This window comes from Pempheris klunzingeri, chromosome 5, assembly GCF_042242105.1.
Source record: "Pempheris klunzingeri isolate RE-2024b chromosome 5, fPemKlu1.hap1, whole genome shotgun sequence".
NCBI lineage: Eukaryota > Metazoa > Chordata > Actinopteri > Acropomatiformes > Pempheridae > Pempheris > Pempheris klunzingeri.
In genome coordinates this window covers 11,721,018-11,784,414 of record NC_092016.1, presented here as the reverse complement: position 1 = coordinate 11,784,414, position 63,397 = coordinate 11,721,018, and the positions used below count along the sequence as shown (strand labels likewise).

The window sequence follows — 63,397 nt, the reverse complement described above, 5'->3', positions numbered from 1 at the left end:
TGCAACCCTAACCACAGCAGGAGAGGGGTAAGAGGAGCGTGGCTCTGCTGGCCAGTGATGACAGTGTAACCGAGGGCTGAGAGCCTCTCTGAATGGTCGAGCATGGCAAGAGCTGGTGGGGCAACAGCCACCCACCTAACACCCGCTCAGACCTTATCTGGATATCTGTGCTATCGCTCTCTTACTTACTCCTACATTACCCTTACTTACCGCACTCCTTTTAAACGTTGTTCATTACCTTTGAGAGGGAGGGTGCAAATATAGTTATTAACCTGCAGATTACCTTCTCATTCTTAAACCTATATGAGCCTTTATATCGCCATCACATAGTGAATAATCTTAAATCCCCAACCACCAAAATACAGCGCTGTTCCCGGAGTCATGCAGTCACGTCTCCTCTATGTTACCTTAATGCCTAGTGGCTGGTTGCACTGCATGTGTAATGACTGTGGACCTACCAGAGCTTATCCTGTTGAACAGAGGATATTAAGGGGGGTAGTTACAAAGGCCAGACTTTAATTTGACCTCTGCCTGCCCTCTTCTCTAGCAAGGTGGCTCTGAGAAGCAGACTGGTGGTTTGGGCAGTTGGTGATGAATGACTGTATTTGGTGGGCAGATTGTTACAGTTCCACACTAATTGAGGGGTCAAAACAAAGAGCAAATGTGGTAATTGAGTCACTTGACTGTGGCTACAGAGCTTACCACGGCTCTTTTGACCCTGTAGCCTGCCCCGGAGTCGATAACAGAACACTCTCCTGTCTCTCTTTTTATTGTGCCATTCAAAAGATGCTAATATCTTGTTAATTAGTTCTTTTTACACAGGTCTTGAGTGTAAGCTAAGGTTTATAGATTCACAAGTGCTGCTTTTCATAACAATAGCTCTTTAAAAACAGTCTGCAGTGCCAGGATTTGTTGTCTTTGATATTGTTAAACTGTTGCATCAATGTGCAAACCATTAACATTATCAGAATATAGTGCTTTTTTTATAGTGCTTATATTATGTATCCATTGGATTGGCCAGATGAGTCACATAAAGAAATCATGTACATGTGCTGCAATGTGTCTAAAATGTGCTCTGTCTGTGCATGTATTCACTGTGGTTGTACAAGTACATTCATGTGAAATTCTTTTGCTGAGAGCTCTGTTATATATATATATATATATATATATATATATATATAGGGTTAGAGAGTTAGGGTTAGGGGTTTTATATATATATATATATACATACATACATACACACACATAATATATAAATGAATGAAATAAAGAGATATATATGGAACAAGTAAACATAACAAACAGAATATTAATGTTCTGCTTGGCACCAGGGCCTGATCACCCTTTTTAGTGTCTTGCTAAATAATGAATCAATCCAGTTCCCTCGCTCCTCTCTTACCTTGTCCTTGTCAATAAGTTGCAGATTGGAACAGAAGCTGTAAATAATGATTATTTTCATTGTTGGTTAATTTTCCAGTATTTTCCTCTAACAATCAATGAATCTTTTGGTCTATAAAACTTCAGAAAATAGTAAAAATCAATCCCAGGAGACTTCTCTAAATGTCATGTTTTGTCCAACTCAAGAGGGGGTTTCTCGCACAACTTACCACCTACTTCCAGCGTGCATTGAAAAAGGAAAAAGTCTGACAGGGTCGAAACACTTGTACTATAGAAAAAGAACTTTATTGTGAGACCAAGGTAGGTAAGGATAATCCCGTTGAAGGCTACAAGCTGAAACATGCTAGTCTCACAATAAAATTGTTCTTTATACAATAACTGTTGCTGGCATTTTGACTTCTTCATGTTTTGTACAACCATCAGCCTTAAGCCCAAAGATATTCAATTTTCTATAGCACAAAAAGAGAAAAGCATTAAATACTCACACTGGAGTAGCTGGAACCAGACGATCATCTGCTCTGAATTATGAGATGTCTCAAAGACAGTTCATCACTCATAATTAATAGTGTATTCAGTACTGTACCAAACGGTTTTATCTGAGCCACATAACGGTGTTATTTTGCCAAAATAGCATCCTTTGTGGCAGAGATAGGGCCCTGTGTTATTGGATGGAGTTTAATGGATCTGTTGGCCTTTACATTTGCCTTGCTCCTGAAACATGCGCTCAGCTGAGACTTGGGCAGAACACCATCCATTTACACCTAATGGCCATTGCCTTTGAATGTGGTGAGTTGTGAACAACTGTGTGTGTGCGTGTGTGTGAAAAGCTACAAGGACAAATGCATTCTGCATTTAATGAGTGTGGGCCAAAGGGAACCTGGGTAGTTAAAACTGAGAGTTGGCGAGACTATTTTGTCCCTTGTTACCTGACTCTTCTGTTGCACCTTTAAACTGCAACATGCCACTAAACTACTCTGATGGTCTCACAGGACAGATGTAGAGGCTGCAACCCTGCGCAAATGGGATTGATGGACCACATTAAACTCTGAGCTTCATCCTGCTTAAATGCTTCAGCACTCTAAATCTTTTCTGCAATATCTCTGTGGGAAGATCACAGACTGTAGCGGATTTATCCATGAGATTGTTGGATTGTCATTTGAACTGTATATTTGGATGATATGCGGGTTAACAATCAGCTTCAACTTGTCAGTCTATTTATTTCATTGAATGCATGGGTGAAACCAAAGATGAGATTTCTTTGTTTACATTGGCATATCTCCCAAAGGTCTGTTTAAATGTCCACCGTTCTCCGCTAGTCCTCCTTGCTCTTGACTAAGATGTGATTGTTTTAATGCACAAAAATGTGGATGTTGTAATTACCATTTGCACAAACAAGACAGCAGCTTCATTGATATGCTGCCGCTGATAAGGCAAGAGCTTGGCAGCAAGACAATGGCTGAGGCCACCAGGGGCTCGCCAGCACCAGGGACACGGGACCGTCCTGCCTCTTCCGTCAATGCAGACGACCAACAAAAGCGGGCTGTCATTCACAGCACACTAGCGTTTTTAATTAATTTTCAGTCAGCTCTCCTCGGAGTGCTTGTGTGGTGATTTGACCCCCAGATCTGCTCATGAATGTGGCTTTCTCCTCAGCCCTGGCTGTCAGAAGGTCAGCAGTGGAGGCTCCCTGAGCAGGAGCCCCTTTTCTATACTTCTGGACTCCAGAGGCTGTTACAATTGTCCTAACCAAGGAAATGCATGTGTTTGAGAATATGTATGTGATAGAGGTCAGTAAGGGAAATGGCAATTCAGTCAGACATGTATAAGAGCATGCTAAACATGATGAGCAGTATTGATCCTGTAGTGTTCAGTAGTATGTGACTCTGATTACTCTCGCTGTATCGGTTATTGACAAAACCGTCAAAGCAATCAACCTATTAAGCGTTACGAGGACATTGTGTATTGTCACTTCTTCAGGTTGCATTAAGACTCCACAGTGAAGAGTTTAGTGCTGCTCTCACTCGCTATGCATGAGAACAAATCTTGGCGGCCTGCGGATAAGCCGGATCAGAGTTGATCAAATTGCTGTTGTCTTAAAGCCATTCTGATTTGGATTAATCCACAGGAGTGGTCACACCCGCTTGGTCTGTAAATCTATAGGTCCTTATGTTTCCACCTTGCACCCCCACAAGCTTTGTGATCTGCTGGGGCTTTGGAGGATGAAAGGAAGTGGGACTAGTTATTTTTGTTGAATGTGCCAACTGTGTTCGAGGGGGCTTTTTAAATAAGTGCCCTTGACCCGTTCTTAGGTTTATCTCAGTCTTCTTGGTACCCCTCTTTTGTCTCTGTAGGGGGGCTAAATTTAGACTGATTAACTAATGGCTACAATGTTGTTAGAAGGCAGGGTTTTTGGGTGACTGCAGAGCTGTCATCAAAGGCTTGTCATCATGTGGGTTTTTCTTGGGTTTCTAGGAAGAGATTAGACCCGTAGTCCACCTGATCTGCTCTCTTACATCTCAGTGATGGCAATTAATGGAAATTATGTGTTTTAATCATATCCTCTTCACTTTTATTACTTTTATTCCACATCTCTTCTTCTCTCTAAAGCCTGACTCTAGAAACATACTAAGTCTAAGGGAAATAAGCATTCAATAATTTATTTATTTTGGGGCCAATACCAGATTTAATCCTTCATTTAAAAAATTTTTTTTAATTGTGGGTAAAATTTTGGCTAATCTAGGATGGCATAATTTCAGCAAGCCTTTGAATCTGGCCCTTGTGCCTGGCTAAGATATCCTCTGGTCTCTAAAAGCATTAGATCTAATGGTGGACCATTTTGCTCACAATTAATAGACCTCCCCAAGAGACCAGGAGCCTATAGACTTGTGGAAATACTGTAGCAGCCTTCAGGCAGCTGGCTAGATGTGACTTTCTTCCCCGTCACTCACATTTGTCGTAATGGCACGAGAGCCTCACTGGCTATTCCCCAATGCTGTGTGTATGCATGAGTGTGTGTGAGCCCACTGCCCCAAGCATGTCTCATTTCAAAGTGCTGTCACTCCCTGCTTCCTGGCATCTATTAACACCCACCATTATCATGCTAATCTACATTGTATGATTACATAAAGTAATTTATGCACAGTTCTATTCCATGGCTGCACAGGGATGCGTGCTTCTATTGTTGAATGTTTTAAAAAAGAACATTTCATGATCCTCAGATTGCTTTTATGGTCCCTTCTTTGAATCTGGTCTGTTTTGCTTTTGTGCACTTTTCTCACTTGTCTTCTCACTTTATCAACAAAACCTGTAAAACTCTCACAAAGATTTGAAGGCCTCTGCCTACTGAGAAAATAATAGTGAAAATTGCCAACTATGCCATGCTGCTTTGTTCAAGAGATCACTTTCCTCACAGTCCTCTTTAGCTCCATATCGGAAATGGTAAGAATGTGTTTTGTGTTGAGAGCATAGGGCAAGAGATGAGCTCTCTTCCTCATTTATTCACAGCTAGTGGAGTAATTAGGAATGCAGAGGGCTGTTAAATTAAAACTGAATTGCACTTATTAACATTTTAACTACCAACCCCACCCTCTTTAGACACTAAACAAGGACAGTTTCAGCTCTAATATGCCTGAAGAATCCCGCTGAGGGGACTCTTTATGTATCTCTAAAACAAAGACGTTCTTTAAAGTAAGATCTCCCTTTTGTTTAAACAACCAAGCATTTAACATTCAGTGTAATATGCCAAGGCTTCCTCCATGCTGTCAGGAGACGCACCACCAGAGCTTCTCAAATTCTTTGCTTAATGGAACACTATTTGTGGTCAGATTGGATAGCTAATGGTGGTCCCTTTGAGGGTAACTCTCCAAATTAAATAGCATGGATTCACATCTGTCAGACAAAACCAGGAGGCTCTTTGTAATCAATGACCCAAACCAAGAGAGGCTCCACGGGGGGTGCCTCTGCTATGATGGCAGTAAGCGTAAGGAGCCACCAGGGACGGAGGCAGCTCACCTGCACTAACAGCCACTGTGCTGGGCTTGTGGAGCAGGCTAGAACCTGGGAGGGAGCACCAGCAGGGTTAATGTACATTTATAGAACAGGTCAAACTACTTAAGCCAGGCACTGATTTATAATGCAGGAGTGCAATGTGACTAAACTGTAAAGGGAATTCTTGTTTTTCTGTGCAAACATTGCCGTCGGTGTTGTGTTAAAATGTTGAACCCCATTAATTTTATTACTCCCCCTCTCTTGTTTCTCTACGTCTTTAAATTTTGTTTGGAGGAGAGACTAGCAAGGCCTCCCGCTGTTCTGGAGAATTTCCTCTCGTTGTTAATTTTCCCTGCTCCATATGGCGCCACAGACACTTCACCTGCAGGCTGTAGCAGGCCGCGCGGCAGCCAGCAGACATCCTCGGGCTCAGGCTGTCATTTACACAGGCCTGTGCATCTGTCTGAGCAGAACAGAACACAACAGAACAGAGACAGCTCTTCCCTTCACCTCACAGCCTGAGTCCAGCACCATCCAACTGACAAAAATCAGATGCTGTTTCTGAAACACGCTGAAATGTGAAGACGGTGGCAGGTAGAGACAACGCTCCCTTCATACAAAAGGCTCACGTCCTCACTACCAGTTTGGAAAAGTCCGGCTGGAAAATAGCCAGACAGATCACACCGTGTGTGTGTGTGTGTGTGTGTGTGTGTGTGTGTGTGTGTGTGTGTGTGTGTGTGTGTGTGTGTGTGTGTGTGTGTGTGTGTGTGTGTGTGTGTGTGTGTGTGTGTGTGTGTGTGTGTGTGTGTGTGTGTGTGTGTGTGTGTGTGTGTGTGTGTGTGTGTGTGTGTGTGTGTGTGTGTGTGTGTGTGTGTTTTCAGGGGGCTTGAAGTTCGCCTATGGCAGAGCCATGGAAGAGAGGGTTTCATCCTGGCTTGTCATTGATTAGAGAAGGGTCTTTAATTCCATCCCACCCCATGTTGTGATTCATTTGCATTCTGTGTCAGGAGGTAATGGAGTTTTGCTCTACGGTTTGCTCTGAAAATCTTGAAGATGTGGTCTAATGTGCATGGAGCCGCTAGCAAAGAGCTTTCTGATTTATTATGTCTGTTGTGTTAGCTCATTTTTTCTTTCCCTCTTCCTTGTCTTGGGGTACAACTACGAGCTTTCAAATGGTTTGGAGAGAGGAGAGGTGTAAAGCCTCCCACAATATTTATCATGATTATTGTTCTATAGACTTGATTTACATCCAAAACTGTAACATTTGCAACAGAAGTGTAGTTTTCTGTTCACCTTACGATCACCTTAGGTGACATATTATTCTCTACATTATTTAGACAAGCACTGTGTATTTTAGAAGCAAGATTTGGCATCTCAGTATGATTTAAGTTACAGAAAATGTACCACTTGTAATGTACACAGAGTCAAGATCTCTGAATTGGCATCATTAGTAATTTGATTTTACATTTTTTTTACATTAAGTTATTTTCAAACATTTTAGATCATTTTAAACATTTAGAAGTACTATGTGTAAAATGACATACTTTTGAAAATTACATCCTGATAATTCTTTGTCTTTATACTCATTTTCTGCAGTAAAGGCAGTGAGCACTTACACTGTCCCTTGTCATTTCAGCATGTGCCCTTATTTTCCATGAGTCTTAAAAGAGATCTGTTCACAGAGGTCTGATTTTCCCATTATGTCTGAGATGAGATGTGAGGTTAGGGGAAGCTACTGGTGGGGCTAGATTGGCGGTGGGTTGGTGAGTTGGGTTGGTTTTCTGAGCAAAGTTGGGAAAATGTGGTGATAAAATTTGTCAACCTCTAGGGGAGGCCATGTTCAGGGTCACAGCTAAATCTGTGCGCCGCGGGCAAAAGGCTAGCCCATAATTCCAGCACAGACGAGCGGAGAGCTGACCTCAGTGCAGCTGAGGCCAAATCACACCGATTTCTGCCCACCTGCAGGATCGTCAGTGGGATAACAATGAAGGCGAGCAGACAGACGGGGGGGGGGGGTCTCGCTTCTCTTCTTTCTTCTTGGCCTGTCTGCAGAGACACCTGAATGTCCTTGCACACTGAACATCTTCCAGATTTTTCTCATTCCTCCTTAAAAGAATATAGTTGTTCACATAATTGTGCTGCTTTTGAAGTAGCAAATGGAATTTTCAAGGCATCCTAAAAAATACTTAATCTATCAAAGAAATAACTCAATAAATATCTAAAATGACAATAATTGCACTCTATTGGCTGCTATCCATTTTCCTCCATATATTGATTTTCTATTATATTAAAGTGTTGCATCAACATGCAATCATGTTAATACATCTTACCTATTGTGAGTCACGGCTCATTCAACTGATAAATATGTAAATTAAAATGTTTTATAGTTGATAGCCAACATTAATCTCATTTGGATGTCTTAAACCAAATTAAATGAGAAAGTGTAGCACATAGCAGTTTAGAAAGTATGCCGTCAATTCATCTCTGAATTAAAAAGGAAATGAGCAGGGGACAGAACATGTTTTTTTATTACAAATGTTAATGAAAAATGTTATTGACTTGAACAAATGGAGAATACACCTGGAAATGTATATTAAAACCCCTTTCCAATTTCTCTCTCTGTGTAGTTTGCAATTATAGTTATTTCAGCAATAGTGGGGGAATTAATTTTGCGTGCAGACTGATAATGTTACCAGTGTAAGAAGAATGGATATTGTGTTGGATAGGGGGTCTCTAGGTATTTACAAGGAGTGGAGAGAGCAAAGCTTTATTTAATTGAAAGAATGAATCAATAACAGCTGTAGTGCTTTGTCAGAGAAGGCCTTGCAAAATGAGCAAGTAATTTACTGTGGACAATCTGAGCTATCTGAGGCCCAGCGGATAACTGATTGAAGGAGTTTATTCTGGGTGTAAGACCATAAAGTGTAGCCAAATGCAGGTAAAAACATACAAATTACAAGGACAAGCATCCCCATGACGAGAAAAGCATTGCATGTGTCATCATCATAGTGCAGAAATGTCTTTGGATCCAGCATTAAGAATAACAGTTTCCATTCCCAAGTGATCCGTTGTCTATCCAATGTACATTTGTGTATGCTTCAAAAGTTTGGAAAGTGATTTTGTTGTTGTTATATTTTTAAACTTTGCAGAAAGTCTTTTCCTCTCTATAGAGAAGCTCCTCAACTGTGCATCAGTAGAGACAGAATTGGCTTTTGCTCACTAGTTACATCTTACAATCCAGTTTTTCAGTGCTGCTGGATGTTGGTAAATGTTTTCTCAGATCTCACTCATGCATCATTGCTCTCACGCCATCACTGAGATCCTTTTTTGAAAAAAATCAATCTTTAAGGTAAATTAGTCCCCGTGCACACTGGCAGCCGTCCCAGTATGTAAATTCATGTGCTAATTCACAACATGATTTCATTTCAACTTCCAAGCAAATGAGATTTTAATTGAAAATGAGATCTTCCATAGAGTCTCTCACTGGAGATGTGCAGCAGGGGAATGATACTTTTCACAGATTGTTTTAAGAGACAAGGAGACTTTTTTTCTTCTTCCAAGCCATTTACAAAAAGACTGTGTATTTTCTCAGCCCGGCGTCTCTCCCTCATCCTGCAGGTAAGCGAAAATGCACTGTGAAATTAACATTGTGCTTCAGCTGCTCGTCCGTATGAAGAGGCGGGCTATTAACATTTGTGTATTTTCATTATGTTAATGCTGTTAGCACATGCCCACAGATTGCCACCAGTGGTGCAGTAATTTTGTCTTGCTGATCATAAAGTGTCCGATGGGGTCATTTTGATTATGACACGCTAATTACATATTGCCTTTCCCTCTCTGTGTGTTCTGCCCCCCAAACTCAGAGAGAGAGAGAGAGAGAGAGAGAGACCTACAGTTTTTAATGGTAAGCTTTTATGAGTTGGAGGAAAGAAAATAGCAGGAAAAGATCTCTGCCTGTGTTCCTGACGGCTATGTTGCACGCATGCTTCACTGCTTCCCTTTAAACTTGTGTTTCACAATAAATAGATGCCCAAGCCTTTAACTGCCAGTATTAGATTAGATACCATTAGATGTAATAGAAAATTCTCTCCCTGTAATATTTTCATAAGAGTTTGAGGCATTTGATTAATCTGACCACATTTTATTGCATTAATGATTTTTTCCGTCCTTTCCACTCTGCTGTAAAGACATTGTATACAGGCTAATGCTGTTTTCTCTCTCTCCTCTCTGCTCACTCTCATTCATCCTCAGCCGTTATTGCAATGCATTGTTGATGAGGTGAGTCGGAGTCTTATGTGCTTTCACTCCTAAAGTCATTCCTAATGGAGTGGAAACCTTATATTTTGTTTCCTAATGAAGCACAGGAGTGGCAGACAGCTCCGCTTGGGCTGTCCTATGGCTGCCTGCAGGTTGAAGCCACCGGCCCGAGCCAAGCTGCTCTGAGGGAGCCAGCAGGGGATGTTGGGCCGGGGCAGCAGACAGCATACACATGAACTTATACACAGGCTGCAGCAAATCTGAGGTCAAAAATCTAAAAATATGCAGTGGTGGAGCAAGTATTCAGGTCTGTTACTGAAGTCAAAGTAGTAATACAACAATTTGTGCTAAATAAAAGTCCTGCATTTCATATTTTTGTTTTTAAATAGAAGCGCAAAAGTATTGTCTGCAAAATGCGCTCAAAGAAAAGTAAAAGTAAAAAGTCAGAGTACCCCTTATGCAGAAAAACCCTTGGTTACAAATATATATTTTAATGTTGTAGCAAGTGAAAAGGAGCTAATTGTAGCTACATAATATACTTTGTAAATGCATCATATTTGACCATTTGCTCATAGGAATGAGAATGGATTGGCTTTGTGTGTGAAATCTTTAAGGAGTAATTTGACATTTAGGTGAACATGCCTGTTTGGTTTCTGGCCAAGAGTTAGATGAAAGGAACGATATCACTCATGTTTGTACGGTAAATATGGAGCTACAGCCAGCAATTGGTTAGCTTAGCTTAGCATAAAACCTGGCAACTAAGGGAAACCATTGGCCTGGCTCTGCTCTACAGATGGACAGCTCCACTCTACATGGTGGGCTATGTGCAGTTATTTCTAGGCAGTCTGGCTCTTGCTAACTGTCTGCTGGCTGTAGTTTCATATTTAATGTACAGATAACTAGAGTAAAAGTAAAAAAATACATTTCATTATAAATAAGATGATGGTAATAAGAACAATTATCTAAAAGTATTTACATTCCACCTCTGAAAAAATGTCATCCTCTGTGGTGTTTGTTCTGTCAGTTTAGATAATTCAGCAGCATTTGTTTTCACAGCACATCAAACTGTAAAAAAAAACTGGCTCTGTAGCTGTAACCAGTCTCACATGGTTTTAATTGCTTAACATGCTTTTAATTATCAAACAATGTGAGGATTTGATGGCCCTGTTCGCTGCTCAAAGCTCTGTTTAACCAGAACCTGAAGTGATAGGTCTGTGCACTGAGAGTTCATGGAAAACTATCTGAGCTATTCTGAGCCGAGGTTTCACAGCAAGGTCACTTTTGAAACAAAATGTCTCCTCCGCTATCTAGGTCACAGCACACTCTGTTACTTTCTCCGAAACTTCCTTGCTTCCTTCCTTCCCGCCACAGCTTATAATTAAACACACACAATTATCCCAAATTTAATGGGATTTCAGAAACAGGCTTTTATTTAAGAGGTAATGAATAATATTTTAATTGCATATGTAACTGTGAGATCGAAATGTGCTTCTCTCATCACGTGTAATTACTACGCCACATTTTTCTTCTGTGATTTTCGGAGAATGCGATCAATAGCTGATGTGTCTTTTCTTTCTGTATTTTCTAAGGTCACTGTGTAACGGTTACTAATTGTGAAATTATCCAGAAGGGAAGAGAGGAGGCATAAGCACACTTAAAACATATGGACATTGTCCTGTTGTTTATTGATGTCTGTAATTAATGATATAATGCATGCCACTGAAGTAGTTTGACCTCTGAACCGATCATTATTCAGAGTGTAGCAGCATCAATCAAACTGTGCTTTTCTCAGCTCTATTTCTGTACACCCCCTCAGGGACAGATGGGGCACCCACTGTATCCTCATTTGTATTCAGCTGACCAAGGCCTTAGTATGAATGATTTAGAAGTCTGTATCAGACATAGACTGGATGAGGGACAGTAATATGAGATTTTGCATGCTGCTGCTGAAGTTCATAAAGACTAAAGCATCTGCTTCACTGCCTCAAACTCCAAAAAGGTCATTTTCTTTATAGGACTTTGGTGTATTTACTGATTGTTTTCCTCTCAATTCCACCACAGAAACAACATGTATTTACTCATCTTTGGGAGATGCAGTTCTAGGGTCCAGTAATGACAGGCTCAGTGGTGTTATTCACCCTTTCCACATCATCATGACCACATGAATGTCTGCCTTTTGGATGGAGTGCTGGCCAGATTGTTCAGGCTATGTGGAAGGAGCGACATGCATCGCTGCCCAGCCCGAGGTTTAGAGGTGGTGTGTGGTGTTGATGTCCCACTCCACCAAGCATCCCCGGCTCTCCTCAGGACGGGCGTATTAGAATAAGTCATTCCATTGTTAATTTAAATGGCTTAATACATCACTCTAAGGTAGCAGAGTGATGTGAGCAGCAGAGGGAGAGAGTATGAGAAAGAGAGGGAGAGAGATGCCAAAGGGTGTTTCTTTAATATCAAATGAAATTGAATCCTGCATTACCTCACTTGTGCCGTTTCTCAAGCAGCTCCCAGGCTATTAATGGAGAGCTGTAACAGGATTGGTTCAGTCTTTCAGTTCTTTAATTTCACCGCAGCTCCCAGATGTTAGGTCTTTGTCTCATTGCCGATCCCTGGCTGATCTATGGTGTTGTCTTTATCCCGCCTCCAGTCCATTGTGGCTGTGTGTGGTGTTATTGGGTCAGGTGAATCTATCAAGGACGGAGAGTTGGGCAGTTCACACACCAGGGGGATAATTACAGGGTGATTGGTGTCCTCATGCTCTCTGCTCTCACTATCTTTGTCTCCTCTCTGTTAGCCTCACCCTTACATAAACGCACACAGCATGCCTGGCACTGGAACTCAACCAAAAAAGCTGCTCAGTCCCGAGATCCCGGCCCTCTTACCTGTTCGATCTCTGGGGCCCCATTTTGAACAGCTGTGTTTGTTTGATAGAAAACATGTGCACCATTGTTTACAGATGTTTGTGGACTTATTTACACCAGCGGATTGACTGGAACTCAGGAGACAGCAGACTTTAATTCTCCACCATGACATGTACCACTATTATTAACCTAACCTCCTCCCACATATAATTCATCACAGTTACCTTCCAATCTCACACTTTTTATGTCTCACTCAGCCCTGAATCCTCACATCTAGATGTCCTTTCTGGGTCATAATGACACACTCTCGTATGCGGCTGTTCAAGTTCACATAGAGGGAACACCAGTTGAATTAATTACTATGTAAAACCAGTTCCAGTTTCAACCCTTGAAGGAATAGTTTGACATTTTGCAAAATAACATTTGTCTTCTTGCTGAGAGTTAGCTCAGAATAGAAATACCAATCTGATGTCTGTCCTTTTAGCTACAACCAAGAGATAGTTAGCTTCGCCTTGCCTAGCTTAACGTCCCCAAAAGTTATACCTACAGCAACTTGGCAGGGGGGGTTATGGGTAATTCTCGGCCAAGCGCAGTGACTTCCTGGAGCATCTTTCCCCCTTATAAAACCACAAGTTGTCATTTTTACCCTTGGAACAAACAGATAAAGGTGCTGGAAGGCATGTCTTTTTTCAGCTTGGATAGCGCCAGGTTAACTGTTGCCCACTCCATCCAGTCAGGAGTCCCTCAACAGATTGCTGCAACCTGCAGGGCGAAGTCAACCAAAGGTAGGCTTGTTTTTGGTTGTCTTGCTAGCTTGTCTACTTGTGGCTAGATTAATTTGTGAAGAAGCACTTAACAAAACCGTCCCTGTAAAATTAATTGAACTGTACTGCAAAGGGAAAAATATCTCAAAGCTTGTAAATCATCTCCATCTATTGTTTTGAATGTATCAATGAAATGAATCAATGCAATGAATATTTATGCAAACATAATTTCTAGTTAGTCAGATTTTGAAAGCTTACAGTTCTATTATCACAAAAGTTTCCTCAAATTCTTCAATGTGTGGATCCATAATTTCACAAACTCTATTCAGAATAACTGACTGGAAAAACTATTGAACAATTTCAGAACATTAATTCCTACAGAAATATTTCCTACGTAACAAAAAAACCAAAGCCAGTGTGATCAACATAACATGCCAAATATATATAAACCGTGCACATATGACAACGACATCAATACTCTCATCAAACTCATTTTAGCAGATAAGATATTCCTTCCTAAACAGTACATCTTTACTTCCATACATGTTGGATATACCTTATATTTCTGGGATGTGAAACATTGTAACCTTGAAAATGCAGTTTATTTGGATGGAAGCTTTTATTTGTTTCTTAGGTCGTGTTTCCCCCAATCCCTGGTGCTGACATGTATGTTGCACACCCTCTTACCTGCATGTGATCTTGATGGAAATGTCTGGTCCTCTTTTCACACACACACACACACACACACACACACACACACACACACACACACACACACACACACACACACACACACACACACACACACACACACACACACACACACACACACACATGTAGAGAGAGAGAGAGAAAGCCCTAGCTATTTGCACTTCCTGACTTTGAAAGCTGTCAGCAGAGTAGCGTCGGGCTGTTTCAGTACTCTGGACAGTTCCTCCTCAGAGACCTGCAGAGTGTTCAAACCGGAGGCTCTCACCTCACCCCAAAGTCTGACTGGGGACACCAAGACTGAGTCCAGCACTGAGATTTGCCACTTGCAGACTGTGATGTGCATGTGATGTGCATGTGTGTGTGTGTGTGTGTGTGTGTGCGTGTGTGTGCGCAGATGAGTCCACTGAGTCACCCAGCCCTTCCCCCACACATATCATCCACCCAGAGCCATTCTATCTGTATGGAAATTTGGGCTCCACAGCTGGAATCCCACAAAGCACTGTCATCTACTAATAGTTATTATCTCTTTGGCCTGCTCCCTCAGAAAAACCCTGCAATACAAACACATCACATCTTTATGGTAATGCCCTACAATACAGCCCCAAGCTATGGTGCATAGACCTTTGTTATCATTACGATAATTCCCATTCTCACTTGACTCCTCATTACACCATTGAAACTGCTCGGGGTTGGATATAGACAAATTCCTGCATCTTTCTTTATTACACTGTAGCATACAGTGCTGATACCCAAAACTTACACTTCCTAAATATTCTGTAAACATTGTGAGTCATCAGTGTAATGACAATTAAGTATAAGCATTGCTAATATGAATTAGCAGTAGAGAGCTCTGCTGGATTTATGCCTATTTGTTGTAGATAATGCTAGATAATAAGTCAACATTATCATAATATAAACTTTTGCGTAATCATATCTTGACAGTACGATTTTATCTTGTTATTTTTACAAATCCATGTTCTTCTAATAAATCCCAAACAAAGATTAATTAAAAAAAACAACAAAATGATCTTAAAAATTGCCTGTGTGGTGAGATTTTTTTGTCAATTATTGTTTCCAAGATCAAGAATTAACTTAAAATCTTAACAAAATTACTGAGGTATTTATTTTACGTGTGTGAAGAATTTTGCCTGATCTAACTCGGCATGAAGCAAAAATTTGACTGTTTTTATATGGAATTTTGTTTATGTGTACATTTTACTCAGGCCTGGTGATAAATACAGCTTTATATATGTGATCTCAGATAAAAGTTCAATACTTTTACAACTATTTTATGTTTTTGGTTTTTTTCTGTGTGAGTTCATTGTTTTTTTGCGCTAGTACAAGAGTAGGGAATGCACCTATCCTCAGACCATCAGGATGATGAACTCTGACCTCTGTATATCCTCAACCTGGTGTCACATTGTCCTCAACTAATTCTTTCCACTCATGACATATATACATTTTACTCATATACATATATGTATACATTTTATTTTCAATTTGTATCCTCAGAATTTCCACAGAAGTCTTTTAGCATAACTTTCAGGATTTAGGATTGTATTTCACCTCACATATTACTTGTGTATCTGGCAAATGAAATCCTTCCGCTGTAAAATTTCATCATCCTCATCTTCTTCTCTGATGGGTGTAAGGAGTCCACAGTGAAAAGAGGCTGAATTTCTCAAAGGTTTTCTTTCAAATCAACAGAGGAACAGGTGATTTACTATACGTTTATGCCAGCATGAGCTTTGGGTCAGCTCTACATAAGAAGCAAAGCGCAGAGAGGCATGGACCTTGCCGTGGCTGCTCGTGTCCTTGTGTCGTTCCATGAATGCCCGCACAAGGCCTCTGGATTGCACAAAAAAGTAATTGCGGAGTGATTGGCACAGCTTGTCCCATGCAGCCTGTGTCCCACACTTGAAGGCTCTCCTCGGAGCACCCTCATTGTCACACAGCCTTTTAGCACCTTTGTTCCTCCCCTCCCTCAGGACCTCACAGCTCACCATTGGCAGATGAGTCCCTGTCTGTGACAAAAGGGTCCCTGCGCTCAGCCTCATTTGATGCAGTGATGAACTCCCCCAACTCTCCCCCCCACCCCCCCTCACTCACTCTCACTCTCCTCACACACACACACACACACACACACATTGCACACCACCTCCTGCGAAAAGAAATGTTCCGTTTAGCGGTGGAGGATGTGGGGGTCAGGACCCAGGGGTGGGCTTTTAGGAGACAAATAAACATCAGAGCAAGAGAGGAGTGATGTCTTGTTTACACATTAGCAACCATTTAGCAAGTCTCACTGTTTTCACTGCGTCTCTCCGGTGGCCTCTCAAACAGCAGATCTTTCTCTTTTGTTGTCTCTCCAGCTCAGAATCCATTCAGGAACAACACTGTGGTCAGCGGTGAATGATACGGACAATCTCAGTTGATCTTGATTAGGATCTGTGCTGCTATACCTGCCAGTTAAAATAAGTCATGTATCATATCCAGTTTCTAATAAATGACTGTGACTCACCAAGTTATAGAGAGTGTATTAGAAAGATCTTGAATAATTAGCCAGCAGCACTTTACTCCACTGATTGTCATCAAACAGTCTCTCCACATTTTGCTCTACTCTTACCTTTCCACTGTTCATTCTTGTGATACCAAGTCAGGCAAACACACACACACACACACACACACACACACACACACACACACACACACACACACACACACACACACACACAAACTGCATCTTTCTAATACCATCTAATGAGGTGATGACCAACCACTTGTTATAATTGCTTCAGTCTCCTTTTAATTTTCAAGCTTATTAATCATATGTAGAGTTATTTAAGAATGCATAAATTAATCTTAGATTAAAAAGCCTATCAAAGCCTCAAAACAATTAAAGAGTAAGGTAAGATTTCCCCAGGGCTGGCACTTTTATTTTAATAGAGTGTTCAGGTGATTATCATACTTTGATGCAGCACTGTGATTAATGCAGACATACTTTTAAATGAGCTGTTCTCTCTTGCACAAAAAAGGTAGAACAAGCACGAGCCTGATCATGACCTTACTGACTTTTTTGGGCTACTCTGCTCATTTCCTCGCCCAGGTTTTGGCTGAAATCATTTGCACTCATTTCACACCACTGGTCTTGGGTCTGTGAATGTGACAGTTTGAACATGTGGATTTCATATAAATGTGTAGTGCTGAATTTTAAGGGTTTGTCAGCAGCCTCTTGAACAGCTGAAGCGGGAATTTCAGCTCATTTTATGCCAGTTGGAGTTGTTCACACTATCGATGAGGCTTTGAAATTCCTCCCCGAGCAGGAATGACTTTTAATTAAGATGGTTGTGTTGATGACAGTCGGGGCCATACCAATATCAGTGATCGATAGATAAGCAGATGGAGGAGATTGATGCGCCTCAAGTTGGACCACGCGTCTGTTTATTTAAACGACCATTATCATAAGAGATTTATTCTGCACGTTTCTAACGTTGATCTCAGACATACGACTGGTTTAATCCCAGAGACAAATACTTTCGCGATTGTAAAATGAACGGAATCCAGCTGAAGAGGAAAATTAAAATTTTAGGGGTTTAGTTTTCCTTATGGCAAGATTTCACATTTTCATTTTTAAATACAATGTGACAAAAGGAAAAACTGATAACACTGATATTGTTAACGTAAAAATAACTATTCTACGATCAAATTATTGTTTATTAGACCACACTAATTATTATTATGGGTCTTTCATTATTGTTATAATTATTGTTGTTGTTGTTATTGTTATTATTATTATGTTATTAGGCCTATTATTACTCGCCAAATGTAACCTATTCAAATTAACGATACACCCTTCTCTCTTAAAATGAGTGAATAATTATGGACAAATCGTCATTATAGCCGCACAGCTCTGTCTCACTGAGGACAGTCGGACCAACAGGGGAACGTGTCCTGTTACCTTCATCAATATTACAGCGGGCTTTAGCCAACGCTTTATTGACTTTAAAAAGTTAAACGCTTATGGCGCAGGGCCGTCCGCCTTGTTCCTCTGTCTCCTCACCGAGGGTGACCTTTAGTGCAGCTGCTTATTGTCAAAACGCGTGTAGGCGACGTGTAGCTTGTAAACGATGAATCCGTGGGAACCCAGCACGTGTTGAAGGCCTGCACGCCGCATTCACCAGCGGACCTTGACTCCATGCACACAACAATGTGTCGGTGGGTCCCTGCTGTTTTTAGCAGAATGCCAAATCCCACTGCAGCCTCCTCCGTGCATAATGTCAATAACATTTTTTTTTACAACAGGGAAGTGCAAAAGAATTAATTAAAAGCATTATGGTCGGCATAATAGGCTACAGAGTAATGAAAGATTAATGTGGATGATTTTTTTTTTTAATTTAGAATGTATTTAAAGCTATAGACTGCATTAAAGAACATGTTTAGTTACTCTTGTCATCTCAAAATCCCCCCCCACCCCTTTGGCAGACAACACTTTATCCATGAGTGTGGACCTGCAGGCTGCTCTAAGACCAAACACTCAAACCATCTTCATTGGTCATGAATCCATAGTTAATGCAGACTGCCTGCGTGAGTGGGAGTTGCCTCGCCATAAGTTTTGCCGTCACTTGATTGCTGTCGGTGTCGTGGAGGGGGGGCTGTGCCACAGTCTGCCTGCCATGTGGACTCTGCTGCTGCTGCTGCTGCTGCTACTGGTGCAACACAAACCAGAGAGAGAGGGAGAGAGAGAGAGAGAGAGAGAGAGGTGGAGAGAGGACGGTGCAGGAGGGAGGCGGTGCTGCACGGACAACTGCGTCCCGCTCCTAACGCCAACATCTTTACATCCCCCGACACTGAGCAGACTTCTCGTCGCTCCGACTTTCACTCGATCACAGCTTTCTCATTCACGGCGGAGGGAGGCTGCACCAACATTAAAGGTGAGTTTTGGAGACTGATTTCGTCAGACTGTGTTTTCTAGACTGTTTGAGTCAATAATTCAATGCATCTATTCCAGCGTTTTGTTTTGGTTTTTACGCGCAGCCTGGTGAAATTATATTGTGAAATTATTCCAAATTTACGCTTGCAGAGAGTGGTGTGTAGTAACAGTAATACTAGGCTGAAGTTGCATGGACGTAAAATTAGTTTAAGTGGAGCTTTGGGTGCAAAGGACATTTAATGTTCCTGTCGATGCTGTGTCACAAACATATTGTTCATTAAGGGCTTTTATTCTTAAGGACTGGTCAAAAATTTAAAATAATAATAATAATCATAATCATAATCGCTTTGGTGCAACTTTATTAAAACGTAGCTCTGTACTTCTCTGCCTGAACTACATACCTACTATAAAATAATGAGCTAAAGCCTGTATTCAAGTCTCATTCTAAAGCTCTATTTAAGTCTGTCAATTCGCTGACAAAAGCTCATATTATTGTGTCTGCAGCTTCCAGGCCTCCAAGGATGGACTCCATACCAGCGGGGCGAGACTCCAGCTCCTCGCCAAGCTCCAAACAAGAACTTTCCTACCCGAGCAGCAAGAACCTGAAGCCCAACCAGGTCGGAGAGACGGTGCTGTACGGAATACCGATCGTGTCTTTGGTGATAGATGGCCAGGAGAGACTTTGCCTTGCACAGATATCTAACACCCTGTTGAAGCATTACAGCTATAATGAGATCCACAACCGGCGTGTGGCGCTGGGGATCACCTGCGTCCAGTGCACGCCTGTCCAGCTGGAGATCCTGCGGAGAGCCGGTGCAATGCCAATCTCCTCCAGGCGCTGCGGGATGATCACTAAACGCGAGGCCGAGAGACTTTGTAAGTCATTTCTAGGCGCTCACTCGCCTCCTAAACTTCCAGAAAATTTTGCCTTCGATGTGTCCCACGAATGCGCCTGGGGGAGTCGAGGTAACTTCATCCCGGCCAGGTACAACAGCTCCAGGGCCAAGTGCATTAAGTGCTCCTATTGCAACATGTATTTTTCCCCAAATAAATTCATATTTCATTCGCATCGCACGCCAGAATCCAAGTACACGCAGCCAGATGCAGCAAATTTTAATTCTTGGAGGCGGCATCTCAAATTATCAGATAAAGGCAGCCAGACAGACATATTACACGCATGGGAAGATGTGAAGGCCATGTTCAATGGGGGAAGTCGCAAGAGGACGCTGCCAGGCAGCGGCTCAGGGTCCAGCTCTTCGTTAAAACCACAAGGACCCACCAGCACCGGAAACTCCCCAGAGATACCTGCAAAAATCCTCGGCTGCGAGGACAACCGGGGCGGCATGGCGAGCACGCGCAGCTACCCGGTCATCCCGGTGCCCAGCAAAGGCTTTGGGATGCTGCAGAAGATCCCACCGCCGCTCTTCCCTCATCCGTACGGCTTCCCAGCTTTCGGCCTGTGCCAGAAGAAAGAAGACAGTATGATTGGAGAGCAGAGCAAGGCGGGCCTGCCGGGTGTCCTGTGGCCTGGCACCAAGGACAGCGCCTATCACTCCTTCCCCATGTTCTGGCCCGCGGCGGGCGCGCTGCCCATGCCCCCGTACCCCCAGACTCAGCACAAACCCCCGCCAGAGCTGCTGTGTCCTCCCAGACAGACTGACATGGACATATCTGAGCACAGCGACCGGAGCACCAACACCTCTAAAGACAGCATGGTGGAGAACGACCGGTGCTCCAGCACCCAGTCCACGCGCAACGAAGACGACAAGTCAGGGGACGAGGCGAGGCCGCTGGAGGGGATGACCCTCGCGCCCCGGAAAATCAGCTACGTGTCTGCCTTCAGACCCGTCATCAGAGACGCGGACTGTATCGCCAAGCTGTACGGCAACAGGGGCGCGTACAACGGGGGGCGCACCGGCTACTTATCGCCCGATTTTTTAAGCGAGAGCTCAAGCTACCGGTCCATGTCCCCCTGCGTGGACAGCGAGGGCGACCCGGACGTGGACGTGGAGACAAATAAAACACCAGAGGAGGAGGAGGAGGATGTCCGGCCTCTGTCCTCGGTGTGCCCTCGGACTCCCCCCGGCTTGGCTCACAGTGTTTCACCAAACGATTCAGACTCCAAGGGCATGCAGGACAGCAGCCTGGTTGACTCCCAGAAAATGAGCCTCCACGTGGCCCAGTCCTCTGAAAGAGAGCTGCAGAACAAGCAGCTATCAGAGACCCACATAGCCGCGCCTTTCACTGAAGTGAGTGACTCATAACTGAGAAACACTGGCCATAACACGATTTTTAATTTCTCACTTAAGTTCTCTGCAGATGGGGCTCTTCCCCCTGGCTTGTGTGTATTTTTTTTTTCTAAAAACCGATAAATCTCTGTGTCTTTGTGGGGAAATTTGTGTAACAGCAGCCAAAAAAAAAACAAGCATGTCCACAACATTTAGAAAGAAATCATAAATCATTCCTTTAAATAAAAATATATACACTTCAACCTAGAGTATATTTTCAGTTATTGATCTTACTTTTTATTTTAATTCGGTTTTGTAATTTTAAGCCCTCAAAGCAGTGGTGATTCTTTCTCCTTTAGGTGTACACACCGGAGAGGGGAGAGCTGCAACAAAGGAGCAGTCCGTATCAGTTCAGACCTGCGAATTACCAGACTGGAGTAGGCCTACTTACAACAAATGGTTAGACTTTTTTATTTTCCTGCTTTTGTTGAAAAAAAAAAAAAAGAATTTAGCCATGAAATAAAAATCGAAAAGGGAAGCTGAATTACATCGATTTATTTCCTCTTAAGATGAAAGTTCAAGTAAAGAGGAGCCGTCTTCCACAGTGGAGGAGATCGAAACGAAATCTTTTAATGAACAAAGCAGCGAGGAGAACCAGCGAGAGCCGGATGAGGGTAAGTTACACCGAGATCAGCGAATAGATTTCTTTTTTTTTCTTTCAGTGCTGTAATCTCTGTTTTAAGAGAAACTGGTCTAGTTATTTTTTTTCTCCACATAGAGGAATATACTTTATTTTCTGTGTATTCAGGCGAAGACACGCAGACCAGAGCTGAGCCAGCACACAGAGCCATAGAAAGTCTGGCAAAAGGTAAGACAGTGTTATAAAGATAAACAGAAAACAAGGCTCTTCAAAACCATTATCATTATTCTTATTATTTTCATTATTATTATTATTATTACAGTTATAACTAAGCTAAATGTGACAATGTCTTCAATAGCATATATATGTATATATTTTCTTTGAGGGAGATTCTCATGTCCATATGTCCTAGAAAACATAAAGGACTTTTTTTCCCTTCACAGCGGGCCCAGGTAGACCTGCTCTGAATTGTCAGTGTAAATGATGATAATGTCCTCATCACTGTCATTAAAAATAGAAGTGTGTCCTAGAAGGAAGCTGATACAAAAGCCTGAGCCTTTCCTCCTTTAGCATCCTCTATTTCTGTCTGCTTTTTAGAGGAACTGCAGAAGCAGCTCTTAGAGCAAGTTGAGCTGAGGAAAAAGCTGGAACGTGAATTTCAAAACTTGAAAGGTAAGCTAAATTCTGCAACAGCACTTTCCCCACTATTCTGACTTTATTTATTTTTTTTATCACCACAGGAGTGATTTTATAGACAGAGACTGACAAGTCTCTCTGGTGCATGCTAAGTGTTATTCCTCTGCCATGTTTGTGAATCAGGCCAAAACATGAGTCATGACCAAATCCATCTCAACTGTGGCATGTATGTGCTCTCTCTGCGCTCCAGAAATCTCTTAAAGGCCAGAGTTCTTCCAAAAATGTTAAGTGGTTCAGGGACGTGCTCCCCTGGGAAGATGTGTTTTCAAAACCTCTTTTAACACTGATTTGAGAGGATTATGATTTTAACCTTCTGTCAAAACAACCATGCATCCTTAGAAAATAGTTCTCTGCAAGGAAGAAAATGGATTTGCAGATATTTTGAGGGCTCAATTTAATTTACAGAAACACCAGTAGAGTGAATGCAAATCACTTTTTTTTAAAATATATGGACACACTGAGATTTTAAAAAAAAAAAAGGTCAATGAGGAAAAAACCTGGTTTGTAACTTCTGAGGAGGAAATTAGTTTTACTAAATTTTAATGCCGGACTTGATATAAAGGTGATTTGAATGGCAGCAAAATAAAAAATGGTGCAGAAAACTTGTATCTGCAGTGTGCACATCGAACACGTCTGTATTCAAAGACATGTGACCCTACATAACTGGTGCTGCTAAGATCATAATCCTTAATATGAAACTGTCCATGTCCAGATGAAGCTACTGGCTATATGGAGCACATCGAGTGAGTCTTGTTTGAACTGCAGGACAGAACACCATCCACATTCAGACTGCTGCAGTACTTTTGCTGTAAATGTCTCCTAAACACACTCCATCTTCTCTTCAAAATGCTCAAACACGTGTCACCCACTCGAGTCCTTTCACACTCACAGAATTCACTCACAGCTATTTGACAATCACACATTAAAATGGGGAATGGATGCACCACACAAAGCCTTTTCTATAAGAGCAATACTCAGTGAAAGAAAAAAATCAGCAGTGTATCCCAAAGATGCCTGATTTGTTTTTTGAAATACAATTTAACTGCACAAAATCTAAAATCTCCACAATTGGAGTAATATAGAAGTCATGTACAAGAGTCTCAATCGAAATGGTTTTACCTTCACTAGACATAATCCATGTCTGTCTCCATCTGTTTGGGGTGTAGACATTCATACACCTACAGCACTGTGAGTGGATAATAAGTTCTATATACTGGTTATTTTACCAGCAAAAACATTTCAAATATGACCAGTTGTGTATTGTTAAAAAAATAAATTTATTTTATCTCACCTTTGTGCAACGACACATAATGTCAAAGTAAGAAAGCATAAAATAAATGTTAAGTGTGCGCGTCTGTAAATGCAGATCAGCACTTTGTATTCTTTAAAATTTATTTTGGGGTTCTGGATATCATTGTTCGATCACTTCCTAATCTGATGTCAGTTTAAAGTGATGCCTCTTACTTAAAGTTTAACCCAAAGCTGCACTGTGGATTTTACTTTAATCCACAAACACATTTTCTATGCATTGGTATCTGGGTCCTGCCAGAGTTTGATGGACATGAAAACAACGAGAAGTCCTGCACAGTGTAAATATTTATCAGATTACAACATTTCGGTCGGTCTGTCCGAACTTCATCAGGTGTATGAGCAGCATGACAACACTTAACACACCAATATGCATATAACATCCAATCAGAGAACACCAGAGACTGATGAACACAAAACATATGCATCAACAGTCAGAAAATAGTGTCAAAAAGATTAGAAATTTACAAAATGACACAATATGCCAGTGCCAGTAACTCTTAAATCACATCTGTGTAGTCATGTAGAGTAGACACAAAACATAACACAGCTGGATTATCTATAACATGAGGCACCTAATGCAAATGCCTTCAATTTCCATTTATTCCACATTTTTATTCTTCTTGATACCCTTTTAATTACCAGTAAAGTGGGTTTTCTAATCTGCAAACAAGACACAATTAAAATACTGAAGAAACATGGGGATTACAACATCAACACGAATGTCTAAACAGGAGGATATGTTTAGATTTTTCTTAAGTAATTCAGTTTAAATAAAATGAGATCTGGACTGCAAATTATTTTGTTTATTTTACACTTAACTAATTTAATAATTGAAACTCTCATTGCTCCATTCACCTTTTTTTTTTAAAGCCAACAATGAGATTTTTTTAGAAGTTTTAAAAGAAGTATAGATAACTTATAGTGAGTTCTTCTTAAAAAAAGATGCTGTTTCCTGATACCCACACACACGCAAAAAAAAAAAAAACATCTAAGTGTCTCCTCACCATCTCAGGACACAGTTGTGGCTGTAATTAGGAGCCTTAAAGTTCACATGATGTCTGTTCCTGGTTTGTCGCTTTATCTTGAGAGCAGCGCCCTCTAGAGGCTGAAGGGCCCACAGACCGCACCAGTTAAGTCCATTTAAATGTTATCGATCTCCTACAGGTAATAATCTATAGGGATCATCATCATCTAAACTCATCTCATCCTTTTTGTTCGTTCTCTGTATTTTGGGGAGGTGAACATGTCTGAATGAACGCTTTTGTGTTTGTGAAATTGTTTTTTTGTTTTTTTTATTGAAAACTCTGGTTGTGTTGGGCTTTTCTTTAACGGTGTAAAGACTCATCTTCCACGTGACTGACTCAAATCTATGCCTGCCATTTGCTCCTCAGATAATTTTCAGGATCAGATGAAAAGGGAACTTTCCTACAGGGAGGAGATGGTTCAGCAGCTTCACATCGTCAGAGGTGAGACAAATAAAGCAGAGGGAGCGAACACAGCAGCACTTCCTACCCTGAAGTTACGCATTTACTGAGGCGTTATTGTCGACTCTAACCCGAGCCTGTGATCAAAATGCTCTGTGTGAACAGATATTAGGGATTTGTCTGTCTGCACGCTGTCATTTACTCTTTTGATTCGCAAAGTAGCCTGTTAAATCCACGTGCATCACTTGACCTCATGTGAAAAACACAAATCACAATTTAATATTTATTATTTTTGATTATAAATAGAATTATTCTAATTATTTCTAATTTATTCATTTCTAAATATTAATTAGATACAAAAACAGGGCTGTGATCTACTGGAAGTTATAAATTAACATAAGATTTCTTATTTCAATTGGTAACCAGCGCTCAGTGTCCATCCTGCATGCTTTCTCATATTTTTGTTATCCGGACACTTTATGCAGCGTGTTGGACCCAGAAAGAGAAACTTGTTGTGCTTTTGAGCACCAGAAGTAGTTGTTGTGCAGTCAGATGGAACATCAGATTATATTTCTGCACCCAGAGGTTCACACACAGAGAAAATCCTGTCCTACATCCGGACTACAGGCTGCACAACTCGGTGCAGACTTGTGTCACGGCATTTTGAGCCTGGCCTTGAGTCATCTGACTGTGTTAATGCACAGAGGCCCGTTGCGTGTTGTTCTGTGCATAATGTTTGCATTGCGGGCTTTGTCATCATCAATATGACAGGCTGACAGTCACACCCATGCACGAACACTATTGATTGTTTTATCTCCTTCCTCATAGAAGCTCACGACGCTTTGCACCATTTCTCGTGTAAGATGTTGACTCCTCGCCACTGCACCGGATCCTGCTCCTTCAAATCTCCCCTGCTGCCCCCCTGAATCAGATCACGACACATTTCTATGACAGAGAAGCAGAGGACCACGTCTGCAGCTTCTGTCCAGCCATGGAAAACCTCCAGGGACACTGGGGGGAATCGAGTTGAAAGAAGACTAACTTGTAATTACCTGTAAAATATAATAAAATGTGTATCTCCACCCTGTAACCATCTTGCATATGGTGAAATTTGTTTTACTGAGATAATACCATTGATGATATTTATTATTTGTGGCAATGTGCAATGACAATGTATGTATCTTGTAATAGCTATAGGTTATTATTTCGTTTTTTTCTCCTTTTTTTGTTTTGTTTTTATTTCTGTTTTTTGGTTCTGTTTCGGGTTGTCAATAATAGCAGCTTTGACGAGCCAGTTCATTGCTCCTTCTCTCAGTATTGTGAATTAGCCTACTACTTTTGCTGTGTTCACCTGTGCAGACCAACAGCTTTCTTTGGATGTTGTGCACTTTAAACGCGTGACGGGAACTCCCACACAAAGCTTGTGCATTGAAATAGGCCTACAATGAGATCATTTGTAGAGGTCAAACCATGCCTATTTGTTTTGAAGACTTCAAAAAAAAAAAAAAAAAACCCACAGAAGTTAGTAGGCTAAATTAGTACGACCTTGTAAGTAGCGACATATTCTATTAAGAGTAGCCTATTTGTTCATGTAATATTTGTTTTCATGGCTGATGAATAAATCATTTTATTAAAAGAAATGCGGATTCTTGCCGTCAGTGTTGTCAAAATGCTTATTCCCCTTAATTGTATTCATTCAACTCTTAGTTTTACCCATTTATCTTCGGAGGAACCAATAAATGGTCCTGTCTTACTGAATTTATGAGTGCAATATTCACTTTAGTGTGTTGGACTGCAGAGGTTATATATTGTGCATTGGATTAGTGCCAAAAAGAGGATTTCCGAGATGAAACACCTTAATTGAAGTTTCTTAGGATGCACCATACGGAAATGATAACCGTCACTGTGGAGGGTTTGTTTGATTAATCGTTTGTTTAAACTATATAATGCCAGAAATATCCTAGTCCGACACGAGTTCCCAGAGCCGGAGGTGACATCTTTTTGTCGGACCAACACTCTATATTTAATATTCACTGACATAAAACAGAGAAAAACAACGAGTCCTTTTTGTTGAGACACCAGCTTGCCATTTGTGCATAATAAATGACGAAACTATTATTTGATTAACAAAAGAGTGGGTCATTTTTTTTCTGTCACTTGATTAATCAAATAATCGATTACTCCTCTCAGCTTTAGATGAAATACTTAATACTAATAAAACGGAGGAAACATTTATGTTTGTGTGTGTTTGTACGAGCAGAACAAACTCTCTCAAACAAATGAAAGGTGTTTTCAGTGGTAGACATGAGCAGGCTGCACCCCAGAGGGTCCCATATAAAAATCTGCACAGCACACACTGTGTGAAAAAGACGTCTATGGTGGTTTTCTGCGTTGCGGTAGCGCCCCCTGCTGTCTGCGGCCAAGAAGCGACAGACAGTTTTGAATTTGCTCTGTCCCCTGAGGATGGCTGCTGCGCATGCGCACCCAATGTAACAAGATGGCGGAGAGTGCGGAACTGAAGGTAAAGCGAGTCCCTACATTAGCTTGACAATTAGACGTTTCACACAGCGAGATTTGCATTTTAAATCGTACCACCATTGTCTCTTGACAGTAGAGACAAGAGGAGGGCTGTTATCAAAGCATATAATATAAAATAACCGCAGAGCAGTGGGGAGCAGAGAAACTGTTAGCTGACTGGCTAGCTCGTTAGCATTAGCTTTGTTATTGTTGCCGACGTTCCTGTGCTCACCTGCACATAAGGCCAGATATCGCTTTTAGTCGCATATGAAAACCACATTTATGTCAACATTTTGAAACCGGAGACACTTTAGATTTAGCCACCTGACACTAGCAGTAGTTCACCGGGCGGACCGCAATGTCTACTTGGAAAAAATGGGCTCTGTCTATTCCCTGGAAGCCAAGCGCAGTTTAGCTTCCATTAGCGTTATTTCTGATTAGATGTGATTGTAGTCCACGAAATATAGTCACTATTCTCAGTCTGGGCAGCAATAATGTTACTCAGGTGGGCGATTGCTGTTCAAACACAAGATATAAAGTAGATACTGTATCATTAAGTTTTCTTTCAGTCAGATTTTACTAGCATCTAAGAGACGATGTTAGCTAGTTTATGCTAAATCTAACGGTACACCTTCTCTTCCCACCTTCTGCTCTCTTAATGTTGGTAATTACCTTTTAATTGACAGAAAACTCAAGATACTATTGTGAAACACGTTCGTTTTGATCTGCTCCCCTCCTAAACCAATCTCTCCACTTTTGACACTTCTCACTGTATTATTTGTGTGTGTACACATTTGAATGTTGTACAGTTTCAAGAGCATCTAACTGATACTAGTCAAACTTTAGCTAAACTATTTATCGGATCTAAATGTACCACTTGATATCTGATGGTATGAGCCAACATTTCAAGCCTCATGAAGATGTTTACAGGTAATGAAATATGGTACTGAAATATATACCTTCGTAGGTCCACATTGAATGCTAATTGGGTTCGTCAATTAACATGCAGATGACCGTGACTGATTATAAAAGTGGATTATAAATGTATATGCACTTCATAAATGCAAGGTGTCCTTTTACAACCATTATTAAGTGTTTCATTTGTGTGTGCTGCCCTTTCCCACCCTTAAAAGGTATTCACAGGAAGTCACCATAAATACAGTGACCATAAGCACATGAATAGCTGTGCAGTATAATGTGACCTAATACATTGGTGTTACAAGAAACACAACCTTATGTTTTAGCTTCCTCTTTGTCACACAGGTGTTGTTCCAGTCCTGTGGTATTTTTTAATGTCTGCAGTGTTGCTTTATTTGACCGTATTACAATGTTGGATGTGTTTTATTTTGTTGAGAATTTAAAAAAAACAAAAAAAGCCTGTTTCTTTAGATTGTTCTGTGTTGTAAGGAGTTTCCCATCTACAACAAAACTACAGGACTAACATGCAGGCTAACAATATCACAAACAACTCCCTCAGAAAGTAGCAGAGTTGAGTTAACACCTCTCTGACACTGTCAAGAAAAAGGCTCTGGCGTACTAAATTTCATTATTTTCTACAGATGCATGTGGTGCATGTGGTGAAGCTTTATGGATTTCAATTTTAAAAAAAGTAGATTGCTCATCACAAATGTGCGGTTTCTGCTTCTAGCCAAAGGGCTGTCTCTGCCAAAATGATCTCATGGCTGTGTTTGTATACTGTATGATGAAGCTCATGACTGATGAAGGTCTTAATGTTGGTCTGTTATTGAGATGCTAACCAGATAAAGTCACATTTCAGAAATTAAAATGTCATGGGTGTGGGCAGTTTGTGATCTAGTGAAGAATATTAATGATTTAAAGAAAATGAATCAGACATACTTTAACAATAATGTTTTAGACTACGAAAAATTAGGTGGGGAAACTTGTTTATTACATCAGAACAGAAAAATGTGTTTTCCAGGGTGTAATAGACAGTTTTTTTTATCCCATTCTTCATTTTTCAACAGCAAATGGTCATGAGCCTTCGAGTTTCGGAGCTCCAAGTTTTGTTGGGGTATGCAGGAAGGAATAAGCACGGACGCAAACACGAACTTTTGACCAAATCCCTCCACCTACTCAAGGCTGGTTGCAGTCCTGCAGTGCAGATGAAGATCAAAGAGCTCTATAGACGCCGCTTTCCAACCAAAATGGTTTCGCCTGTGGACCTGGCTCTGCCTGGTGTCCACTCTGCCTCCAGCCTCGCCCAGCTGGGATTTGACAGCCACGGTTCCCCGTCACCTCTGCTGCCTGTTTCTTTACTGGGGCCTAAGCATGAGCTGAGTCTGCCTCACCTCCCCTCCGCCCTGCATCCTGTACACCCCGATGTCAAGCTCCAGAGATTGCCGTTCTACGACGTGCTGGACGAGCTCATTAAGCCAACCAGCCTGGGTGAGTCCGTCACTTCCTGCTCAGCTGTGTGTAGTGATAACACACTCCCTGACGCACATACTGATGTAGCATCATGACCACTGATATCTGAACCATGACTCGTCAAAACCATGCTCTGTAAAAATTCAGTATGAGTTAATAATAATTCTGTTGGTTTCCCCTCTGACTGTCATTCTGTGTTGCTGACTTCTTTTTCGTAGCCTCAGACAACAGTCAACGGTTCCAGGAAGCATGTTATGCCTTCGCACTAACACCACAGCAAGTCCAACAGATCAGCAGCTCCATGTAAGTGAGAAAGCTCCCTGGTGCAGTCCTCAGCTGTGAGAGAGATGAGAGGGAAGAAGAACTAATACTGTGAAAACTAACAAACTGTTTGTCACTTTACTGTTTCCATGAAAGCAGGCCAGCTTAACAGCAAGCGATGACAGTAAACCGAGTCATTAAATTGTGTTAAATTCTTTTGACCAGCCTGACCTGACTTCTTGTTCAATTCCTTAGGGACATATCTGGGACCAAATGTGACTTTGCTGTTCAAGTCCAGTTAAGGTATGTCAAATACCTTCCGAGCATTAAAATGTTCTACGTGATTCAAGATATATATTTGCATTAAGTGAATACTGGCTCTTTGTTTAGCTTCTCAGTTTTGAAGCAGCCAGAAATAGCCATGCCTCTTGAATTGTTCTTGTCATTTCAGATCATCTTTAGTCTTAAAATGTATCTGCATGTTATAGAATCCTTTTAGTGGTCAAGTGTGGCTGTTAAATTCAGACTGAAGAAGTTAAAACCTTCTCCTGAGTTTTAATTTAACTTAAAAGTTATTTATTAGCTCACAGTTGTAAATTGATAGGTTAGATCAAGATGAATTACCAGGAGTACACATTCTGAATAGTGGATGAAGGATGCAGGGGTCTCTTGTTAGCACAAACTTTTAATTCACAATAAAAGCATGTGGGTGCATTTTACAGGAAACGACCAGTATTAGCAAAACTTGGATTCAAAGCTACGGTGTAATTTTCACCAGTAAGCTTCAAATTAGTGTGCAGTTAAATCCCAGGTGTAACGTTTTTGACAGCTTACTAGCAAACAAGCATAGGTGCCTCTATCTCCTCAAGTAAAACCCTCACATAAAACATCTTTCACTGTGTTGGCATTGTTTTACTTAAGATAGAATACCTAATGAAATAAGAAAACATGCCGCTTTTCTTAGATGCATAATTAAATATTTACTGTATGGATGAATGCCATCCTTTTAAGAAGTGCTCTCCTATATCATAGATGGAGATGGCTGCACTTGACACAACTGAAATGGTAAAATAAGCAAGCAAGCCAACCTTTTTGTGAAAGTGGCAACTTAACAGAAACAAATTGCTTTTGACATTTGTCCCACAAGATTCGAGCTCACCATTTCTGTAATTTATTTTCTTCATTTCTAGATTTTGTTTATCAGAGACAAGCTGTCCCCAAGAGGATCATTTCCCTCCTAATCTGTGTGTGAAGGTGAACGGCAAACCCTGTAATCTCCCGGTGAGTCCAGACAGTTAGTTTGTCTTTTCAAATTTTCTGTGTATCACACCAGCAGTTATAGAGAATCAAAGTCACTGATGTTTGCAGGGATATCTTCCTCCAACCAAAAATGGAGTTGAACCAAAAAGGCCCAGTCGCCCCATCAACATAACCTCTCTTGTTCGACTGTCCACCACAGTCCCCAACACAATTGTGGTGTCATGGACTTCAGAAATTGGGAGGGTAAGGAGATCCATGTCAAGCTTTATGAATCAGGTGTCATAGGCCTTTCAAACGGATGATTTAGAGAGGACTTTAGTCGCCTCAATGTGACCTTGTTTTGCTCATTATTTTCATTTTCATTTTGGTAGAGTTTTTCCATGGCTGTTTATTTGGTAAGACAGCAGTCGTCTGCAGTGTTGTTGCAAAGACTACGGGCCAAAGGAATCAGAAACCCTGACCACTCAAGAGCTCTGAGTAAGTTGCCACCTTTCATTTTGTAGTAAGAACATAGAACATGTGTTGCCTCTACATCTGTGTGGAAGTAGGAAATGAGAAAGACTATCACATGAATTAAGTTCTTTCATATCGTGATTCTTGTGTATTTTTCTGGCCTGTTTGACCTCGTAGTCACAGCAACTTGGAAGTCCCGGAAACTAAATTTAGGACCTAAAAAAAAAAAAGGAACTTAGTTCTGCAAAGTTCCTCTGCCCCTTTGAAAAGGACCATTTGTTGTTCCACTGCAGCTCTTTGCATGCACATAGAACACTTACATGTTTCTCCATCTCATTTAAAGTAGTTTATGGAGCTCTATTATAACCCCAGCATTTGTTTTTTTCTTTACGTTGTATTTTGTATGCAGTTATCATGGATTAAACCTGAGGGAATTTGGGGTTTTATTAAACAAATCAACACATTGAGCACTTAATTAAACAGTCGTAATTCTTGTATTAAATCTTAACGTTTTTTGTTTTTTCTTTCTCACAGTCAAAGAGAAATTAACAGCTGATCCAGAGAGTGAGATCGCCACCACCAGTCTACGAGTCTCTCTTCTGTGTCCTGTAAATACCTCACTATACTACTTAATTTAAAAAAAAACCTTTGTTTTTGTAGTTAGTTGGGAGAATTAAACCCATTAGCTCACAGGATATCTGCAGAACCAGTTAGTCAGTTAGCCTCTCAGCAGATCAACAAGAAATAATTTAAAAATTCTATTTACATAGTGATTTTTAAGTTTCCAAGAGAGAGTAGAGAGACAAGTGCTTCTCCATGTACTGTATACTAAATGAAAACACAGTTGCTTTGTCCTCAAGAGTTCTGTCATTATGAACCTAACTGGTGCAGTATTTAAAGAGAGGTGACACTTATTTTGAGTCTTTTCTATTTTTGTGTTAAAGCTGGGGAAGATGAGGCTGACAATCCCTTGCAGAGCGCTGACATGCTCTCACCTTCAGTGCTTCGATGCTACACTTTATATCCAAATGAATGAGAAGAAGCCGACCTGGGTGTGTCCAGTCTGTGACAAGAAGGCACCATATGAGCACCTCATTATTGACGGGTGAGCACGATGGTTCATCTAATGCTAGGCAGTATATAATGGTTCTACTCTGATGCTTTTGTTTTCAGCATCTAAAGTATGCAACAAACTGCAGATATTTGTAGCCTTAAAGCAGAAATGTGTGTTGAGGCTATGTCACGCAGCGTTGTCCTGCAATAAAATTGAACCTACCTCAATAAAATGTGATGTCACACAGGATAAGTATACAACTTATCTGGTGACATTTATTTATTTTAGAAGGAGCCTAAAATAATTGCTGCTGTGGAAATTTTAGCGAGAGAATCCTTCTTCATGGTATTATTAAACCACTGTGTAGTGTTTAGGTGTCTGATGAGCCTTCAAACTCTTGGATCTGTTTTTTGTTATAGAGGAGCTGTTTGTTCTGAATGCCTGAAAAGGAATTTCCCAAATATAATCAATTTTAAGGGGTGATGAAGTACTAATGCGAAGTACTAACTCATTCTGTTTTCACAGGTTGTTCATGGAAATCTTGAATAGCTGTTCTGACTGTGATGAAATCCAGTTCAAAGAAGATGGAAACTGGTCCCCCATGAGGTCAAAAAAAGAGGTGCAGGAGGTGTCTGCTTCCTTCAATGGTGTAGACAGCGGTATGTACTTGAACATTTGATTATCTTTAAGTGTACTTTTCATTGTGATTGTGAGCACAGCCTGAATTAGCTGTTTGTGCTTCTGTAGATTTGTCTCGGACAGAAGCACATGAGCAAAAGCGGGGATCATCCAATGATAACTGCAAGAAAGTTGATGTGATAGACCTGACACTGGATAGCTCCTCCGAGGATGAGCTAGACGATGAGCCGCCTCCTAAGAGGGCCTGTCCCTCGCTGTCTCCTGTCTCTCCACCTCCAAACAAGGGGTGAGTCTTCAAACCACAAGCAGAAAACAAGATCACCATGAACACATTTATTTTGGGGGTCTTCGTGCTCAGCTCTGTGGTTTTACTTCCCCTGTGACTAACCTGATGTTGTGTTGTCTCCCCTCAGAGTACTGAACCTACACAGCCAGGCCTCACCTGTGACCAGAGCTCCCAGTATGCCCCCTGTGGAGACCAGCTACATTCCTCCCCCTCCACCTCTTATCCAGGACTATCGCCACTATTACCACACAACAAGTGACCTGCCAGGTAGACCTGTCACTCACCTTAAAGGATAGATTCTTAATACAATAATCACATGCCCATATGTATATTGCAAACGTTGGCGATCACAGTAATCATTTATTCTGTCCACACAGACTGTGAAGCAGAATGTCTATAGTGCAGCTACACTGTAAGAAATGAGAGACAAAATCCACTGAATCCATTTGTTGAGAAAGACATTTTGGAGTTAATATGATGCTTTAGCAGCCTGAGTTAGCTGAATCATTTGGCTATCTTTCAAATTTATAGTCTCTAGTTTCCTCCTCAAAATGATCACACGGTGAAGGATTATATCCTGATAGTTGATGGTAGACTTGTTGCAGGGACAAAACACTAGAAATAAACCAACAAATCACATCCTACCAGGATCAAGATGCACTTGTGATTTTTCTAATTCAGTGTGCTGGAGCCTCATGTTGTCTTAAGCAGAGTTTTAGGATGTAAACGGAGCTGTCCCCAGTGTCAGACAGCTGCACCCCCAGCACCAAAGAACTTCTGTTATTATTTGATGTCTTACTTGGATTTGAGGGATAATCATGCTCTGTATTTTTGATGCACATTGCCTGTAATTTGGGGCTTCTGGGTGATGTAAACAGATGTATAATGTTGCTAAGAAGTCAGTTAGCTGTGGGCTACACCTTGAGCCCCCTTTTTAACCTATTTGGTTACATTTTGGCAAATTGGCACCAATAAAAGGAAATTAGCTATTGGCTGTTCGTGTTTGCAGTTTAAAGGGAAGATGGACAGACAATTATCACTGGACTACTTACTGCTGAAAACTTTTATTCCTGATGGACATCAGAGATAATGATATCCTCGAAAAATGAATCGAAAAAGTGTGTATAACTAGTCATGAGGAGGAGTCTCTTCCTCCATGCTCCTCCTTCAACTCTCCTACGCCCCCCAACACCACCGCACTGCAGTTTGTGTAGTCACATTAGGAAGGGAACACGTCACAGCAGGTCTGGACAGGAGGAATGATTACAGCGACGCATCATTCTCTCAATGTTGAATCAGTTTTTATAGTAAATATCGTTATTTTCTTACAGATCTAAATTTCTTCTCCTTCCTCCAAGGCGACAATCAGGTATATTTACTCACACACCTGACCTTTGGCATAGTATGTCTATGTTTGGTTGTTGTGTTAATGGTCACTCTCCTCTGTCCTCATAGCATTACAACATGGTGATGGCTGCCGCAGCAGCGGCGTCAGCCTCAGAGGACTCCGACCTGCTCCTCAACCGTTTCCTGCCCTACGGTTCTTCTCAGATGTTACGGGAGCAGCCAGGCACCCCGGCCAGCAGCTCGCTGGCGGCCACCAACGGCGGCAGCAACAGTGGCAGCACCAGTAGTTTGGTGTCGTCCAGCAGTCTGCGGGACCGTGACAAAGACAGAGAGCGAGACAGAGACAGGGACAGCCACACCATCTCAGGATTGTCGAGGTCCTCGGTGGAAGCTGCAGCAGCGGCAGCCATTTATGGCTCCATATCTGACGTTATTTCTCTTGACTAGATCCACACAGAACTAAAAGACAAGGGAGACCTCCAGAACGGGAGATCTTTGTAAATAAGGAAGAAGAAGATGAAAGAATACAGTGCTATGTACAGAGAGGAAAATCTATTTTCAATTTTACTTATCATATGTATATAAACTTAGGACGCTTCTTGTCCGGTGAGTTACTTCAGTTGATATTTTTCTGTGAATACTGAAGACTTTTTCACACCTCTTTATGTGGTCCTTTGATTATATTGTACCTTTTGTACCTGGTTTTTACAGTTTTGTTTCGATATTCCATGTCAATGGCATTATTTCAGTATAATGTTGCGTGCACAGAACCCAATAAGGTGACACCTTATGGAACATGATATTTAGAATATAAAGAAAAAGGGCATTGTTATTGATGTACAAAAGGCAGGTCACAGCAAAACAGAAAAATGTGTGACACTTTCTTTATTTTCTAAATGGAATAATTTCTGTCAAAAATGTTTTGACAGCAGAAAGATCTGGCCATTATTGCCATCACTGTAGATTTTTCTATAAGACATTCATGCTGTGGTCATATTATTTTTAAGGAATTATTTATGATGTAAGTTATGTTGGATGTATGCTGTTTTTTAAAGAAGCATTCCCTATGCCTCTAGGAACTGTTGCCACTAGAATTGCAAAAGCAAAGCTAGATCCTTCTGTTGTCATAACTGCACTCTCAGTCAAATCAAACATGAACAAACAAACTAAACTACAATGTGTAGTTTAGGCTGTACCTGAAATACATATGAACTGGGAGTTGGTATTGTAAGACCGGGCTATTGCAGCGTGTGAACGAATGGCAGTAGCCCAGCAAGCTGCCTTCTGTTGTCACATGACACAATTGGACCTTTATACACAACTAAGATTTGCTATGTATTTTTCTTTTAAAGTCTGTTTTATTTTGCATATTAGACTGAAAAATATACTCAGAAAGCTACAGTGAAGTGGCCAGTCAACATCGACACATTAATGCTCCACTTTCAACACAAGGCTCGTTTCTGGTCCACTTGAGATCATTCTTTTATTGAAAAGCCTGAAAGCTGTTAAATGATTGGAAGTGGATCAATAACATTTCACGGTGTCTTTTTGTTTGATTTTAGCACTTGGTTAATTACATAAAGGCGGTGTGGAGCAGTGAAGCATTCACAGTCGCAGTAAACACTTCAAAAGTAGTTTTCAGCTTTGCACGTGTCTGCGAATTACCTTAATGCTCTTATGTTCGAGCGCTATGCTGTTCCTTTGTGAGGCCACAGGATGCGTAGCCTTTTTGTTCTTAAGTGTATTTACAGCAGCTTTTAAGTTAACTGTGATAGCTTAGTCTTTGAGTGTATCACAACATGCATTTTGGCCCAGAAGTTAAAACCATTGAAGTTATCACAGATGCCTCCCCTCCCTTTATTTTTCTTGACTTGTGCTTACAATTAGGATTATTTATTATCATATATATTTTCAGCATTTGTTTGATTTGTGGATATGCATTGCTGTCATTGTATGTGATATTTCTTTTGTAATTATATAATTAATGCTATTTAAAGATGTCATTGTTGCTTGACATGCATTGTAACATTTTCTGTTTCTGTCCGTTTTACTATCAGATGATGTCAATAACTCAATAGAGGCTTTGATCATTTTGAACCGCTACAAGGTCTACTGTGCTGTTTGATATTTGTAAGAATTAAACAGATATAAGAAAGTGCATCTAAGGAAAGTCCTGATTCAGTTGCATGCGTTCCACTGTTAGTGTGCAGTAAGGACAGCTCATGCTCAGAGAACAGGCATAATATGGCACAGCAGTCCTTTGAGCTACATGCTACATCAGCATGCTAACAGGTCGATGTTCAGCAGGTAGTATGGCCACTTTCATTTAGCATTTAGCTCTAAACATAAAGTCCAGTTGAGGCTAAAGGAAATTACCTGATGATGGTGCTACATCATGGCAGGACATCAATGTCTGTACTAACTTTTATGGATAATAATCCATTTAATATCTGTTGAAACATTTCACTTGAAACCATCAACATCAACCTTGTGGCTGTACTACAGGAAAAGTATGAGGGATCACCAAAGTCAGTAGTACCTCCTCTGTGAACCACAGAGCAAAAAAGATACTTTAAAAGCTTTTTTTTTTTAACTTTGCGATTTCATTTTAAGATTCAATTCACTATTCACTATTATAGACAGAATACAGAAATGCACTAAAATCATTACTTTGCTAATTTACATTATGTAGAAACTATAGTTAATGATTTCACGATTTTATGTTTAGTAAGGAGACCTGTCACTGATTAAAAATTCAGAAAACGACGATTGAAAAAAGAGGTTGAACGCATAAAGAAGACGCACACTTTAAAAAACACGGATATTTCCACTTCCCGCACACTGCGGGCTCTTGTCACTCAGAGGCGCCTCTTCGGTCGCGGTATTTATGCGTCATCGCGCCGCTTATGACGTTTTTAGAGAGCGGCGCCGTTTCAGACTGGAATGGGAGCTAGCGATTTTCCCGATATTTTGATAGTTTAATCCGTGAATGGCGCCGAAACAGGACCCGAAACCTAAATTTCAAGAAGGTAACAAGTTGTCTATCTTTATTTCTGATATATCTATGGTGTCGGTAGGTGCTGAAGAAGTCAGAAAGGTCCAAAATGTCAGCTAGCATCATGACCGAAACACTGCCGCCGTCGAACAGCTAGCATTGTTAGCCGTTATTGTTGTTGCACTAAACAAGTTTTGGTCATTTTTCTTACATAATGAGCATTTTTCTTCACGCCATAGTGTAACTTTAGCAGCAACATACCGGCAAAGTCCATGTTTTGAATTTTAAGCGATGCTGTCATTAGCTAACTAAAAGCAGTAGCTTCGTTCATGCAGTGTTAGCTCATTGACTTCACCGCCCACCTCTCTGTTGTTAGCAGAGACCTAGCTGGCCTGTTTTAAGGCTAACTGCTGCTGTCATATTATATCAGGTTTCCCTGCAGCTCTCTGTCTAAGATACGACATTGCATTGTATGAATTGAAAACACTTTAGTGGTGTTTTTTTGGTGCCAATAATGGGAACATTATTTTTGCACTGTTGTATTATTCAAGCTCTGATCAATGAAGACAGTATTAGTCAGTGCCTATTTATTTGTGTAAAAAGTTGCACAGTATCTTAAACTTTGTAATTGAGTAGGCTCAGCCCTTCTCTTCATACATAAAGTCAAGCCTGTTTTATATGTTAAACTCTTGACTTTAGTCAGACTCTAGTTCTTATGTGATCTGAGTCCTTCCTGTGTGACAAACTCATTTATAAGCCTTCATCAGTTTATTGTTCTTAGTCATCAGAATGAGATCAGTGTTAGTTGCGTCTGTGAGTTTAGTCAATTTTACTATTGAATTTTTGTTTAACTTGGACTCCTCATGTTGATTTTAATTGGCCTACACTCTGTTCAGGTGAAAGAGTGCTGTGTTTTCATGGGCCATTGCTCTACGAAGCTAAGGTAGGCTGCCTTAGTTCACCTCTGATCATATGTTCTTCTTCTGTGTGCCTGATGCATAAAAAAATTTGACAGTGAATTATTTCTCTTTGCAGTGTGTTAAGATAAACATCAAGGACAAACAAATCAAATACTTTATTCATTACAGTGGCTGGAATAAGAAGTAAGTTTTTGTTTCAAGTAAACCAACTTTTTAAGATTTGTTCAATTAAAAACTGCTCGGGTTCCTGATTTCTTTTTCTCTTTTATACTCCAGCTGGGACGAATGGGTTCCTGAAAGCAGAGTGCTTAAGTATGTGGACAGTAATCTGCAGAAACAGAAAGAGCTTCAGAGGGCCAATCAGTAAGTGCATTAGTTTTTACTTAATTTAGTGTTTACAGATCCCATTACAGTTGTTTTTTATTACAAAGATCCATGGAGAGTGCAAATCAAGACAAAGTACAGTCATCATCTAATTTTAGTAAAACATGGTGTTGCACACAGTATATAACATTTTAATGTTCAAAATAAAGACCTAATGTTTTGCAGCACACTAGGACACACAGAACAGTGCAATATGTAAAGGGGAATTAACAGCATTACAGAAACAAAAACATACACCTCATACAGATTAGGTTTGCAAAACATGCTGCCTAATAATCCCACTGCAGTCTATGTCCTGAGATCTTCTGTATTTATTATGAATGTTGTATTGAATTATCAAACTTATTTATTTTTTTGTAATTCAGAGACCATTATGTAGAAGGAAGAATGAGGGGTGCTGCACCGAATAAGAAGATACCTGCTGCACCGCAGAAAAATGATGTGTGAGTGCAACTCATTAGTCATTCTACCTGCTGTGATGTCTCCTGTGAAACTGTTTTAGATGTGTTAAACCTATTAATGATTTTTTTTTTTAATTCGTAACATGTATTTTTATTTTTTCTGCTATAGGAAAACCAAAAAGAACAAACAAAAGCGTAAGTAGAACATGCTGTGTATGTACACAGTTGGGTTAAAATTCATCAACTCTTGCACAAGAATGTTTTCCATCATCATTAAAAGTGTAAATTATCCAGAAATAAGTGTAAATTAGTCACAGCAGGGTATTACAATAACTTAAGCTTTTATGCCTTTCATTAATTAACAATTATGTTTCTGTCCGTGCAGCTCCTGGTGCAGGAGAAGGGACTAGTTCAGGAGGAGACCCAACCCACCCTCCACGAAAGAAGAGGGCACGTGTTGACCCAACAGTTGAAAGTGTGAGTTCATAAATCTTCTAAGATACTTTTAGTCACGATTTTCCTGTTCTGGTGGGGTTTTTAATTTTGTCATTTTATGTCAAATAATACCAAGTAAATAATGGTAATAATACCATTATTTGATTTAAACTCAAATTCATGAAGTATTTCTGTGGTTTGAATTACATTCACAATGTAGAAATTGTGCTAAAACGCTTCCTCCTGGCTGATGTCTTAAATCTGTTCCCGTGTGCCCAGGAGGAGACCTTCATAAATCGAGTGGAGGTCAAAGTAAAAATACCTGAAGAGCTAAAACCATGGCTTGTGGATGACTGGGACCTGATTACAAGGCAAAAACAGGTTAGTAACCAGTGACTTTAGAACTTTGTTAAACCATTGTCACAGCATTTTATAGAATAATAGTCTCGCCTGTAATTACTGTATTTGCTGCAACATCTCCAAAGTTATTTACCTGTGTTTCTTTTTGTCCCGTTTGTTTTATGTCCTCAGCTTTTCCACTTACCTGCCAAAAAGAACGTTGACGCAGTGCTTGAAGATTATGCAAACTACAAGAAATCAAGAGGAAACTCTGACAGCAAGTAAAAATACACATTGTCACTTGTCATGTTCTCTGATGTTTTTTCACATTTAGCTGTTGTAGAAATGCAGACAATGTTAAAACGTGACTTGATTATTTATTTATTCATTTCAAAGCTCAGTCTGTCACCATGTCAAGTAGAGCTTCATTGTCCTTTCAACCATATACAGCACAGTACACTGTAGAGACGAAATGACGTCCTCCCTGGACCACATGCCCCAACACAGACAGCAGCACATTCAAATAGACAGTCTGAACAGTCTATAGATGCAAATAGACTGAAAGTGCAGCATAGATATGTACTTCGATCATAGAGATGTAACCTGCTTTTCCTCCTCTGCTCAGGGAGTTTGCTGTGAACGAGGTGGTTGCTGGTATCCGGGAATATTTTAACGTCATGCTGGGAACTCAACTTCTGTACAAATTTGAGAGGCCGCAGTACGCAGACATCCTGGCTAACCACCCAGATACGTCTATGTCTCAGATCTACGGCGCCCCTCACCTACTCAGACTCTTTGGTAAAAACATTTGCTCAACATAACTCTGCTGTATTTATTTTAGAAACAAGCAGCTTTAATGCAGTAAAGCTTAACACATCTGTATCTGCCAAGAAAGAACTGAAGACAGTTGTTAAGTAGTCCCAGTAGTAGAATTACCAAAATAAGGTATCTAACTTTGTTTTGTACAGTATGAAAAGTGGCATATTGTAGGATTGTATTATTGGTATTAGTCATAAAAAGTAAATGTAAAACCCAACTGATACATCAGCAGGGCAAGTCGACATTAGCTCACAGATCATTTACGGGGGTTGGAGCCAAACATAAACACCCAGTCCCCAAACCAAAGTCCTGAATTAAAGTGAAATAATTTTTTACTACCAAAAAGATGAATTTGTGATAGCAAACTTAAGGAATATAGTTGCGGGTGAATTTAGGCTAAAACAACAAACAAAAAGACAAGACAGGATTTTGTGAAACCCTTTCCAACTGGATCACCCAGAATCCAGTCTGTCTAAAAGAGATACTCTAGGCTGACAATCAAAGATCCTTACCTTACCATAGCACCTTTTTAGAAATATTGTTCATCAGCAATAAAATATTTAAACTGTCACTCAGAAACTGCACACACACTAACTAAGGCTGCAAATATGCAGTGAAAGAGTGAAGTGAAGAGGAACTGATGATTACTGCTAACTACTTTTTCCATTAATCCTAAATTAACCATGAAAAACAAGGATGATTTAAAAAAATAAATAAATAAAAAAGCAAATGGATTGTCCAATGTTAAAATGCAATATTCCTATAAACGCTAATTAAATATTTATAACCCAATTAAATGCTTAAACTCTGAGGATTGGATGAGAGTTGAAATTTCAACAGTCATTAAGACTTTAAACCTTTTTGAAATTGGACAAAATCTCACAATGCTAGACTGAATAAATGCCAATGGTCCAATCAGCAATAGACCCCTCAGTCTGATCCCCCTGAATCCTGTCAGGCCAAAACAGACGCTTGTGCTTGAGGTGGACAGTCAGAGATCCTTACAGTGACAGAGCACACACTGTCACATGAAGACAGCCACACAAAACACAGGAAAAAAACTAGACGCAGGTTAGAAAATACGGCCAAGGCAATAACACGGATATATATATATATTTCTGTCCTCAATTTCCTGTTTATTACAGACGTGTCTGAGCTAATCAGAGCCCCTTGACTCACTCATTGTCTTGCCTCTTTTGATAAAAGTCTAGTGCTTATGGAAAATGGTGTTTGTTAGTCTGCTTATAAACAGAAATATTTAAAAAAGCAATGATATTAGATCTTTTTTCAAACTAGCATCCTTAACCCGACATTTGAAGTGTGCCACTGTGCATTCTTTGGAGAATGGCTCAGTTTCAAGGCTGTTTTTTGTTGTTATTACCAACTTTACAAATCTCAGTGGCATCTGAAAGAGGTTTTCTCGTGGAAAAGGACCCAAAGTTCCAGTTTGAGTTCAGCTCTCTATATCATTTATCGGATCTTTGGAACTCTAAAATATCAGTATTGGTGTTGTTGAGAACAGGTTCGGCTCTGGTAAGAAGAAGAAGAAATGCAGCCAAAAATGTAGCTCCTCATCTATTAAAGATGTTTATCATATTTGTGATTAGAAAACCCTTAAAAAAAAAAAAAAAGACACAATATTTGGAAATTCATTGTGGCTACCAAGAGAAGAACACACAATTGTGTCTTAGATATTAAAAACTGTGATATTCCAGCCATGAAAGCAGTTTTCTAACTTATTGTATTCTCCTCTTGACATATGAAACGAACCACTCTTAAAAGCTGCATCAAGTAGAACTGCACACAGCTATTAAGAGTGCAGCCTGTTTCCTTTAACTACCTTTTTGTATAGATCAGCATTCATCTGCGTCTGCCACGTTGACCCTCGTTCTGTGCTGTTTTTAAACACTTGAATTTCCTCGTTGTGGGGATATGAAAAGTGGAAATATTGAAGTATGTCTAGTATTATGCTCTTGTAATATAAGTGCAGCTGAGGTCAGAGGCCATGGTGTGTGTAAAATTCTGCCTTTGTCTGGTTTTCAAAGTGAGAATCGGAGCCATGCTGGCGTACACTCCCTTGGATGAGAAGAGCCTTGCTCTGCTGCTCAGTTATCTACAAGACTTCCTCAAGTGAGTATCAAATACTGTTAATAAGCCTCCTATTGATTCATCTGCAGCAGAATATTAATTAAACTGTTGCTCCGTTCCAGGTATCTTGTGAAGAACTCTGCATCGCTCTTCAATGCAAGTGACTATGAAGTTGCCCCTCCAGAGTACCACCGCAAGGCAGTTTAAGGTTTTTTTATTTCAGGATCTGAAGCCTTTGTGTGTTGAAGACGGCATTTTTTTACCCTGTTGAAAGGATGTGATTTCACATAAAGCCTTCGGAGAGCGGATTGTGCAACACCTGTTGATTATTAAGGAAGAATCACAGCAAGATGTCACACTAATCCCTGGACAAATTCATTTTCTTTCATGTGGAAAGCTGCAGAGTACGCTCTTCCTGTATTGGTATGTTTTTGAGTACCACTTTTTAGTTTCTATGATACTTGTTTCGTCCCGTGTTTACCAAGATCTTTTGAAAAGGAATTTCATCATGATTTTTTTTTTTTGGTTCAGATGCTGGCTAAATTTGTCTTGTAGGCTGTCATCATTTTCTAATAAAAGTCTTTCATTCTCAAGATGATGGTTCGTCTTTCGTTTCGTTTTTTTTTTAGCTAATATAAGATGGTCGCAGCAGGGTAGAATTTGTTGGCCTTATTGTCTATTTTCTTATATTAGGGCTTATATAGGGTTAGCGCTCTAAGAAACTTTAAGTTAATCCACAGTAAAATATTTAAACTCACTCAGAAACTGCACACACACTAATTAAGGCTGCAAATGTGCAGTGGAAGAGTGAAGTGAAGAGGAACTGATGATTACTGCTTACTACGTGCTGGCCTTTTCATTCATCCTAAACTAAATATGAAAAACAAGAAAAATGCAAATTGATTGTCCAATGTTAAAATGCAGAATTCCTATAAATTCCGATTAAATATTTATAATCCCAAACGATTAAAATATGATGAGAATTAGATCATTTAGATCAGTCATTAAGCCTTTAAACCTTTTGAATATTGATTAATTGAGAATCTCAAAATGTTAAATTTATTACAAACCAATTAAACGGTTGAAACATAATCATAATTGGACCAACTGCTTTAATAGTTCAGTATAAGTGAATGTAATCAGTAGTAAATTAGTAAAATTACAGTTAGTCCCCATCCTAACCCTTACACACAGTTTTTACCAGTTACTATTTGTCTCGGGGCACACAAAGACAAACATGGTCCCCAGTTAAAGGTGTAGAATGACCACAAAGGGATTAAAAGACAGTCTGACACAGTACAAACATACAAATAATTAACTGATTATCCTTTTATCTGTGCATATTTATCATACTCACTAGTGTAAAGATTCTGCCACACATATTTTATAGATATTTAGTCTTCAGTTACACATAAACCCTTTACACTAATTCTAATACACACACAAGCTGGTCTTAAAATGCTCAGAATGAATGTTTAGAGATACAAATTTACATTCATCTTTCCACTTTAACACATACAGAAGTAAGTGATCATCAGGTGCTTGTAAGGCCCTGCATGCCTTCACAGGTGTTTTCAATCTGTGGTTGATCAGACCTCTGCTCAGGTGGAAGCTGAGTGGAGGTAAAACTATCTGAACAACGGTGCTAACGGCGTGTATTGTCCCACCATAACAGACACAAGAAAGAGTGCTGCCTGCTCTGCCACATAAAGAGGACACAGCATCAGCTCTGCTTGCAGGTTACTGGATGTTTTGTTTTTGTATTGTTACACTGTAAAAAGTTTTAATTTGCTCAGAATTGATAACAACTTATTTGTACTTAATGCAGACAGTCGGAAGTCTGTCTATTAGTTAGATCTCAGCCATAGTCAAAAAGTCTATCTTTGTAAAAGTGGCCGCTGATGTTAAAGGCGGCTGTCTTTATTATTATTATATCTTTACAAGGCGGGGCACCTCTACTCATAAACTGCATGAAAGATCTATTTATACGATATACATCTAACCCTCACCATAACCTTAAGACTAACCTTAACCTCCATCCCAAATCTTGCAAGAGTTTCACAAATCTAAACCTATCTTCTAAATGAACCGTCTAATCGGGCAACTTGAGCAAAAACAAATTAACAGGTGTTTTAGTTGAGCAGTTTTCTTCTTGTTCATCCACTCTGTCATAGCTCTGCTGGGATAAACACGTACCTGATTAGTCTCTCAAACTGAGCTCATGTCCCCTCTCTGTCCGGTCTGTTTAGTGAACACAGGATGTTTGAATAGCACCCACACAGGACTGCAGCCTGCTTTACTTCAGCTAATTGTGGTTTAGTGAGAGCAGCCAAGAATTCATCCTTTTCCCAAAAAAATGACTTATGTATAACTTATGACTTACTTACCATGAATTGAACATGTGGTCTTAATTTAAGCACTTAAAATAAACCGTTCTTGTGCCTGCCCTGCAGTTCTGCCTCAAAGCTTTTATGACTCCACTTAAAAAATAATTTCAAGCAAAGTGGTGAATGTGATCAAACTCTGCGGTTACATAGACACCTGTGAGCTTTTTCTCTTATATTGGCTGAGATGATTTTCCCTGCTCGGATTGTGTGGATTCACCAAACCTCTCCTGCTGCCAGTGGTGGAATAACATCCCGGTGATTGAAAGCATGTGGTGCAGTCAGTATTTTGCTTAGGAGAGAAATGTAACAGACTATTGAACCCAGGCCAGAGCCCCTTCATGCCCTCGCCTCTCTGCACTTAAATATGTTCAGCAGAATCTCCTCCAGCCGGCTTCTTTTCCACTGTTGTGACTTAGTTGACATGAAAAAGAGAAGCTAAATATTAGTTTCAGTCTGATTTGTGGTCTCATCGGTGTCAGCTGCTTGCAGTTGTTATGGCAAGAACAATTCAGACCGTTTCAAGAGGAATTTCTTTAATCCAATTTCCCCTCGCCTTAATCACGACCATATGGAGTGTGTTCTCAGATCACAGCGCCCTGATGGCTTTTAACAGCCCATCAGAAAGACTGACACGCAGACAGGACTCCCCTGCAGATCCGTTCAGGGAGACACTTCGGTGCCTGCTCCTTTCTTGGCTCCATTTACTGCTGCGATTAACACTTTGCACTGAGCATTTCAGGCAGGGTCGCCTAGAGGCTTCCCTCTGGTGTGAGGGCTTTCATGTGATCCTGGTGACACGGTGCCTTAGTGCTGTCATTACCCCACAGATGAGAGACACATATGCATGATAGAGCTACGGCTAATAAGGCTGGTTCAGGTCTGAGTGATGGTTTCAGCAGGTTTTCCTTCACGTGTGTCATGTTCTGGTCTGCAAACCACAAGACACACTTCAGACAGGTCTGCGGGAAAGCACTTGGATCGCGGATCAGTAATGTCCTGAGTTCAACGCCCTTTGGGGATGATCACAGACAGGATTTAACAGAATATTTTAGCATCTGTCTGTGGTTCTGATTTATACATTAGAGCAAATAAGCTTTTGCTCTTTTACGTGTCAGTATAAAAAAGAAAATGTACATTTTCTCAGGTACGGGGCTTAAATGCAGTTCTGTTTTATGCTATTTTATACTTCTACTCCATATAGTGTAATGTTGTACTTTTAACCCAGCTGCATTTTTTTATCTAATCTGATGCTTTGCAGATGAAACCAACGGTATAAAATAGTTTTAAAAGAACAACCAAATAGGATTAATAAACTTCTTGCGCAGTAACTAGAAATAAGAGTAGATATTACGTAACAACAGTATCATCATTCATTTTACAGTCGTGTTTCTGTCCACCCAGAGAATGTAAGTTCAATATTCACTCTCTTATAGCTCCGTTTTTTGGTCTCTACCAACTCCTGAGGGAAATCTCCCTGTTCACCAGCTTGTCTCTAACTGTGTCTGACATTTGATGTTGGCTGTTGAGCAGGTAGTGTGCAGCTGCAGCCACAAACAACTCAGTGAGAGAGAGCACATTTGAAAGGTTTTCACACTGGCATTTGATGCATTAATATATTATAATGATTATCTGTTATGGCTTTGGTAAGAGATCTCAATACCTTTTCCACTATTGGTCAAACTGCTTGATTTGATGTAATGTTGTATTGGAGCCACTAGGCGGCAGGAATTCACAGAAGAACTCCAATGCTGGGCTGTCTGGCATCTCTGTTACAAATTTGAGTCCTATGGTTCTCAGTGTACTGTGGTACTTTTGTGGGATGCTGGAGGTTTTCATTGCTGTCACTGACACTGTTGGTTACTTTGATTTTTCTTTTTTTTTCCAAAGAAACTTTTCTTGTAACAGGAGCACATAAGAGAGAGCCACTCCAATAAAAAGATTGTCATCTAATCCTTCTCGGTCTTCCAGCATCTTTTGACCATGAGCTCGAGACAAACTCCAGCATGGAGAGCCTTCCTCCCGTCAGAGAACAAATGCTGACTGATGAGAGCCATTTGTGCTCTATATGATTCCCCCAGAGCGTATCCATCTGCTTCAGGCTCTCTGAGGTGAAAAACCGTCAGTGTTTAATGTGGTTGTGAATGTTTCCCCAGACTAGGAGTTAGTGGTAGACTAATTACACAGTGGGCACGCAGCCTCAGTAGCACGCTGCTGCCAGAGCCTTGTGTGACTGTATGTCATTAGTATTGGAAAAGTGCACTCGCCACAAAGGGTTGCGGTCACTCTGAGCCATTAAAACATGAAAGAACATACCCCGCTCTTCTGGAGAAAGAATTTGCAAGACATAAACAGCCTGTAAAATGGAAAACTGCATCTGTGTCCATTTGTTTTTCTGAAAGCGGGCCAGATTCGGTCATTCTTACTGAAATTCTTTCCAATAACAGAAAGCTGTCCAAATAGAGGGGAAGGACTGTTTGATTCATCTGTTTGCAATGCGGCATAGTAGCGGTTTTGTGCACAGGACCTCGACTCAGTGGGAGACAGGCTGCAGAGCATGTTGGGGCCTTTAGTCAATCCACACTTTGGGTTTATCGTGTGTGTGTGATGAACCCTTCAGGAACCACCCATGAGCAGTGGTGGGATATGACTAAATATATTTACTCAAGTACTGTATGTAAGTACAGTTTTGATGCACTTGCTTGAGTATTTACATTATAATCTTTATTTCTACTTGTCTTCATTTTAGAAGCAAATACCATTTATTCCACTTAATTCATTAATTTTTCAGCTGTAGTATTTTTACATTGACTACTAGTATTACTACTTTTATACCAATCTGAAAGCTTCATGTGATTAAGAGTCTGGCCTGAACTGTAAAAGGTTGTTTCTTCTCTTTCAGGGACTGTTTTTGCTTTTCCCTGCTGACAAAGAAATTAATGACTAGAATCAGTAACCTGCTTAATATGTAGTTCATTCATAAAAAATTATTTGACAGTATCATACAAAGAATTCTTTGTCCATAATTCAAGAAACTGAGGAAACGTTAGGGTATGTTGGGGCTCCACTTGTAATAGAGTATTATCACACTGTGATGATACTGACTACATCTGATCAAAGCGTAATTTCGAAGGAAATGGCCTGAAATGTAGAGCAGTGGATCCCAACCTTTATGTCCTTTTGACCCGTTAAAACAAAGCCACATCTTGAAACCCTCTTCATTGGTCTAAAATTATGTCCACTTTAACCAGATCCGTGTTTTATTTGAATATTTCTTCCATGGTTTTAAGTAAAATTCTCTGGCGGATGAGAGTCAGGGAATCATCAGAAGTTATTTCAATCATCCTGAGGGGAACATGAATATTTCTAACCCTAACCCTAACCCTAATTTCACGATGATCCATCCAACATTTGTTGACACATTTTGCTGAAAGATACCAAATTTCAGCCTTGTGACGGCCCTAAAGGAGCTGTGAATGTCACCATAATCCCTCCAATAGTTGTTGAGATATTTCAGTTTGAACCAAACTGACCAACACTGGCATCTCTACAGCCAGACCACTGAAATGACTAAACACCACAAAGATCAGAGGAAAGTTTGTGTAGCAGAATTTTTTTTTTTTTTCTGATTTCATCATCTATTTTCATTATAATTATGTGGAGGCCTCACAACCAATCCCTTGCGGGGGTTCAGACCCCCAGACTGGGAGACAGTGTGGACACCACTGAGTGTGAAAGACCTGGGACCTCAGCCAGCTAGTGCTGGTGTCCGAGTGCACGTGAGCCTGACAATGAAATAGTTAAATGTTCCTTTAATCATCAGGCACCTCGCTGTTATTAGACATCACCTTGCCAGAAAATTGAGTTTTCTTTTGATGTCGAGTGGGTATGTAAAAGGCTGCGAAATGGCAGCTCTGAATATCTAATAAGATAACCCTTCTTCTCTCTCCCTCATTAGGCTGAATACTGAGCTAAAACACCTTTTCATGTCACCTTAGTAAACAGCTTAATGTGCGCCGCTTTCATCTGCTATTCCCCCGTGTCTCCCCACAGCTTTGATCCACGCCTGAGTGTCTGGGTATGATTGCACCTCTGCACTGAAGATTTGTCTCCATGTTAATTTGGATTTCTGATAAGCCATCTCTGAAAACTCCTCTTCACAAAATAAACGCAGGGCAGATGTGTCATTTAACCTTTGACACCTCTCAAGACAAACTCATCCCCTTCACAGGACGTTGCAGTCTTGTACTCAGGCAGCGTTATGAACACACCCAAATATATCAGGAGGCTCTTTTAATTTCACAACATAACATAGGAAAACTTAAATTATTTACAATACAACTTGAGGCATTTAATGCAATACAAATGACAAAATGGTAAAACAAAACATAATGAGACAAACAACACTGCACACTGGAATAAGGACTGCTGATACATTTGTTTAACTGTATAGATTTTTATTGGTGGGGCTGTAAAAGTGGCCTGAGGCAAATAAATAGCAAAAGAATCAGGTCCGGAGGTAGCGAAAGACAGGAAGTTCTTCTTTCTTTCAGAGAACTGGATGCTGTCTTTTAATGATGATGTAGATTTGAGTGATCTGTCATTCGGTTTACCTTGTAGCATGGTTGGTGAGATTAATAGGGAAACTTTCAGGAAGAGTTCCTCATATAAAGATGTCTCTGCGTAGTATTGTAGGTACTGTACTTTTTTCTTTGCATTTGTTAATGTGCAAAAAATGTCATGTTACAAATACATTTATTTCCACAATTTTTTCTTAAAACCAAGGCACTCCGTTTTAACCTGCAGAGGGCAGACTTAGCTGAGAAATAAGTAGTTGAGCTGAGAGCAGAGAGCAGAAGCTACACCCAGTTACTACTTTGTTAGGTACACCTATACCTTAAACTAATTCAGTCCAATACAACAGTCCTGCAATAAAATTATCCCCATAAACATTGTAATGTTCAGTTTAATGTTCACCCCGCACTAAAAATAAGAAACATCTCTTAATACAACACGGCGCACAAAAAGCCTCCTTAAAGTTGAATCAACACCTCTTTAAAACATTTTCAACAAAACTGAACATTACAATCATCATGTAGGGAGGATTTACTGCAGGACTGCAACTGTTTTGGCTCGACGTAGCTAATAAACTGGCAGCTGAGTGTGTGACTTGTAGTTGCACTGCCAGCACGGTAACAAAATACTGTTTGCTGGTAAATACACAGTGTAATAGCAATTGTTTTAAATTGTGATGTTTCTAAATTAATTTCTCAAAAGAACAGGCAGCGGCATACTTGAGATTTGTAGGAATGTAATGGTGATATCTCATTAGGAGGCCTCAGCCATGACAGTTCCATCTCCTCCAACTGTGCTGTTGGTCAGTTCTTGGTTGAGTGATTCCTCCTGACCTCGGCGTGCCACGGCGTTGCCCTCAGTGTTCAAACTATCCATGTTGCTTGTTGACAGCAGCTCCCATCTGGGGCTGCCGGGGATTGGCCTGATGCTGACCTCCTGCCAGCTTGCTCGAGGAGAGGAGGAGAGCGGTTTGGACTGGGAGGAGAGGGTGAAGGAGGAAGGAGTAATGCGGAGGGGAGGAGAGTTTCTTGACAGCTTTTTGCCTCGCCTGACACACACACACACACACACTTGGCAGAGTTAAGCTGAGGTTTTTCTAGGCTTTCCTCCCACACATTTCCACCATGAGTCAAAGGGCAAAGTGTTCATTTACTAAATTACTACTTTCTTTTTACTTCCAGGTACTTTTTTATACATTATAATTAGTTGACAGGTGTATATTGGCAAAAATATTTTGACTGTTGTTATTTAATTTGCAAGCTGATATAATGGAGGATGAGCTTGCTTCGTGTTCAGCGGGGTGTGTTGACTGCAGGAACAGAGAGCAGTGTATTATTATAATTTTAGAGGAAAATGATAGGTTCCCTCTATGCTCATAAATAGTCTAGCTATCATCTCTGAGCAGCACATAGTGGAGCTAAATTATCCCAGAATTTTGTGCTGTAGATCAAACAGAAATGGCAGAGAATCAATTAATGATTAATATGCCATCTGTTGGTGGTGGCGTTTTGAATATCAATACGACTCCCCTCGGATGTTTAATCACCTGATACCATTGTGTTGGAACACAACAACAGAGCTTTTGGAAGTGCCGTAGCGCCAGCGAGCTCAAATGTTTTGATCCACCTCCACGATGCTCATAAGGTATTCACCGCTCCAGTGGAGAAACATGTCTACAGGGCCCCAGCGGTGAGGCGTGCATGCAGATATCTGCTCTGTGTCTGGGGCTGCTGTGGAGATCCCACCCAAGGCAAGGCTCCATTCATGCTGCAGCATGAGAGGATGTTATGGATATGGCCTTGACAGCGCGCTCTAACCCCGAGGCCTGAAGAGGGACAGGAAACAGTTGGCTCTTGGTCGACTGAAGTGGTGCCTGGGACTTTCCCACACGCCTCAGGATCCTCCTCATTCAGCCTGGTCTGTGGTTGGAGCGTGTGTCTGCACCACTTCACACCAGGGAGAGGAGGGAGGGGGGCAAGGAGGCTTACTGTAGAAGTTGGAGAAAAACTTTTCAGAGGGGATTCATTGCCCCTTAACTGAGAGAACAGCATAAATTATTTGCGCTGGCAGATGTTCACAGACCCAAATATGCATGAATTTGTAGAGCTGGCAGGCGTCCCTCAGCCAAACGTACTGGTTTTCACGATGCGTGCAGGAGCAGTTGTTATTCTGGCTGTTTTACAGAGAGCATTAATCTGAGCTGTCAGCACCACCAACCACTTTGGTGGAAATTATTTCACTCCTTAATAAGGGAACTGGGGTTCTGTATTACATATGGCGGTCAGGGCAACATTCTTGGTGGGTCTGTCATCATGTAGCTGTTCTCCAACAGTGGGCCTTCTGTGTTTGGCCTGCAGCACACTCTGTAACCCAGAGATGAAAAGAACACACCAACTAGACATTAAATTAAACTACTACCTCTCAAATCCTGTATGCTGGTGAACATGAAGAGTACCTCCTGCCAGGAAGTGGGAGAAATCCAATATTATATTGACTGGTCTCTAAATTTTTGTTGTTTTGACAACAGGCTGTTTTTCTTTTGCTTATATGAAGATCTTTGCAGCCAATGTCAAGTCATTAGTTTAACAGGTCAAGTCTGTCAATAACTTCATCTAAAGTTAAAATACAGGAGAGGTGTGGACAAATTAACATGAACACCTGATCGCACATAAATAATAAACACAAAGTGCCAATTCAGAGGAGAATAGAATAGAATAGAATAGAATAGCCTTTATTGTCATTGCGGTACAATTAAATTAGGGGCGCTGCTCCAATTTGGTTCAAGAAAAATGTTTACTAAAATAAAATAAGAATAGAATAACAATAGAATATAATAAAAGGAATATATATATAATATATTAGTGAAGTGAGCCCAGACGGGAACTTGACTGCATGATTCTTCTTTAATTTTCTTTCTTTCTTTCTTTCTTTTTTTGTTTTACATTTTCTGCCAGTTTGTGCTGCTTTGATTAATGTAAATTCAATTGAATCATCACCTCAGGTCTCAAAAAATATTAAGCATTTCAAATTTGTGCAGGGATGTTTCAGTATATTGCATGAGACTGCACATGTGTTTATGACTTAAAGTCTCTTTTTATGGGTGTATTGGAAAATGAATTAGGAAAATACCTGTCCGCTGTGGTCAGTGCTGGCTGTGCTAAGCAGTGGTCATTATATGGTCTCCAGCGTGCATTTAGTAGCAATTTGCAACATAAGTATAGCAAATGTTTGTGAAACATCATGTTACTATATTTCAGTGCCTTTTATAGGGATGTGGTCATGATGCTGTAACACCTGCATGTGAAGCACATGACATTAGACATTGTGAAATCAAACTATCATCAGGGCTCCAAGATGCAAATAACAATAATAAAGGTGAAGTGACACAACCTGTAAATGTCACACTGCATGTAACTGCAGACGGAGGAGTGACTTAGAGCCTTTCTACAGGAGGGCTTTGGCAGACTGCCACTTAGTGTGGTCCCCCCGAGGGCTCTTACTCATGAATCAGAGAAAATGGGAATTACACATATTAAAGAGGGTAAACGTCAGTAATCACAGCACTGGGAGGATGCTTGAGGACTCATCAGGCCCGCTGTTGCTTTTTTAGAGACACTTGTTTCAAGGAGCCACCTTGTTTAGCAGCCGACAGCACCACTGCGATGGCCAAAATGACACGTTTCAGTAAGGCATCCACCCATGAGAGCCACCGTCGCCACACCTGTTACTCTCCAACCGCCTCATGTCCACACACTGATGGTGTGTACTGCACTGACAACACCATCTGACCTCCTGATCCACGAGTCAGCCAGCATCCAGGTCGGGTTACAGCCTGTCGTGTCCGTTATTGTCTCCTGTCCATTGATATTTCCAGCATGTTTGTCCTACATTGACTGCCTTGTGGTCCCTGACAGAGGCGGGCTTGGTAGTTTTGACACGGAAAAGTTTGTTTGTTTGTCTGTCTGGTCAGCAGAGGTCACGCGGCAGTATGTTTGTTTGCCGGGTCAATTGAGTCCACTAACAGAGGAGGCCGGTGAAGAGAAGAGATGGGGGGAGAGGCACTCATTAGTGGCCTTTCCTCCCTGTGTGTTCTTCCTCTGGTGGGGATGGCCTGACCACCAGGCCCTTTACCCTGACTCCCAGATAAGATGTCTGGAGTCGCTCCGCATGACTTAGTGCTATTGGTACTTTGACAGAAAACACCCCTCAAGGGAAACTCAGGCAACCATAAATATTTAGGAACCAAAGAGCTTTATAGAGTTTGTTGTAAAAGGATTTATAGCAGCCTGGGAGGCGATGCATCAGTGTCAGAGGGCTTGAAGCAGCCAGTGTTTACAGCATTGCATGTGAATCCTCCCACAACTCTCGGCCAAGCCTGGAGAACTGAACCAAATAAGCACTTCAGCTCTAGGAATGCAAACACCACAACTTTTCCAAACAGGTTTCAGAAAACAGGTGTGAGCACGGTGTCCTCTTGGTAATCGCCCACAGAGCTGAATCACAAACAAGGCAAGTCAGTGGCCTTATATGGACTGATTTGGAAATGATGGTTCTGTGCCTTGTGCTGATTTGATTGAATCATTCCCTCTATAAAACTGAAACCAGCAGCTGGCAAAACACTCGGGGTTACAAATAGATTTGATGTGAGCTAAATTACAGATAGTTCAGCAGTCTACTTACATACATATTCACTTTGTTGCCGTGAGTTAGATGAGAGGATTGATGCCGCTCTTATATTTGTTGGTGAATTATCAAGCCACAGCCAGCAGTTAGCTTAGCTTAGCATAACAACTAGAAACAGGGGGAAACAGCTAGCCTGGCTCTGTGCAAAGCTAAAACAGCCTGTCTAATGAACTTTAGAGGTGCTGATAGGTGATTTGTTTCTCTTTAGATCTTTGCACAGAGGCAGACTTGCTGTTATCCCTGTTTCCAGGTGTTATGCTAAGCTAACTAACTGTGAACTGTAGCTTCATATTTGATGGACATAAATTATATTTCCTGCTCTCTGAAAGACAGTGAATGTAATTCCCGAAACTTTGATTTGCATTAAAGCTGCAGTAACAGATTTCTTTTTCTTTTTTTGGCCACTTGGGGTGCTTTTTTCGCACATCCAGCAGATGCAGGGCAACATCCATTTGGATGTGTATTTTGAATACATGGTGAATTCAAGTCCAATATTCATTGTTCTTTTTAGTTTCTTTTTTTTATCTCCACCACAAAATGTGGTTAGCTAGCTGATGAGAGCCGTGAGAATGAGCCCAAACACTGAATTTGTGTGAAAGCTGAAATAAACGTCATGTAGCCCTTTAGAGCTGATAATTTACTGTAGGTTCATTTCTATGAGGGGCCCCTCCCCCCTCACATACAAGTAGAAATGTGACACATTGCAAATACGGAAAAAGATTGGTTATAACCACTTAAAGCAGTGGAGAGCTGTTTAGTATTTAAATGTTGCCTCAGCATGTGATCTTAATCTGGTGTGGAAAATTAATCAATTTATGGACATATGTTCCTATAATACCAGTTTACATAAATTGGTGTAAACAAACAATCGCCCTGTGTAGCTTGTTAGTTATTATCTCCTCAGTGGCAATCTAATGTTGCACTGTAACATCTGCACTCCTGTATCCCCACTAAACAAATCACTTGTAGCACCAGGCTGTCTATGCAGCCTCCACCACTACTCTTCCTTTACCTTGAGCCTCCTCATCAATGTTGCATGAGGTGTTATCTGCATCCCTCTCATCTCCGCTTTCCACCCTTGGTTTTATCCGCTCCATCTCTTTCATCTCTATTCTCCAGGGCAGCTGGACATCTCAGTCCACCATCCACGCCACCACTGCCTCTGTTGTCCCCTCTGCTGTCCGTTCATCCTCCCCTGCTGCCCTACTTCTTCCCAGCGGGGTCACAGGGCTGCTTTGTCTCAGATTGCCGGAGGATCAGGAATCCTCATCATCCTGTTAACTGTACATTTATCTGACAAGACAGAGGAGAGAGAGCGACCCCCGGCATCATTAAGCTTTAATGGACAGCCTAGAAATGAGGGAGAAGCCATAAAAGCAGGAGCCGAACCAGAGTCTCTCTTTAATGTCTCTGATCGCCCTGACAGGATTATTAATCAGGAACTAAAGGAATTTAAAACCTTTGCTCTTGGCTTCCTCACTTAGAGTCTTTAGCTTGCACCATTACATAGCAACCCAGGGTCAGGAGGTCTGCAGCTAATTGGTTCTACAGGGTTTTGAATAACAATGAGCTGAGCCCAATTACTGAACTACAGAGAGGCGGAGATGAGAGGAGAGGGAGGGGGACCCAGTGGAACAGGCTCATGGAGGATGGAGGGAGGAGGAGGAGGAGATGGGGGAGGTTGTTTCACGGCTGCTGTCTCTCTCCTCCTCAGAGTAGGGATATTAATGAGATCAGTAAATGAGTGCTGGCAGAGACGGGGATGTGCTGCTGTAGAAAAACAGCCGCCCTGCCCCTGCAGGACAGCAGCAGCAGCAGCTCCTCATTCCCTATTCCATTTGACTCCAGGATTCACACGCAATATGTGCGCCTCATTCTTTTTGTCCCAGATTTTCCTTTTTCTTTGTATCTCATGTTCATTTATTAGTGATGTATTTTCTTTTCTTTCCTTCAACACAGGGGATCTGTTTCTGTGGTCCTTTGATAACTACACTGTATTCCAGTGTGTCTTGTAGAGCTTTCTGTGCTGTCTTCAGGGGTTTGTATTCAGCAATGGCTAATATAGTCGGTCCCAGCAGTTTAGAGGCAGTTCAGCTTTAAATTTGTTCCCTCTCTCTGGTATAACGGCTACTGATTGTTTCTCATTTTGGTGACCCCTGCTGCAATGGTGGACATCAAGGCCTGTTTTTCATCCTCTTACTCATCCATCATTACATGCTGCTGCAGCATATAACCTACAGTGGGTAGATTAGGCTGCACAGTATCTGCATAGTGTCTCTCCACTCAAGTGTGTCATGTAGTGTCCCCCTTGCCCTGGTTTTGCTGATGAAACTGGTTTGGATGGAAGCATTATCAGATTTAGAGAGCTAATTTGTTCCAGCGGCAATAGGCTTTTCAGGCTGTTGAAGGGATCTTTTTCTTTTTTTTTTTCACTTGGTCATGCTCGGTATTTTTTGTGCCCTTGAAACATTGCATCAGTGTTGAGCTGTAGGACTTTCAAATTGATCTCTGCTTAAATAATCTCTCTCAAATTCATGAATTCACATTGAGCAATCCCCTCTTCTGAGCATTCATCACTTTCAATAAACCCCGGAGAAGCTGTCATTATGCCTCAACCTCTTCATCCCGCTCTAAACTGCTGTTCAAGGGCTGCAAATTGGAAATGTGATTTAAATATTGCTTGAAATGGATAACTCATATTCACCTAAGCCCCGCCGTGCCAGGCTCTGTCATGCGATGAAAGCCGAGCATGTCAGCTGATGATGACTGTACATCCTGCACCATGAGTCGATGACATTAATTGCTGCTAGCAGAAGGTTTAGCCCTGACCTTTCCAGATCACAAGGCAAACAAAATTCTCTGTATGCCTGCTACTCTTTTGCACGCTTTTGTCACTTGTTCTTCATGGTTGGATTTCTCAGAGATGAGAGGGATTCTCTTTGCTTACACTTTTAATCGGCTATAGAGTAGTGAAATACTCCAGCTGGAATGAGGAGGAGATAAATGCCTTAACTCTAGACTGCAAATGAACTACAAATCCTTGAGCTGGATTGCTGTTCATTCTTCAATTATGTAAGCCCATCTGTTTTTTTTCCCCCTACTCAACAGTGTCACTGTGTATATACAAATGTATTCTTGCCAGAGAAGATTTATAATCTCTTTCAACTATCTAATACAAGCATTAATAAGAGTATGAGTCCATTTTGGCCAGGAATTTTAAGCAATGCAAACATTAAGTAAGCAATACAATTTCTGCTGGTGATCTCCTCAAAAGGGATTTGAATATTCATCACCATCGACTGATTGGCTTCGTATAGATTTGTGCAAGGCTGTCTTGCAAATACACTTTTGAAATTCCTCCTCAGCAGTGTGCTTGGATGTGGATTATGTGTTGAATCTCATCATTTAAAAAATGGTTGTCAATGCCATTCATTCCAAACAATCTTCTGAGTCTGTAATGTATTCTGAACTCTTGAATCTGCATATTTGCATACTGTAACGGAGTTGCAGCTGTGGTCTCAGAAGAGTTTATCATTATTTCACATTTATTTTGTCTCCCTAATTACCTAATTAATTCTGTTGTTTTGATTGTGGTGTTTACCGTTTGCTTTGTGGAGGCGTAATCCTGTTCTATTTGTCTGTTTGAAGAAGGAGCAGTCTCACTGAATTATTCATGCTGCGCTCCAGCGACAGCACAGCCGTTTAAATGATGAAGGCATTCGTGAAATCCTCTCTCTCTTTTACACACACATACACACTCTTTCTCTCTTTCTCTTTCTCACTCTCGCCTCTCTTTCTCTGTGAGTGCCTGAGGCGGTGGAAGTGGGATGTAAGGAGGGGAGAGGATTTCACGAAGCTCACAAGCACACCTCAAATGAGGCGATGGGAAAACATGTCCCTCTAATGTGTCTGACCGAGCTCTGAGAGGGACGGACTCAAAGCCACGTCTAATCTGACACCATAATGTGACCTTTCATCTCCACTTCTCACAGGAAACATTGCTCCACCCTGCGCATTGTGCATGCCTGTGTGTGTGTGTGTGTGTGTGTGTGTTCCTGGCCGGGCCGAGCGCCCACTGAGCAGGAATGTGGACACTTGAGTCGACACAGGCCCTCTGGAGTGCTGCTGATGTGTCAAAACGTTGTTCACTGATTGGATATCGCTGTGTCATGTGGTGGCTGGGTGTCCACTTCACACCTTCAGCTGTGACTTTTTCCAGTGTTGAGGATACTTGATAGAGCACAAGTCAGCAGAACCAGCGGATCTATTCGAGGGTCACTGGCATCTGGTTTGACTTTTTTATTTTTTCTAAGAAATGCTGTGTCTTCATCTACAGTGTGGTCTTAATGGGGTTCCCTCTCAAAGAAGACTTCCTCAGAGACATGGGGAGGAGGAGGAGGAGGAAGAGGAGGAAGGGGGGGGGGGGGTGATGGGCATCTCTAGGGATTGTCTGTTTGTAGTGTTTACTGCCAAACCCTTGAGGACTTCAGGCACTTTCATCAGCTCTAAGTAGAACATAGAGCACACTTCCCCGCCTGTGTTCCTCTGCTTTTAATGCCTTATTTTCCTCTCACACTCCTGTGCATTTTAAAAAAAACTATGAATGACACCTTTGTGTCCCAGGTGTCACTTATCTGTGTCTGTAAGGACTGACTGCCATCTCCTAGTGGCAACACACTCCCATTATACACTCATTTTCATACACAAGGACATACACCAGCCATCATTTGTACGCAGCTTCTTTCATAGTTTCCCCTCAGGACGCCATTGTCCTTAAAAATCCCAGCCAGTAGCTTTGGTTCTCTGGATGCCTGTTTCTTTTGATGATAGCAGGCTTGATGGACATTATCAGCCGCCTCGGCTCCAGGCTCAGACAAGCCTCGAGCATACAGTATGTATGGTTTTATTTAAAATCTTTTTTAATGTGTTGCTTTCTTTCTGTGGGCCTGTGGATACTGCATTCTATTTGATCTGCCCTAAACATATATCTTTAATCTTTGCTGCAGGCTGTGTGAGAGGGAGTGTGTCATTGCCTCTCCACTGAGGCTTCAGGTCTCGTTTCCAAAGTGCTGCAGCCCCTGTGGGGGGCCTGCAGAGGGCAGCATACTAAAAACACCATCACCTCCAACAGTAGCTACTTCACACCTGCACCAGCACCACCGCTACAGCTATCTTTATTAACATATATCTTCATTAACTCACTAGAGGAAAAAAAGGAAATGAAAAAAAAAAAAACACAACAGGCTGAGAATGAAACCATCATGGGCCCGCGGGGTGTTCTACTGTTTGTACTGACACAGAGGACGAGTTATGCTAATTGAGAGTTCTTTGCATAATTAGGGAGAAAAAACTTTATCATTATTATTAGTGGAGAATAGCCAGACAGAGGGTAATTTCAAGTTTCCCAGCAGGGTGCTGCCAGAGAACAGAAGAGAAAAGGACACACTCTCAATGTTATTCCTGCTGTCTTTTGATGCAGGGAGCATAATTCATCCAAGATACTTAGCCTGAGTACGCTTTAATGATGATGACTTTTCCCAATGTGATTTTTCAAAGTGTTTTAATGCATTGTCTTCATAGTAGATGTGTTTGCCGTGGTAAATTCGAGGACTGCATATTAAGTTATCCACCTAAATGAGATTTTTTCTTTCATGTTTAATGAGCCTTCACTTTTTGCCACTTTTCGCGGACGTTTTCATGCTGCTCCATGTGTATTGTGGCTGTTGCTCATGTACGACTATGTGTAGAGAGCATCGAGCGTTGGTGTTGCGTGTAGGGAGATCATGTGTGATACCACTGAGAGATGGCTGAGAGGTGATGCAGCTGGCTGGCTGGCTGGCTGCTCAGCCACACAGAGCTGTGAGTAAGTGGGCCGTGGATAGAACAGGCACACAGGGCAGTCACAACAGAGTGCTGAACCCATTAGTCCCTCAGCAGGGTTTCGGCAGGTCATTAAGGTTCAATAAGATCCTGTGATATCCTGTTATACACTTTTCCTCTTCAGCTAAATGTGACGTTGTTACAGCCAGCAGATGATGCTTGCAGGAAGTTGTCTTTACCTCAAAGCACAGAGCCTCATATGCTTACTCTAAGACTGTGAGCGATAGTTTATACCACAGTAAGTATTCCTTTCAAAGGCTTTACAAGGCACTGGGGATTAAGAGACTGTACCACACTCATCTCATTTGTGTCAGGGCTGGAAAAAGGGAACACTCTAAATACACGCTGCACCAATAAGCCGTATGGGGTAGAGTAGAGACGAGGGCTCTCACATGTGAGGGAGAAACATTGCACCTGCCCCAGTTGCTCTCTCTACCAACATGGCCGTCTGTGCTGCGCCTGCTTCACGAATGCAGGGAACATTCCCTCGCTTCAAAGGTTCCCCTGCTTTTTTCATCTCTGTGCTCCAGCCCACGGCCAGAACCACGGATTAATATTTCAAAACATGTTTCTTACTTGCACCCCCCTCTCGCTCCCTCTGTACCTCCCCTCCCTCCTTTGCCCCCATGATCCCCCTCCCCAACATCATCTCTCACACACAGCCCATTCCCTGTTCACCACTTATTCTCCTCTGTACTCCCCCCTCCAACCCCCCAAACCTGCCTGCCTGCCTGCCTGCCTGCTTGCTCGCCGAAATGTGTGATATTTTTCCATATCTCATGTTTTGCTGCTCCAGTGCTCCCCTCAATCCAATCACCAGAGCGGTATGTTTTATGGATTAATAAGAAATGATCCTGGAAGGTCCAGCCAGGCAGTTGAGGAGCCAAAAGCAGAAGGATGAAGCAATGAAATGAAGGGGGAGAGGGGCAGGGTGCCGTCTGCAGTCGAATTTTAATGAGCACCAAGGGGAATATCCTATTTTTTTTTCTTGGGGTATCCTTCTGGTGCATCGCTCTAAATCACTGTCACACAAACAAGGTATTTCCCATCATGCCTCTGGTTTGGCTTGGTAACTGTGTCACCCTGTGGCACAGGCGCCTTACCGGCACACCTGCTCTGCTATCCTAATTGAACAGATGATCTGCCAATTTGTCATGTTTATCTTCAGAGGCGTTCTGGCGTCAATGCCCTGCTCTGCTCAGCCCCCTCAGAACACAGTGCAGATGTTAGCAGAGCTTTTTTTTAATGACAGATCTTGTAGTCATTACTGAATAATTCATCACCGCATTCATGTCTTTAGATAGCATCTTCAGCATCTTGCTCTGCTTTTTTGGCTCCCTCTCTTTTCTTCCATCTCCAGCTCCTCACAAGGGAAAACTTTATTATTCTCTCCACTGACAGCAAAGTATACGGATAAAAGATAATTGCCTGGCTTGACTCAGCCATTGATATGAAAATAGGAATGAAATTATTCACTGTGGTTTAAAGGTTAGTTGAAGGTTATTATTCAGGGAAAGCGTAAATGGGATGAGACTCTACATACAGACTTGTGGCAGGCCTGACAAGACATTTCTGAAAGGCTAATATGCTGCGTATGTTGCAAAGGCCATTCAGTGAATAAACTGAAAGGACCTCCTGAGATCTTAACATTGGAGAAGTCAATTATTTAGCAGCAAATTATGACTCACTCTGTGCATAAACATGATATGCGCCAAGTGAGATTGCAAGCTTGATTTTCAGCACTCTCCAGTATCTTTTATTCAGATTATTGTTTGTCCTTTCATTCAGCCTTTCATGCATGGTGGAATGTAATATGAACACTATAATGAAGAGGGAGAGGGCTTTCTCAACCAGTTTAATGTATTCGATCTGTTGCATGCTTATAGGCTTGTTATGGTTCAGATGGACTTTGAACACGGGCTTAATAAATCACCTCCGCCAGCAGTCGTCTGATGTTTCTGCTTAAGAGCCACTCTGATGTCTGTGGTTGGCCCGTCACTACTTACGCCAGTCTCTATTACCATGGCAACTGGGGGGACGTATGCAGGTAGCGTGCTGTAAGCTGGGAGAAGTCATGGTGTGCTGTTT

The 63,397-nt window shown here is 41.1% G+C and overlaps 3 protein-coding genes across 3 annotated transcripts; all 3 read left to right on the top strand.

Annotated features, from left to right (window-relative positions):
* Positions 1 to 19,423: 19,423 nt before the first annotated feature.
* skor1b (SKI family transcriptional corepressor 1b) lies at positions 19,424 to 26,127 on the top strand. The gene is made up of 7 exons (XM_070831311.1): positions 19,424 to 21,151; positions 21,490 to 21,589; positions 21,700 to 21,804; positions 21,939 to 21,998; positions 22,368 to 22,442; positions 25,169 to 25,243; positions 26,030 to 26,127. The coding sequence occupies exons 1-7, from the start codon at positions 19,424 to 19,426 to the stop codon at positions 26,125 to 26,127; spliced, it is 2,241 nt and encodes a 746-aa protein (XP_070687412.1).
* Positions 26,128 to 27,677: 1,550 nt separating this feature from the next.
* pias1b (protein inhibitor of activated STAT, 1b) lies at positions 27,678 to 37,520 on the top strand. The gene is made up of 14 exons (XM_070830956.1): positions 27,678 to 27,722; positions 29,704 to 30,124; positions 30,325 to 30,409; positions 30,623 to 30,670; positions 31,558 to 31,648; positions 31,736 to 31,870; positions 31,999 to 32,104; positions 32,615 to 32,688; positions 33,025 to 33,185; positions 33,660 to 33,793; positions 33,882 to 34,059; positions 34,187 to 34,326; positions 35,391 to 35,428; positions 35,515 to 37,520. Exons 1-14 carry the CDS (start codon positions 27,678 to 27,680, stop codon positions 35,851 to 35,853), a joined length of 1,995 nt encoding a protein of 664 aa, XP_070687057.1. The 3' UTR covers positions 35,854 to 37,520.
* Positions 37,521 to 38,323: 803 nt separating this feature from the next.
* On the top strand, positions 38,324 to 44,362 carry morf4l1 (mortality factor 4 like 1). Its single transcript, XM_070830719.1, has 12 exons — positions 38,324 to 38,435; positions 39,298 to 39,344; positions 39,437 to 39,504; positions 39,598 to 39,684; positions 40,071 to 40,148; positions 40,276 to 40,301; positions 40,492 to 40,583; positions 40,821 to 40,922; positions 41,073 to 41,161; positions 41,506 to 41,678; positions 43,745 to 43,829; positions 43,910 to 44,362. The coding sequence occupies exons 1-12, from the start codon at positions 38,396 to 38,398 to the stop codon at positions 43,992 to 43,994; spliced, it is 972 nt and encodes a 323-aa protein (XP_070686820.1). The 5' UTR covers positions 38,324 to 38,395; the 3' UTR covers positions 43,995 to 44,362.
* Positions 44,363 to 63,397: the final 19,035 nt, after the last annotated feature.

Coding starts and splice junctions, on each gene's coding strand:
- morf4l1 (XM_070830719.1), top strand. CDS start 38,396: ATGGCGCCGAAACAGGACCCGAAACCTAAATTTCAAGAAG. Junction 39,505..39,597: donor TACAGTGGCTGGAATAAGAA/GTAAGTTTTTGT, acceptor TTTATACTCCAG/CTGGGACGAATGGGTTCCTG. Junction 39,685..40,070: donor GAGCTTCAGAGGGCCAATCA/GTAAGTGCATTA, acceptor TTTGTAATTCAG/AGACCATTATGTAGAAGGAA.
- pias1b (XM_070830956.1), top strand. CDS start 27,678: ATGCGCACCCAATGTAACAAGATGGCGGAGAGTGCGGAACTGAAG. Junction 32,689..33,024: donor GAGTCTCTCTTCTGTGTCCT/GTAAATACCTCA, acceptor TTTGTGTTAAAG/CTGGGGAAGATGAGGCTGAC. Junction 33,186..33,659: donor GAGCACCTCATTATTGACGG/GTGAGCACGATG, acceptor CTGTTTTCACAG/GTTGTTCATGGAAATCTTGA.
- skor1b (XM_070831311.1), top strand. CDS start 19,424: ATGGACTCCATACCAGCGGGGCGAGACTCCAGCTCCTCGCCAAGCTCC. Junction 21,590..21,699: donor AGGCCTACTTACAACAAATG/GTTAGACTTTTT, acceptor TTTCCTCTTAAG/ATGAAAGTTCAAGTAAAGAG. Junction 22,443..25,168: donor TGAATTTCAAAACTTGAAAG/GTAAGCTAAATT, acceptor TTTGCTCCTCAG/ATAATTTTCAGGATCAGATG.